We start from the raw sequence: 72,089 nt of genomic DNA, 5'->3' as shown, positions 1-72,089 counted from the left end.
TAATTACAAAATGATGATTCACTTTTTATATATCTCAGAGGAAATTAAGGCAATGCATATTGGGACCTGGAGTCTGTTAAGGCCTTGAAAAGGATAAATCCTAAAGAAGCTCACACAAATATGCCAAATTGATTTTGGGCAAATGTGCAAAATAAATCCAATGGAGGAAGGGCAGTCTTTTCAACAAATGGTATTGGAGCATTTGAATATCCATAAGCTAAAAATGAACATATACCAAAAGCTCACACCTTACATAAATATTAACTCAAAAAATTGCCGAAACCGGTTTGGCTCAATGGATGGAGTGTCAGCCTGCGGACTGAAGGGTCCCAGGTTTGATTCTGGGTAAGGACATGTGCCTTGGTTGTGGGCACATCCCCGGTGGGAGGTGTGCAGGAGACAGCTGATCGATATTTCTCTCTCATCGATGTTTCTGACTCTCTATTCCTCTCCCTTCCTCTCTGTAAAAAAAACAAACAAACAATAAAATATATTTTTTTTAAATTGAAACTTGAGCACCAACTTACACCATACACAAAAATAAACTCAAAATGAACTTACTTAAATGTAAGACAAGAAACCATAAAAACCTTAGAGCAAACCACAGGCAGCAAACTATCAAACATTTATCGTAGCAATATCTTTACCGATAGAGCTCCTAGGGCAAGGAAAATTAAGGAGAAACTAAACAAATGGGACAACATCAAAATAAAAAGCTTCTGCACAGCAAAAGAAGCCATCAACAAAACAACAAGAAAGAACATATTTGCCATTGTTATCTCTGATAAGGGTTTAATCTCCAAAATTTACAGGGAACTCATACAACTTAACAAAAGGAAGATAAACAATCAAATCAAAAAATGGGCAAAGGACCTAAATAGACACTTTTCAAAAGTGATGGTAAATTAGCATATTCCCTCTTTATTAGATAGGATTTTGCAAAGTATTACCATTGGAGAAACTATAAAGTTTCTGGACAAATGCCGAATACAAGATATCTGTATTATCTCCCCAAATTGCATGAGAATCTACAATGATCTCATTAAAAAAAAAAAAAAAGTTCAAGGAGGCATTAACATTAAAGAGCAAAATGTGAGAAACATCACATTAAAGCTTTTAGAAGAAAACAAAGGAGAACATTTCTCTGACCTCACAGTAAGGGAAATTTTTTTTTTCTTAAAGGAATACAAACCATAAAGTTAAAGAAAATATACATGTGACTACATTTAAATAAAAATCTTGTGTGGCAAATACCATTTTAAAAAGTATGAAGACAAGCTACAGAGTGCTAGAAGGTATGTGCAGCACAGGTATTGACAAAGGATTTATATATTAAATACAGAACATATATTAAATGCATCAATAAACATTTTAAAAGAATGTTTTTAAAGGGACAAAAGATAAAGAGGCAATTCCAAGAAGAAACCTGATCAATCCTATCTAATAAAGAGGGAATATGCTAATTTACCCTCACATCATCACAAAGATGGCAGTGTTCACAGCCAAAAAGGAGCAAATTTGCTCATTGACTGCCATGCCCTCAAAGATGGCAGCGCTCATAGCCACAAGATGGTTGCGCCCAGTCCCCCCCCCCCCCCCCCCGCCCCAGCTGCCCAGGGCTGCCCAAGGCTCAGGTAACCAGGGTTGGCCAAGGCTTGAGCTTGTGGCAGTGGAAGCAGCAGAGGTGTGATGGGGGCGTCGCCTTCCCCTGATTGCCAGATCACCTCCTACCCCAGAGGGCTCCCAGACTGTGAAAGGAGCAGGCCTGGCTGAGGGACCCCCAACTCCAGTGTATGGATTTTCATGCAGTGGGCCTCTAGTGTACATCTAAAAGGGTACTCAACCATTCTAATCATCTGAGAGATGCCTAAACATTACAAGAAACCATTTGACGTCTATCAAATTGGCAAAAATGTATAAGGTCTTATAATTTTAGGTGTTGGAGAGAAATTGGGCCACTTGTCTTATATATTGCTAGTAGTGTGCAATTTAGAGCAAACACCTTAGGAAGCAAATTGGCAACATCTAGTAAAGTTAAAGATGCATATATTTTTCAATCCAACAATTTCACTCCCAGATCTATAAACTAGATAGTGATTTGATATATTTTTTGGTCATGAGTCACACTATGAAATAATTTTAACACAACATATATTTATAATTGAAGCAAAAGTCTTCTGCAAGACTTTTTATCCTGCATGCAAAGCCCTGTGATAACTTCTATTCATTCAACTTCATTTTTAATGCTCAGCATGAAGAATTAAATTGATTTCACGATTCACTAATGCAGTTGTTTTCCATCTTGGCTGCATATTACAATCATCTGGGGAGCTTTTAAATCTCCGTTGCCAAGGCCACAACCCAAACAAATTAGACTATCTGGGGAGTGTGTTTTTAAAGTTCCCAGGTGACTCCAATGTGTAGCCAAAATTGAGAATCTCTACATTAATAGGTCACAACATGAAGTCTGAAAAACACTGCTGTAACTTAGTTAATACTATTTTGCCACTGTTAATGTCTTTTGGTTTTAATTATTGTACTATTGTTATATAATATTAATATTAGGGGAGGCTTGGTGAACGATATATGGGAACTCTGTACTACTTTTGTAACTTTCTTCTAAGTCCAAAATTATTTCAAAATAAAAATGTTTTTAAAAAGAAAAAAATATGTTCCTAGAGAAAATAATGCACCAGGAAACATACGAGAATGTTCAGAGCCACAATATTTGTAAAAGCAAAACCTGGAAACACCAAAATGTCCATCAGCAGGAGAATAAATAAATATACTGTGCTATTTTCCTACAATAGAATACTATACAGCAGTTAAGATTCATGAACCTAAAGTTCATATAACAACATGGATGGTTCTCAAGAACAGATAATAAACAAAGTAAGTTGCAGAAACATAATTTATACTATGAAACCATTTTGAGAGACTTAAAAACATGCCAAACAAGAATACATATTTTTATGAGTATATACATAATGAGTAAAAGAATAGTGAGGGGTACAGGAATAAAACTACTAAATTCAGAATAGCAATTACCAATGGAAAGAGGCAAGGGAATAAAATCAGGGTAGGGTGGAAAGGGGACTTCAATTGCATTTGCACTGCTTAATTATTTGAGCTGAGTGGTGGGTATATAAGCATTGGCTGTATAGTATTACTCTTTTTTGTTTATTTGTATGCCTGACATATATTATAATAAAAATTATTCTGAAGGACTAATAAATCTTATCAGGTAGGATAGGGGGGAAATGACTGTATAGAAGCAGAGTTTGGGAGCAAGTGAGTGGGAGTAGCACACCATTCTTACTCTCTACCCAACTGGGGCACCTGTCAATGTGCTTGACTGCCAATACTAAGCCATTGGTGACATGAACAACAGTCAGCTCAGTTGAGAGCCCAGATCCTCTGATCTCATTTTAGAGACAAATGCCTCCTTGTTGGTGTTCTCTTGGGGTAGAACACAAAGCCCTGGAAACAAAGCTAATCTATGTGACCACCATTATCATTGACCATAAACATTTCTCTAGTACAGTGTTTTTCAACCTTTTTTGGGCAAAGGCACACTTGTTTCATGAAAAAAATCACGAGGCACACCACCATTAGAAAATGTTAAAAAAATTAACTCTGTGCCTATAGTGACTATATATAAAGTAATTCTCTTGAATAGGAATCAAATAAACACAAAGAAAGTATTTTATAATTACTTTATTATGAAATATTAAGTAAACAAAATAGTGAAAAATTATAAAATTCTTGTCTTGTCTGCAGCTACGGCACACCAGGCAACATCTCGTGCCGCGGAACAGCGGTTGAAAAACGCTGCTCTAGTACAGCCCAAACTCTGGAGATTAAGGCTGAGAGAGTAGTAAGGGAAAGAAAGGTGACATTCCTTACCCTTTGATTAAGAGTCATCCCCTGCTAGCGCTGTGAGTAATCTGACTTTTTGCCATGACCATTCTTGGGTGAAATCACACTGCTGAAATGACTCACCATTCCAATGAGAAAACACATAATGGAGGCAGAAAAGGAGTTCATTTTGGATCCAGGGCTTCTTTGAAGATATGGCTCTGGTAGCAATAAATGGTTGTGGGTACTGAGTGCCTAGGGGACTTCAGAAGAAAATAAAAAAAGGAAGGTGGGAGGCACCAAGGATAAATTCCAGGCCTGGTTCCCCCAACTTTCTCCCAGACAGCAAATGGGAAATGCCTCCCAAGCAGGAAGGGCGTGTTTTGCTCCCTACTCCATCTCCCCCTGTCAGAACTTCAGGGTCTGGTTGTGGAGAGGCACAACACTATCCCTCCTGCTTGCATGCTTCATGGCACAGTTTCTCCCCTTTCTCTTGCCCCAGATACTCCCTTGAGAAAGGGAGGTCCATTCTTCATATCTGCCAGGGAAGGCTCCAGGGGATGCCTACCATCTGGAACTTGGAGAGACCCAGTCATGAATGGGGCCATAATGGGAATCCTATTCAGAAAATTGGAATCCCAGATAGGTATCTCTTTGTTTAAGAAAAACTAAATAACTAGAGAGATAGTAAGGATAGAGAGGGTAAGAGAGATTTAGAAGACTGAGTTCACACGTTTGGTTATTGATAGGAAGGAGGAGTTTTGGGGGTAGCAATTGAAGGAGTTGCAGAGTTTGGCAAACCAGTGGGTGCCATTTCCTGAGATGCTAAGTAGTGAAGATGAAGTATATTTGGGTGGGATAAGATGATCATTCTTTTCTTTCATTTTTTTTTACTTGCCTTTACAGGATGAGTTTGAAGAGTTTGGGGGACAGCTGAGTGAAGGTGTTCAAAAGGCAGGTGTCTGGACAGGTCAGGTTTTCAGATGAGAGGTGTGGGCTGGGCACTACCAGCACAAAGATGGTAACTGGGGTATGGACAAGATGGCCTAGGATAGAGATCAAAGAGAGAAGAGGACTGAGCTGTTCTGAGGACAGAACAACTTAGGAAACAGAGTTTACCTTGCTGCTTCTCTGTAACAGTTCTTTGAAAAAGAAAAGCAAAAACCTTTGTGAAAAAATGCCAAGATTTGCCAAAACCGGTTTGGCTCAGTGGATAGAGCCTCGGCCTGAGGACTGAAAGTTCTGGGTTCGATTCCAGTCAAGGGCATGTACCTTGGTTGCTGGCACATCCCCAGTGGGGGGGTGTACAGGAGGCAGCTGATTGATGATTCTCTCTCATCGATGTTTCTAATTCTCTATCCCTCTCTCTTCCTCTCTGTAAAAAATAAATAAAATATATATATTTTTTAAAAATGCCAAGATCTCAGTAGAAAAGCAACACGTTTGATTTAATGTTCAATATGACATCTTTGCTACCACAATGGCTATACATTTTATACAAATTTAAGCAGTGGAACTTATTAGAAAAATATTAAACCAAGAAGGATCTTTAAAGAAGAAGATGCTATACTTTGATGAAATGAAGTTTGTTCCCTAAACCACTTTGAACATCTCTTCATCTCATTTGTCAGAATCAAACATTTCAGACAAAAAAAAACAAAAAACTATTATTGGTGAAGTCTTTAGACACTGGATGGGAAATGGCTCCTTAACTGATGAGGCTGAAGAGAATAATCAGACAAGCAATTTCCTTGGTCCTAGTTGAAAAATCGTGATGAGCTGAGTAGAGGTGCTTTCACCAACTATATACCGAACATAATTTCATGTTTAAGCTGCTTATGACATTACATATTGCTCATAATAGGCACTCTAACTGCATGAAATAATGAACTGAAAGGAGGTGAGAGGCTAGTGATGTACTTACTAAAACCTTAGCAATAGCTAAGTGATACTGATTAAGGAGCATTGAGAATACATATGAATAAGTCTTTAGCATTTTAAGTTCTTAGAATAGCCTCTCCATGTCAGCACTGAATTTTACAACCCTTTGTAAGTGACAAGAATTCATTAAGAAGGGGATTGTGTAAATGGAACATTACCATCTCCCGGGTAGGCTCTGGTGATGAGTCACCTAGGTGAGGGCACTTGATGCAGTTCCTGTTCCAAGAAATGTGCTTAAAGCCCTTTGATAGAGAGACCCTTTATCAGCAGTCTTCTCACTCTTCTTCCACTTCTAGAACCAGCCCTTAGGAAGATACAGGAATGACCTTGGAGATGGAGGCCTCTTTTGTAGAATGACCTCCTCTCTGGAGCCTCTAATGCCTCTTCAGTGGGGGACTTAGAGATGAAGGTGAAAGGAATTCTGGGAAGGAGTTGAGCAGTAACTAGGAACAAGCATAGCCACACACACTGTCAGTTCCCAGTGAAGAAAATTTGGGGGAAACCTGCTTTACCTGTTGTATTAATTTTCTGGGCTGTTATAAATTTTTTAAAAGTACCATAAACCAGCCCTAGCTAGTTTTACTCAGTGGATAGGGCATTGACCCGCAGACTAAACGGTTCCAAGTTTGATTCAGGTCAAGGGCATGTACCTCTGTTTAGGCTTGAACCTGATCTGGGCATGTATAGGCGGCAACCAATTGATATGTCTCTCTCATATGGATGTTTCTCTCTTTGTCTCTCCCTCTCCCTTCTATTCTCTCTGAAAAAAATCAATGGAAAATATATCATCGGGTGAGGATTAAAAACAACATCAAAGTACTACAAATTAGATGATTTAAACAATAGAAATCTTTTGTCTTGGTTCTGGAGGTTAGAAATCTGAGATTAAGGTGTGGGCAGGGTTGCTTTCTTCTGAGAGCTGTGAGGGAAGGACCTGTTCCATGACTCTGTCCTTGGCTTGTAGATGGCCATCTTCTCTCTGTGTCTTCACATGGTGTTCTATTTGTGTCCAATTTCTCCCTTTATTGGATTAGCGCCCACGCTAACAAATTCATTTTAACTTGATTACCTCCATATAAACACTATCTCCAAATAAGATCACATTCTAAGGTACTGGGAGTTTGGATTTTAACATATATTTTTGGGGGGACACAGTTTAACCCATAATACCTGTCAAACATGTAATCTGGTCCTTTTTTGTTTTTAAGTACCATTTACACATTACAGGACCTCTTGCTGGTATGAGACTTTGAGACTTGGATCCAGGGACTGACAGGGCCACAGGAGCCCCCAGAAACCATACAGTCCCACAGGGGACTTAGCCCAATTCACAATTCAGTGCTTCAGTTGAAGCTACAACCTTGTTCTTAGGAGTGTCCGATGCCTCAGGCAGAGTCCCTGGGGAAAAGGGCAAAAGCAGTATTTTTTCCCAAAGACTAAGTCACAAAGCAGCAGCCTCCATCAGGTCTTGCTCTGAGGGCCAGTGAGTGGTATTCCTGGTCACATTTCTCAAAGGTTAACTCCCTCCCTCATATCTTCCTCCCTGCCCTCATCCATTCCTGAGGCCATGTCATGGACATCAGGAATGGATGAGGGCAGGGAAGAGGACATGAGTTCAACTGAAACAGGTTCTTTCACCTATCTAAGTGCACTTTAAATCCATTTCAAAACTAAAAGAGAGCCCTGGCTGGTGTGGCTCACTTGGTTGAACATCGTTCCATGCACTGAGAGGTTGCCAGTTCAATTCCCACTTAGGGCACATGTCCAGGTTGTGAGCTTGATCCCCAGTAGGGGATATGCAGGAGGCAGGTGTTCTGTGGATGTTTCTCTTTCTCTGTCTCTTTTCCTCTTTTTCTAAAATAAAATTTTTAAAACCACCATATATTAAAAAAAAAAAAAAGAAGAACTAAAAGAGAGGAGACAGAAGGAGGAAATAGAGAGAGGTGATAGCCATTACAAAATGTGATAAAAACTACAGTAACTTGGACATATACTGAATTTTCTCTTTTAATAATAAAATGAAAGATCAAATTTATTGCTTAATCTTCCTGCAGTTTTCTCTCTCTCTCTGAGGTCTGCAGAACAGGTTGTTACTCATTTTTCTTCTTTTTCTCTACCTGTGGTAAAATCCACATAACATGAAATTTACCATTTTAACTGGTTTGGTTGTTTTTTAAATATATTTTATTGATTTTTTACAGAGAGGAAGAGAGAGGGATAGAGAGTTAGAAACATCGATGAGAGAGAAACATCTATCAGCTGCCTCTTGCACACATCCTACTGGGGATGTGCCCACAACCAAAGTACATGTCCTTGACAGGAATCGAACCCGGGACCTTTCAGTCTGCAGGCTGACGCTCTATCCACTGAGCCAAACCGGTTTCAGCTTAACTGTTTTTAAGTGTGCAGTTCAGTGCTGCTACCACCCATGACTCTTTTGTACCCATGAGTGCTCCCAGAAGCACTATAACTGGAAAGTTGGGCAGGGACTTTTAGAATCAGGCATACCTTTGCCTAAACCTCCATTCTTCCACATCCTGACTGTGTGACCTTGGACAAGCTGTTTGACTTAATCTCTGACCCTTAATTTCCTCATTTTTAAAATGGGCTCTATCTCCCAGGATATTGGGAGAGTAACATGAATATCGATTCACAAATCAGTTGGCACAGAGTAAAAACTCAGTATCTAATATTAGCAACCTCCTTGCAAGAGATAATAAATTTTAATCTATTACCTGATAAATCTGCTGCGCTGCCTTTATATTAAAAAGCTCAGAAAGAAAGAAAAAAAAAACCTTCTTGAATTCTAAGTTACGTGAAACCTTCCACTTTCAATACTCAGCCCCTGCTGCTTCTCCCTTATCCTTTCCCTATCTCCACAATACAACTGCACGTGGTTCATGTTGGTCTCTCTCCCTGGAAGCCCTCTTTCCTCATAGTTTCTGAAGGTCAGGAATTTGGAGTGACTCACCTGGGTGGCTCTGGCTTAGAACAACTGTCTTCTGGGAATGCAGTTATCTTAAGGCTTAAATGAAACTAAAGGACCTGCTTCCAAGGTAATTCGCTCACATGAGCAGGCAAGTTGGTGCTGGCAGTTGGCAGGAGGCCCCAGTTTTATGGACCCACACAGTTTTGCTTGAGTGTCCCCATGACATGGTGTTGGCTTCCCTCAGAACAAGTAAGTCAAGAGAGAAAGGAAGAAGTGGCAATCTGTTTATGACCTAGTCTCAGAAACACTGAAGTACGTGTGATATATATATATATATATATATATATATATATATATATATATACACACACACACACACACACACACACACACACACACACACAAAGGAATATTATGCAGCCTTGAAAAAGGAGGAGATGCTGCCATTTGTGACAATATGAATGAACCTGGAGAACACTATACTAAGTTAAATAAGCCAGTCACAGAAGAACAAATGCTGCATGATCTCACATATATATAGAATCTAAAACTAACTTTTAGAAGCAGAAACTTTTTTTAAAAAATGTATTTTTTATTGATTTTTTACAGAGAGGAAGGGGGAGGGAGAGAGAGTTAGAAACATTGATGAGAGAGAGACATTGACCAGCTGCCTCCTGCACACCCCCTACAGGGAATGTGCCCGCAACCAAGGTACATGCTCTTGACTGGAATCGAACCTGTGACCTTTCAGTCTGCAGGCTGACTCTCTATCCACTGAGCCAAACCACTTTTGGCTAGAAGCAGAAACTTTTAATGACCGTTGCCTGAACTGAGAAGTAGGGGGGAAATGGAGAGATGTTGGGTCAAAGTGTAGTTTCAGTTATGCAAGATGAACAAGTTCTGGAGATCTAATGTACAGCAATGTGGTTATAGTTAACAATACTATTATGTATATTTGAAATTTGCTAAAAGGATAGATCTTAAGTGATTTCACTGCACACATACACAAAGGGTGATGTAGGTGTTAAATATCTTGCTTGTGGTGATATACACACAATATATACATAAATTAAAACATCAAATTATAGATCTTAATATATGTAATTTTTATTTGTTAATTTATACCTCAATACAGTTAGAAAAAATAAAAAATAACAAAAAGTTAATTTAATTTAATTTTTAAAAGAAGTAAATACCTGTCATTTTTGCAACATCCCATTGATCTTACAGGACAGTCTTATTTATTACTAGAGGCACAAATTTTGTGCACGGGGGTGGTGTCCCTCAGCCAAGCTTGCACCCTCTCTAATCTGGGACTCCTAGAGGGATGTCCAACTGCCCATTTAGGCCCAGGGGGGATCGGGCCTAAAAGTGCAATTGGACATCCCTCTCACAATCCAGGACTGCTGGCTCCCAACTGCTCGCCTGCCTGCCTTCCTGATTTCCCCTAACCACTCCCCTGCCAGCCTGATTTATGCCTAACTGCTCCCCTGCCAGCCTGTTTGCCCCTAACTGCCCTCCCCTTCATGCCTGGTCCCCTCCAACTGCTCTCTCCTGCAAGTCTGAGTCCCCCCAAAACTGATCTTCTCTGCATGCCTAGTCACCCCCAACTTCCCTCCCCTACCGACCTGGTCACCCCTAACTGCCCTCCTCTGTAGGACTGGTCCCCTCCAACTGCTCTCCTGGCAAGCCTGAGTCCCCCCAAAACTGACCTTCTCTGTAGGCCCAGTCACCCCCAACTTCCCTCCTCTGCTGGCCTAGTCTCCCCTAACTGCCTTTCCCTGCAGGCTTGATCACCCACAACTGCCCTCCTCTGCCAGTTTAATCACCCCTAACTGCCCTCCCCTGCCGGCCATCTTGTGGTGGCCATCTTGTGTCCACATGGGGGCAGGATCTTTGACCACATGGGGGCACCCCCATCTTGTGTGTTGGAGTGATGGTCAATTTTCTTATTACTCTTTTATTAGATAGGATAGAGGCCTGGTGCATGGGTGGGGGCTGGCTGGTTTGCCCTGAAGGGTGTCCCAGATCAGGGTGGGGGTTTCCTTGGGACGTGGGGTGGCCTGGGCGAGGGGCCTGTGGTGGTTTGCATCCTAGCCACGCCCCAGAGAGACCCAAATGGAGGCCCTGGCATCTGGGATTTATTTATCTTCTACAATTGAAACTTTTTAGCCTGGTGCAGAGACAAGCCTTCTGCTCGTTCCATGGTGGCAGCCATTTCTTTTGGGATTGATTTACCTTCTATAATTGAAATTTTGTAGCCTTAAGCAGAGACCTGGGCCACCCAGGGTCTGCAGAAAGCTTGGCTTTCTCCATCACCGGGGAAACCTAAGCCTCCCTCCTGCTCTTTCTGTGGCTGTAGCCATCTTGGGTTAATTTGCATACTCACTCCTGATTGGCTGGTGGGCGTGGTTTATGGGCATGGCTTGTTGTAGTGGAGTGATGGTTAATTTGCATATTACTCTTTTATTAGATAGGATGGGAGGGAACTACACAAAGTGTGACCATCAGGCAGTAAGGGTCATCAGGGCTATCTTGGAGGTTAACTACCAGAATACTTTTACATAGCCAATGCTTGGTAGTGGCAAGAGTAGAAGAAAATGAGAGTTCTTATGCACTACTGGTTTGCAATTTTCATTCTAGAAATCTATCCTAAGGAAATAATTATACATTCACCGAAAATGAAGTGTAAGGATGTTCATCATAATTAATAATCATGAAAATTTTACATCTTAAATTCCTGTAATAGAGAATCAGTTAAGTAAATTAGGGTATCCATATAATAGAATACTATGTAAAAAAATATTTAATGATATGAAAAATATCCATTGCATATGGCTAGATTTTTTTTTAAAGGAAGCAGCAAATCAGTCACTCACTTTTTGAGAGTATTTTTAAAGAATCCTATTTAATAAAAGGCTAATATACAAATAGAGTGAACAGCCAAGTGGGACAATGGAACAACCAGTCACTATGATGTGCACTGACCACCACGGGGTGCGCAGGGAATATGGTGGGCATTGGTCGCAGAGGGATGGTGGAGCAGGTGGGAGGGAGTGCCAGACCAAGGTAGGGCACCAGTTGCTATCATCAGGGCAAGCCTCTGATGGTTACTGAAAAGTGTTTCCACATGCCACATTCCACCCAGTGTTCACACCCACTGCCAGCACAGGCAGTTAGCACCAGAACCACTGTTTGCAGCTGCTGCTGGTGCCTAATGCAGGTCCCAATTGCTCGGCACCAACAGTGGTTGTGAGCGATGGCTGCTGGCCCCAATCACTCCTAGCCATCAGTGGGTGCCAGTGGGGCTGGCAACATCAGTATGTGGGAGCAGCAGTGGAGGGAATGGGGCTGCTGGCAGACAGGGACCAGTGTCATAGCAGGAGGGGGGAAGAGGGGGTGCAGAGGCTAGGCAGAGACCCACCCCTGTGCCCACCACAGCTTCATGGCCCACAGTTCCTTTCAAGGTGCATGAATTCGTGCACTGAGCCCCTAGTTTGTGTATATTAAGGTGACCAGATCGTCCCACTTTTGACGGGACAGTCCACCAAAAGCGGGATGATCTGGTCACCTTTGTGTATATATGTAGATGATAGGCAAGGGACATACTTCAAATGTAAGCATCAGTTATCTCTGGTGGTGGTTTTACAGTGATTTTGTTTTTTGCTCCTCAGAAGTAGTAGTCTTCCCATAATAAGAAAAAATTAGATATTTTAATTTTTACAAAAGAATCATCCCAGGCATCACTGCCTTCCAGAAGCTTTGCCTAACCTGGGATTTTGCTGCTCTCACACTCCAGCCTGAGTTAGCTTCTTTCTTCTAATGCACCCAAAACATCCTGTCCATACTTTTGTGGTGTACTTTCTATGTAGTATTGGACTGCTTGTCTATGCCTCTGTCCTTCTTCTGTCCCTAAACTCAGATGATGCCATGTTGTATCCGTCTGCATATCCCTATTGCCATGTACAGGGCTTGTTAAACCACAGGCACTCAGTGTGGTTTGTTGAACAGAAGCAAGTGGCACTGCTCTCCTTTAGCCAAGTCAGCTGGTGTGCATGGATTAAATTCCACAACAACTCTTAGAGGCTTCCTGGGGAGACCAAGAGCATTGCAGATGGTGTGGAGTGAGTAGGCTGTGCCTCTGGCCCAGACCCTGGCATGTTCCTTTGGAATGGCTCAAGAATTGAGATGAGGCTATTGCACAGTGCTTATTTAGTGGTTCTCTTGGCAAGGTAAATGAACTGATGGGATGTTATTAATACTGCTGTCTGGTTTCAAGACAGTAGACTAACCTGCAAATTTAACTCAACTTTACTTTGATAGCTTTTATTTTTTAAAAACATATTTTATTGATTTCAGAGAGGAAGGTAGAGGAAGAGAGAGATAGGCATATCAATGATGGGAGAGAATCATTGATTGGATGCCTCCTGCACACCCATACTGGGGATTGAGCCTGCAACCCAGGTGTGTGCCCTGACTGGGAATTAAATCGTGACTTCCTGGTTCATAGGTCAACGCTCAACCACTGAGCCACACCAACTTGGCTATTTTGATAGATTTTAGTTCTGTTCCAGGTTTCATCAATTAAATGATGGCAGACCAAGCGCTTGAGTAGAAGCAAAGCTCAATTCAATTCAATTAATAATGTCTCAGAAATGTATTAAAAATAGCACATGATCCAGCATTAAAGTTAGCTTTTTTACCACCACCCATACAAACAGATCAGATAATGCTGTATATACCCATTCTGATATATGACTGCCCAATTCTGCCAAAACTTCTACATTCCAAATAGTTACGAGCAATTTAATCGATATGACAACCATTTGGAACAAGAATATATGACAAATTTGAGTTATAAATGTTATTTCCTTACTGAAAAAATTTGGGAGATTTTAATCGGGGTTTGAATTGTGTTTGTAATATTAAAAGAAAAATGATTTATTAATGAGAAAGGATGTTTCAATCTTCTAAGTTTCCATTCTAGAATAAATGTCACAAAATTAATCAAGAATAAATGGGCCACCGCTTATTCATGCCTAAGACTTAATTCTGACTGGATCCATAATAACACCAGAGCAAGGAAGTTTCTTAACATCTGAAATGTGGGACTGGCTAATGATACCAATACCCTTGAGTGGCCAGGAAAATTTTCCTCAGGCAAAGGGGCAAAAAAAAAAAGGTGAGAGTGAGGAGATGTCCACTCAGGAGCCCTGTCTGGGGTGCATGGGCCTGGATTAGAGGTGTCAGCTCTGAGACTCTGAGCCCTCAATCACCAGAATAGTTTGGAATGGACCAGTCTCTTTTCCAAGCTCCTAAAGGCCATGAACTTCCTAGAAAGGTGCTCAAGGGCTGCACATGGGTATATTGTGTGTGAGAGAACATCCCTCATCCCCCATACATGTTGTACAAGTGCATGCATGTACACACACACACACACACACACACAAACACACGTGTGCGTGCACTTCAGCCAGGGTAGACAGCTAGTGCTCACAAAACTTTCTCATAGTAATCCTCCACAATACACTTTGGTAGGAAAAGATATTTATTTAAATTTTCAAAAAGCATTTAAAAGCTTCTGGACTCATTAAACGCTAGGATTCTATTATCTCTTCTGCAGCTTTGTTGGTTCTAAGGTAAAAAGGCAGTGAAAATATGGCCAGCTAATAAGAATTTGGGTGGCACCTGTTTTGTGTTTTATTTTTCTTTTGATTTTTTTTAATCTGGTTTGTTTACTTGTTTCTGTGCTTCTTTTTGCAATTGCCATTTGCCTCTAAGGCTCCCTTGTACAGAACCCAAACAAATTTCTCAGGTAAATTACAGCCTGACATTTTTGTATTTGTAATTCACTTGAAGTTAGTCACATTCTCCCTATTGGGAAAACCCATACTTTTGTGACAAGAACTTAATATCAATTTTTAAAATGGGTTCAGTGATGTCATAAATTTTCATTTTGTTCATTCCTGAAGCAAATAGCCCCTTCCCTATATAGAGAAGGGGGGTGCATTCTATCACATTATTATTGTTGTTTATTATGGAGACAGAAAGAGCAATAATACCTTCTTTTTTTTTTAGCATATTCCTCTAATTTATACTAAAGAGATTAATAAAATATTTTAAAAAATAATGAAGTTGTTATATTTTAAATCATTCTATTATTTACTGTTTAGAAGTATTGATACTTGCTAAAAAAGAATGTTAGATTTGGAAAGATGAGAAGATCTTTCTGGAACTTCTGTAACTCATCCTTAATATTTAGTAACAGTTATGCACCTTGACTTGGCCTGGGGTGGCAGTGAGGTTCACTTATCAAGTTCACTAGGTAAAGACCAATATCAGGCCCACTGAGACTCAGTAACTATGTAGAAGAAAATATGGGCAAAGACAAAAGAGGGGCTGCTGATAGCCAGAAGACACAGATTGGGAGGAAAGTTCATAAAACTCTTCTGAGAATAAATGTTTCCTGTGGAAGCAGAAACCTTGGGGTTTCTTTGAGCATTTGCTTGAGCAGTAACCAATGGAAATCATAAGAGTCACCATCTGAGTGTTTGGGTTGGATGTATCTGTCTGTTCCCAGTTCTGCAGTTAATAAATGTTAGCAAATGCCTAACTGGTTTGGCTCAGTGGATAGAGCGTCGGTCTGCAGACTGAGGGGTCCCAGGTTCGATTCCGGTCAAGCATGTACCCCGGCTGTGGGCACATCCCCAGTGAGGGGTGTGCAGGAGGCAGCTGATCAATGTTTCTCTCCCATCGATGTTTCTAACTCTCTATCCCTCTCCCTTCCTCTCTATAAAAAATCAATAAAATATATATATTTGAAAAAAATAATAAATAAATAAATGTTAGCAAACACCTCAGGCGGTAATTGTGACTGGAAGGGTTATGAAATGGGTGCCACTGGCTTCAGAGTGGCTCTCTTAGAGGCTCATATTTTTAAAATAGAGGCCTAGTGCATGAAATTAATGCACGGGGGTGGGGGGAGGATGTCCCTCAGCCCAGCCTGCATTCTCTCCAATCTGGGACCCTTCTAGGAATCAGGCCTAAATGAGCATTCAGACATCTCTCTCATAATCCAAGACTGCTGACTCCCAACCACTTGTCTGCCTGACTGCCCGATTGCACCTAACCACTTCTGTCTGCCAGCCTGATAAATCCCCTAACCACTCTCCTGCCAGCCTGATTGCTGCCTAACTGTTCCCCTGCTGGCCTGGTTGCCCCCAACTGCCATCCCCTGCAGGCTTGGTTACCCCCTACTGTTCTCTTCTGCCATCCCAGTCACCCCTAACTGCCCTCCACTACAGGCCTGGTCACTCCCAATTGCCCTCCCCTGCTGGTCATCTTGTGTCCATATGGGGGCAGCCATCTTTGACCACATGAGGGGTGGCAATCTTGTGTGTTGGAATGATGGTCAATTTGCATATTACCTCTTTATTATTATTGTAGTTATATTCTGTAACATTATGCCTTTGAGTTAAATCTGCAGTTTCACAAAGTGAACCATGCTAGTAACAAGGGTGGATTTTCATTTTGTTTAGGTTCATTTTTTTCAGAAACAATTTAAAATAAGCACCATTAATCAAGCAAATAAGAGTAAAAGTCTAAACAAGGGCACCTTGAATTCACATTTGCAGTGTGCAAAACAACTTACAAATGTCATCTGGCTGGCCTTTGTACAAATCTTCGTGCAACCAGTGGACATTATCTCTACTCACTTGTGGAGACATTAAGGCATAGAGTGATTATTGGAATTAGGCAAAAGTGTCTCTCAAAATTTGTGCTATACTTTTCCTAATGCTATTGTGTTTTTTTTTCATGAGACATTCTTCTTGAAAATGGAAAAAAATAAAAGTGTATCTAATTGTCTCCATCTACCTTCAGTTGCTGGTCATGATCTACCCTTGTATTTCTGACAAGCAAGAAAGATAAATACATCTCTAATTAGAAGTTTGTTGATTGTTTTTTAAACAAATTGAGCTATCTTTGCCCACCCCTATAAATAACCTATTCACCCCCTCTACAGGTCCTTCTTCCTTTTCTATTAGGGAAATTGCTACCAAAATCCCTGGAGCAAGGAGCAAAGTATTTCCCAACAAAAAAAAAAGCAAAAAATAAAAATGGATTGATTGTGTTTCAGCTATTAGCATTAAAACCCAAGGTATGTGTTGCAGGAGTAGTTGGGGATGGTGGGACAGAAGGGGAATGTCAATATATTTCATTAGACTTTTTTTTCTTTTTCTTTTTTTTTTTTTTTTGCTGGCTTTCTGGATAATACAAACCAAAAAACCAAAAGCCTGCTTGGACAGTCTCCTGACTCCCACTGCCACCAGAAGCAGCACCAGGTGAAATTTTTGTCCCATAACTCAAAGGCACAGGTTTGTAGCTAAGCCACAAGGTTCACATGGAATTAAGACTCCAAATTCACCTTAGTTCAAAGCCAGTCTTCAACAGTCCACATTAAGGCATCTTGAACCCCTCCCATTTCTCTCCCTTCCACCAGACACTGTCATGTATGAGCCCATTCATTCACTCATTCCTCCTCTTCCTATTCAGTAGGTGTGTATTCATTAAATGTTCATTATGTGTCTGATGAGTGCTAGGTGCTATGTTTCCAGCTGCTGGAAAGTTTCCCACTATAAAGTGGAAAGTGACTGCAAAACAAGCTCTTAATTACGGACATTGTTTCTACTCCAGAAGTTCCATTCTCCTGCCACACATTACTACCCGAATTTACCTTGCCCTGATCTACGGCTCAGATTGGCAGGGCTCCCTAGTATTTTTTCACTATGCCAGGAACATGCATTATGAAATAAAAAGTTATTTACCCCACCCCTCACCCCAACAAAAACCACCATGGAGCTTCTCTGTCAGATGACCACATCTATGCATCAAGTTCACTGACACCCAAGCCAAAGGTGCCAAAGCTGGGCATCTTGGTAGATCAGAAAATCTTTCCTTCTATTGGGCCAGAACCCACCTTCCCTGCACCATTTACACAACTTAGGAAGGTGCCAATTAATATTGCTGCAATCAATAAGAAGGTTTGGTACTAAGAGAAACATGGCTACTTGCTCCCATGTAATGCCATTTCCAGGAAAATTTGTCAAAGACGTAAGCAAGGGATAGTTTTCTAAGTTTGTGTGTTTGTTTTCATTGATCTCTCTTTTCCTTTCTCACATTTTAAATTACTTGCTGTGGGAGGAATAGAAATGAAACTGAGTCGGATCTCATGAGTCATTGTTTCAGTGGGAAATAAAGCAGTCTTGCTTCAAAGAGCAATTTAATAAATTGTGTTGTGTGCTGTGGAAAATAGCTTTTAGAGATGATTCAAAACACTTACATGCAATTGTCTAAAAATAAGCGAACAACACAAATTACTGCCTGGCTTTTTTAGAATGGAAATATTAAAGTAAGAGAAAGATGTTTCAAAATACAATATAAACTAATGTAAAGTTTGCTTGCAATATTAAAGAGATATAACACAAAGTGGAGTCTTAGCTGGATGTATACCAAAAGTAAACAAAAACAAACATGGAGCTCATGAAAGACGAGGCTTAGTTGTTGTTGTTTTAATATATTTTATTGATTTTTATACAGAGAGGAAGGGAGAGGGATAGAAAGTAAGAAACACCAATCAGCTGCCTCCTGCACACCCCCTACTGGAGACATGCCTGCAACCAAGGTACATGGCCTTGAGCAGAATCAAACCTGGGACCCTTCAGTCCGCAGGCCGATGCTCTATCTATCCACTGAGCCAAACTGGTTAGGGTGAGGCTTAGTTTTAATAGTCCCCTTTTGACCTAGGAGAGGACACACCTTCCATTCCAGCCTTTAGACTTCTCCTCTCTGCATCCAGTTTTCTCATCTGTAAAATGAGAATGAATCCTGTTATACCAATTTCCAAAGATGAAGGTCAAATGAAAAGGTGGATATGAAAGCACTTTGTAAACTGTAAATGCTGGACCCATGTATGACACTAGAGGCCCAGTGCATGACATTTGTGCACTGGGGTGGTGGGGTTTCTCAGCCCCACCTGCACCCTCTCACAGTCTGGGAGTCCTCAGGAAATGTCTGACTGATGGCTTAGGCCCACTTCCCGAAAAAGTGTCTGCCCCCTGGTGGTCAGTGTGCATCATAGAGACGGGTTGTTCAGCCGTTCAGTTGATTTGTGTATTACCCCTTTATTATATAGGATTATTACACTGTTTCATTAATGACTATTTCTTCAGAGTAGAAAAACAACATTGAGTTATAACTCTTTTTAGCAAAAACACTGCCTCTGCTCTATTTTTTCAACTCTCTATTACTTGGAAATATGGTGAAGCAGTGAGGACCTTGAGACCTGCTCCTCACCTCTACACAAAAACTGTGCCCATCTCCTCGGATGACAATCCAGTTGTCCAAGCCAGAAATCCTGGAGTCATGCTTAATACATCTCTTTCCTCCAACATCCAGTCCACTGGCTCATCCTTCAAAATATACCCAAAATCCAACCAGCTCTACTCCGTGAAATGCCCTTGGTCCAAGTCCCCATCATTTCATCTTGTCTTTCCTGGATGATGTCCCTGGCCACTGGGCTCCTAAGTGGTCTCCCACATCCACTCTTATCCCTTCCAATCCAATCTTTTCATTTTTAAGTTTACACTTGGGGCAGATACTATTGCCTATTCATATGTTGCTCTATCCCTTCTTCCCTCCTAATGAAAGCCTTCCTGTGGACTCAGGAAATCTGGATATTCCTCCCCTCAGCCCCAGAATGGCAGTGTGACCAATTTCTGACAAGTAAGATTTAAGGTGGAATCTGTTAAAAAGTGTCTAGGAAAGAAAATCCTCCTTGTTAAAAAGTGAAAGATATGGCCGAAACCGGTTTGGCTCAGTGGTAGAGCGTCAGTCTGCGGACTGAAAGGTCCCGGGTTCGATTCTGGTCAGGGGCATGTACATTGGTTGCGGGCACATCCCCGGTAGGGGGTGTGCAAGAGGCAGCTGGTCGATGTTTCTCTCTCATCGACGTTTCTAGCTCTCTATCTCTCTCCCTTCCTCTCTGTGGAAAATCAATAAAATATTTTTTTAAGTGAAAGATATGGAAGACAAGACCCCACCCACCCTATCACAACATTTAGACACTGCCATGTGCTTAGACCTATGGCAGTCATAGCTGTGGCAAAAAAATATGGCAACCTTGAATATAGTTGGAGAACCACCTGGAGCCCCAACATTATCACAATACTGAATTCACCAATCCTGGAACCACACTTAACTTTGGTCGCTTTTGTTAAAGGGCTGGAGACAGCAGACTCTTTCTTAAAGGGCCAAAAAGTAAATAGTTTAGGCTTTGCAGTCCATCTTTGTCTTAACTCAGCTCTGCCCTTGGACATGAGTAGCCATAGCCAATACTTAAGTGAATGGGCATGACTGTGTGCCAATAAAACTTTATTGATGGGCACTGAAATTGGAATTTTATATAATTTTCAAATCTCCAGAATATTTTTCTTTTGATTTTTCCAAACATTTAAAAACATGGAAAACATTCTCAGTTCACGGGCCATATAAATACAAGCCGCAAGCCAAATTTGGCACACAAAGGGTTAGTCAATGCTTGATGGAATTTAAAAAAAAAACAAAAAAACAAAAAAGAAAAAACAAAAAAAACAACTCTATTGTCTCACCTTTCATATTTTCTTGTTTTCAGCCAAGAATACACTAATTTATACAATGGCCCCTTTTGGTTCTTTTTTCTACTTTCGATTTTTAGTTTGAAATATTTAAAATATACTAAAAAGTGCAGAAAATAATATAACAGGCATCTCTGACTCCACAATGCAGATTTAACCAATGATAACATTTTACCACACTTGCTTCAGGTAAAATTTTAAATAAATTAAGCCTTACTAAATAGCTGAAGGCCAAATCCTGCTCCCTTCCCCTTCCCCTAAGAGGTACCAGATACCCTGGGGCAAGCATGTGTTCTTTTAGGCATCCTGGCACTTCAGTGCACTTGTGTATCCAAAACAATATACCCCATTGTTTTGTGTGTGTTTTTCTTAATATATTTTATTGTTTTTTTACAGAGAGGAAGAGAGAGGGATAGAGAGTTAGAAACATCAATGAGAGAGAAACATCAATCAGCTGCCTCTTGCACACCCCCTACTGGGGATGTGCCCGCAACCAAGGTACATGCCCTTGACCGAAATCAAACTCGGGACCCTTAAGTCCGCAAGCCGATGCTCCATCCACTGAGCCAACCAGCCTCGGCTGTTTTGTGTGTTTTAAAACTTTACATAAATGGTATTGCAGTGCATATAGCCTATTTCCAACTTCCTCCCCCCGTCACTATTATCCATGTTGAAACGTGTAGAGTTGTTTCATTTACTTTTGCCACTGCATGAATAAGTCACGAGTCATCCAGCTGTTCCCCAACTAGGGAGCAAGTTGTTTGCTTTTCTATGGTTTCTCTCATGCCCAAGGAAACTTGCATTCGGTTGTTCACTGCATCATAGTTTGTATTGGCAAAATTATGGGAACTACTGAAGTATCCCAATACTTCTCCCCACTGTTCATGAGGGAGCTTCCTAATACCCTGTTTCCCCGAAAATAAGACAGTGTCTTATATTAATTTTTTTCTCCCAAAGTTGCGCTAGGTCTTATTTTCAGGGCATGTCTTATCTTTCCATGCGCTAGGTCTTATTTTCGGAGGATGTCTTATTTTCGGGGAAACACGTAGTCCAGGTTTCAACATGTCCCTCTCTTGCCCCAAAACTCTCTGGCTCCCTGTTGCCAAATCTCCTGACCCTTAGTCCTGTGCATCTGCCCCTACTCTCTACCCTTGGAACTTTGCAGCTTTTTTTCTTCCAGCCAATTGAACTCACTCCCACCTCTGGGCCTTGGCACAGCTTGTTCTGTCACTCACAAAGCCCTCTGTGTCCTGAGCCTACCACCTCCCCAGCTCCAGGCCCTCTACTGGTTCCCACTCTGATATCTTAACCCCTGCTCTGTCCTGTGCCTGATGTGCCCTCCTCCAAGCTCCAGACCCACTTCCACTGGCTACTGCCAACCCCTCTGCTTCCTCCCTCCCCCTGCATGGCCAGGTATCACCTCACTTATGAAGCCTCGGGTGAACTTCCCCAACCCTAGGGGAACTACTCTTATGTGCCTCCAGCACTGGAGCACTTCTCAAAAGGGAGTGCTCCTAGTTACTTCCTTTTCTCCTGTCCAGTCTGGGAACTGCTTGCATTCAGGCACCATATCCTTCATGCCTCTCTGTCTCCCCCCCACTCCACCCCCACTCCAGATTTGGTAGGTGGAAGGTAGTCACTAAATATGTGATGAATTAATATATGGATGAATGAATAAAATATGATCTCTACAGAATTAGCTTAGAGAAAAAATGAACTCGAGAATTATGCAAACTAGGATGTGACTGACAGAATTGAATCTAACTGCCTCTTCCCTGTGGGTCACTGAAACCTGTAAACACTGCCATTTATAGCCTCAGAAGCCTCACTGGCGCTTGATGATTCAACCAGTTATTGAACTGCCCCGAGTTTTCTTAAAATTCATTAAATCTATTCTGAAACATGAACAATTTAGTCAATTATCTGCTTTTTTGTTCAGGCAGGCTTCCTGTGAAAGGCTGTAAATGTTTAGAGAGAAAAACATTTCTAACTACTAGGAAATAGAGTGATCAGACACTGACGTGTAACCTAACCCAGGGATAAAAGTTAATATTACCTCTAATGGGTGATAATTGCCCTCTTACTTACCACACATTAGTGATTTTATTTCCTTGACTTTTAACAAAACACAGTAATAAAGCTATTTCCTTTACTTTCTGAGTATTTTATCCCAAAGTGGAAGTCCAAACATGGTGCTTCATGGAGTTCTGACACCAACTTCCTCATGTCTCTCGTGGAAATCAATCTTCCTGCCTTACAAACACGATGTGAATCTAAAAGCACCATGTTTACTGGAGACCAAGAGGAGCCAGAAGAGAATTTTTTAAATATCTTAATTTTTACTCTGGAAATCCCAGAGCTTAAACACTGGTTCCAGTTGGGAAAGCAATGTTTTAAATATACTATATACTTCTTTTTTATTTTTCAATTACAATTTACATTTAATATTATTTTGTATTAATTTCAGGTGTATTGTGTAGTGGTTAGACAATCATATACTTTACAAATCCAATTATTTCCAGTAAACCACCCCCCCTCCCCTGGGGCAGCATACATAACTATTACAATATCAATGACTATTCCCTATGCTGTACTCTACATCCCTGGGATTATTTTGTAACTATTAATTTGTACCTCTTAATCCCTCCATCTTTTTTACCCAGACTCCCACCCTCTCCCCTTTGGCAACATCAATCTGTTCTCTGTATCTATGAATCTATTTCAAGTTTGTTTGTTCATTTTTATTTTATGTTTTTAAAAATATATTTTATTGATATATTTTTTTTTTTTTTTTTTTTTTTCAGAGAGGAAGGGAGAGGGATAGAGAGTTAGAAACATCGATGAGAGAGAAACATCAATCAGCTGCCTCTTGCACACCCCCTACTGGGGATGTGCCCAAAACCAAGGTACATGCCCTTGACCTGAATCGAACCTGGGACCTTTCAGTCCGCAGGCTGATGCTCTATCCACTGAGCCAACCAGTTTCGGCTACTATATACTTCTTAAGCAGATGGTGCAGAATATCATTAACACTCTTTGAACATTTAACATTATCCCCAGGGATGCTGTAATACCTGTGGATACCAAGGGGGCCAGCCTAGGAGGTGGAGATGGAAGTGACACTCGGCTTTTTCATGATTTGCTGCATGAGCTTCTGCATGCTACTTCTTCTTTCTGGGCCTCAAATGTGCAACGAAGATTGACCCTTGATGATTGTGAGATGTCTGCTGTATAGCAGTGTGAGGTATTTATCAAGTTTTCAAGTAGACCAAACTTTGTTAGTATTTTACAAAAGTAATATAAGTAGTTATACCCAGTGCCTTCTAGAATTTGGTAGGCTAGGGAAGTGTGGATTAAACACAAAAGACAATTATTCGTCTTATTAAATATTGCCATGACATATTATAATCGGACCAGGGTATGTTGGAATAGTAAGCAAACTGTATATACTTATTGGTTCTTATTTTTAATACCCAAACTCCTAGATTTTTATTCCCCCAGATTTCAACACTCCTGTCACTCTGAGTATCCACTTCTACAAGTGTACACACACATTTAATATCTATCCATGGAGGGATTTGTGTCCATAAGCTGTGTATGAAAGCTATTCCAGAGCACAAAGCAAGCCCCTTAAAAGCCCCTTGTAATTACAAAGCCAACGACTAATAGCAACTGATGCAGTGGAAAATTCCTTTGTGCATTCAAAGCCTGAAGTACTGCTGGAAGGCAAAATAATATGGTCGAGCTATATTGAATCCATAGAAGAGGCCCTTAACTAGCTGGGCAAAGGAAGGGCTTGCTCACCAGGTGAAGTTAATAATAGACCCTCTGAGCAAGATGTCCATGACAAAGCTCAGCCAATTTTCCCAGAGAGAATCTGCTCCAGCCGTGAGTCACTAACCTTTTGCTGGCATTATTTTAATGGTATGAGATAGAAGGAAAGGTCACAATTTAGATCAATGCTATCTCTGGATGACAGAGTGGGTGAGTCATCAAGTGAAATTAATGCTGCACCGTGGTTACCATTTTTGCTGTGTTTACTCTCCCCTGATACATTCTACATATATCACATTCAATGAGATATTTCAGGAGAGCTGGTTGCCTAGGCTTCAGCCTCACTCAAGGTTCTTTATTTCAAAACAGAATAAAAAATACGGAAAAATTTCAATATGACACTATTAAATCCACCACAGGCAATCAAACACCTCAGATTTCTGTATATTGAGAGGAGCTGCTCCAGTGCACAACATAAAATACAAAAATAAAAGAAAGTCATAGCTGCAAACACTTTAGACATTATTTTAGTTATTTCCCTTACTTTACAAAAGAGAGATGCAGAAAGGTAAATAACTTTTCTAGGCGGACACATTTGATGGCAAGAAGTGACCAGAATCCAGATGTTCTCTCTCCTTGATCAACGTCCTTTAGATTTTCTTAGTAATGGTAATGGTAAGCAGAGCCAAATTAATAAGATGACTCTCTAAAATATTTGAAAATTTCTCAGGTTTTTACATTTTATAAAATACTAGAGGCCCGATGCATAAAAATTCATGCACTGGAGGGGGGTCCTGCCCCCTCTCACAGTATGGGAGCCCTCCAAGGCAGGAGGTGACCCGGAGATCAGGGAAAGGCAACGCCCCCATCACACCTCTGCTAAGCCTTGTCCAGCCCTGGTTACCTGAGTCTCCGGCAGCTCTGGGCAGCTAGACAGCCGTCATCCAAGGCTTGCCTGTGCCTCGGGCTGGCCCTGGGCAGCTGGGGGGTGGGCTGAGGGCAGGTCTGGCTGCAGCATGCACCTGCCATTCCCCCAGCTGGGCTGAAAGGACTGGGGAACTCTGGCATGGCTAAGGGGACTGGGCACAGCCATCTTGTGGCTATAGGTGCCGCTATATTTGTGATGGTGTGATGGTCAATTTGCATATTCCCTCTTTATTAGATAGGATTTATTATAAAGATGTGCTGTAACACCTCACCAAAGAAGATATACAAATGGCAAGTAAACACACGAAAAGCCCAAATGCATATGCCATTAGGAAACTACAAAGGAAAACAATGAGATACCATTGCACAACTATTAGAGTGGCCAGAATCCGGGACACTTATAACACCAAATACTGGTGAGGGTATAGAGAAGCTGGAACTGACTTTTATTGCTGGTGGGAATGCAAAATGGTACAGCATATTTGGAAGACAGTTTGGTAGTTTCTTACAAAAATAAACATACTCTCACCATAAGATCCAGCAATCACACTCCTTCCTTGGTATTTACCCCAAAGAGTTGAAAACCTATGTCCACACAAGAACCTACACATAGATATTTATAGCAGATTTATTCATAATTTCCAAACCTGGAAGCAACCAAATTCTTTTCAGTAAGGGAATGGATTTACTGTGATTCATCTAGAGAATGAAATCTTATTGGGCACTAAAAAAGAAATGAGCTATGAAGCCATAAAAATATATGGAAGAACCCTAAATACATATTACTAAGTGAAAGAAATCAATTTGAAATCGCTACATACTGTATATTTTCAAAAATATGACATTCTGAGAAAAACAAAGCTATGAAACAATAAAAAGATCAGAAGTTATCAGGAGCTCAGAAGGAGCAGGGATGAATACATAGAGCACAGAGAAGTTTTAGGGCAGTGTAACTATTCTAGTACTGTAATGCCTGACACGTGTCCTTATAAATTTGTCCAAACCCATAGAATGTACACCACCAAGAATGAACCCTAATGTAAACTTTGGACTTTGGATGATCATAATGTGTCAATGTTGGTCCATTGATTATAACAAATGTACCGTTCTGGTGGGGGATGTTGAAGGTAAGGGTGACTGGAGGGAGGGTTAAGGGAGTATATAGGAATTCTCTATACTTTACACTCAATTTTGCTGTGAATTTAAAATTCCACTAAAAATAAAATCTATTTAAAAACTTCTAAATGTAATGTGGTTTTCATTTAGGACCTTATACAACTCACATGTTTTGGAATAGGAAGTTCAACATAGTCCAGTTTACAAGGAAAGGTCTGAGATATTCTCAGAAAATGTACTAAACATCTTTAGAACATGAAAGATAATCCTTTACCCCAAAGAGGCTGTTACTTAGTACAGAGAGATCTTGTTAAACACCAAATCCCGCATTATATATTCATCATGAAAATAAATAAATATTCAACATACCAGTGCGTATTTTGTTCAAATAATTACATGCATTTTAACATGTGATCAGGTTTCAGGAAGCTTGCTCCTTGAGTTCAAAGTGACAATTAAAATATCTGTTGTTTCTGGTTAGAGGGACCTTCCTGAAACAACCATGCGAATGGTCTATGCTAAATCGAATTAGAGGTAATTTATTAGAAGGAGGAGACTGATTATTATTAGTATAATCAACTAAATGTAACAGACAACAACATAAAAATTATCACTTGTTATGGAATTGCTACAAATTAAATTAAAACCCACAGCAAAAACAAAAACAAACAAACAAAAAAACACCAAAATCCACTGCACTAACAGAAACAACACACACCTTCTAGAATGAAAACTACATCTATTTCTGACATATAAAGAACCACATGTTTGAATGATATTGAGTACAAATAATGTGCATTATTCTGTAGAAAACATTATGTAGAGGACAGACACAGGCCTAATTCTGAAGGTCACTCTGCCACCAGTGTGGAGTGAGCCCTCAGCTGGACTGCACTTGCCCCTAGGACTCTCTGTCCACAGGAGGCCCAGCTGTCTCAAGGGTTCAAGAAAACAGAAGGCATATACTAATGTCAAACTCAATAGAGAGGGACATAATATAAAATGACATTTTATTCACTCAACACATGTACTGGACACCTATTTTGTGCCAGGCATATGGCAGGGTACTGAGCATACAAGTGTGAGCATAATTGGTTGAATGTTATGCCTGTGTGCATGGAAATGCATGGGCCACTAGAGCTTGTTCAGGCAGAAATTGGGGTGGGTCTCGGTTGATTGACAACCAAATTATGAAATTATAATATAATCCTAAAATTATGAGACCAGGCCAGTGGGGGGGCAGTTGGGGACTACCAGACCGACAGGGAGGGCAGTTAGTAGTGACCAGGCTGGCAGGGGGTGCAATGAGGGGCAACCAGGCCGGCAGGGCAGAGAAGTTAGGGGCAATTGAGCCAGCAGAGGGGGGCAGTGAGGGGCAACCAGGCTGATGGGAGGGCAGTTGTGGGTGACCAGGCCAGCGGGGGAGTGGGGCAACATTTGGGGGTGACTAGGCTGGCAGGGCAGAAAGTTGGGGGCAACCAGGCTGGCAGGCAGAGGCGGTTAGGGGTGATCAGGCTGGCAGGGGGGCAGTTAGGAGTCAGTGGTCCCAGATTGTGAGAGGGAGGTCCGACTGTCGGTTTCAGCCCAGTTCCAGGGGTGCCAGATTGGAGAAGGTCCAGACTGGGCTGAGAGGACCCCCCTTCCAATTAATGAATTTCATGCACTGGGCCTCTAGTATATACAGTATATAAAAGCCTAAGTGACCCATTGACTGGCCAACCGGCTGACTGGCCTGAAGCTATGACATGTAATGACCACCAGGGGACAGATGCTTTGACAGGTGGCAATGATGCACACTGACCATCAGGGGGCAGACACTCAGTGCAGGGGCAACTGAGCTGCATTGTCTTGGCAGTTGTGGTTCTTAGGTGACGCACCAGGAATCACAGAGGAGGGAGACCGATTCCAGGGTGGATATCCGAGAAACAACCTCTGGTAATCTGGGACCCATCAGGGGATGTTGGAAAACTGGTTTCAGCCCAATCCCCACAGACCAGGCTGAGGGACCCCACTGGTGCACAAATCCATACACCAGGCCTCTAGTATAGCAAAACTGTGATGAGCTGAATTGTGTCCCCACAAAATTCATGTTAAAGTCCTAACCCCCAGTACCTCAGAATGTGCTGTATTCTGGATAAAGGGTCTGTATAGAAATGATCAACTGAGATTATTAAGATGGGGTCTAATTCAATATGACTGGTGTGCTTATAAGAAGAGGAGGTTAAGACATACAGATACACACAGAGGGACATTCATGTGAGAACACAGTGAGAAAACAGCCATCTACAAGCCAAGGAGAGAAGCCTCAGAAGAAACCAACCCTGACAACACCTGGATCTTAGACTTCAGACTCTAGAAATGTGAAAAATACATTTCCTATTGTTTCAGGTACCTAGTCTTGTAATACGTTGTTATGGTAGCTCAAGCACACCAACGTAACAAAACCAAGGGAGTAACTCTCCCATCATATTCACAGGCTCCATCCATATTCAAGGGGAGGGGAATATAAAGGCTTGTATTGTATACCAGTCAGTGGGATTCTTGGAGGTGTCTGCAAAGTCTGCCTATCACAGCTGGAAATCCCCACCAGATCCTTTTTTAAAAAATATATATTTTATATTTTACAGAGAGGAAGGGAGAGGAATAGAGAGTTAGAAACATCGATGAGAGAGAAACATCAATCAGCTACCTCCCGCACACCTCCCACTGGGGATGTGCCCACAGCCAAGGTACATGCCCTTGACCGGAATCGAACCCGGGACCCCTTGGTCCGCAGGCCAACGCTCTATTCATTGAGCCAAACATATGTTAAGCCAGATCCTTTTTTTCAATCCAGTTGAAACAACTGATTTAATTTTTGCTTGTTTCATTTTACTGATTTTTCTATTCCTTTCCCACTCAACTTTTAATCTTACTTCTAGTTGTTTCAAGGTGTGTTGGGACGGAAGAGAGCCAAGAGCACAGGATGAGGACTGTGTCTCTAACTAGATGTAGAAGAAATACTAGGGGGGAAAAGGTGCAATGCAGTCAGTCTGTTCTATATCCAATTTTTAGGGAAGAAATCCTATATAATAAAAGGTTAATATGCAAATAGACCTAAGAGAGGAACAACTGAACAACCAAATAACAGTTGCTATGACGTGTGATGACCACCAGGGGGCGCTTGCAGAACATGGCAGGCGTCAGCCGCAGTGGGATGGTGGAGATGAGCATGAGCGGAGGCGAGGGTCACTGTCATCAGAGCTAGCCTCTGGTGGTTACTGAAAATCCTTTGCTCCCACGTGCTGTGTCGTGGTCCCTCCCAGTGCTAGCACCAGCTGCTGGCATGTGGGAGTGGCAACTGGAGCAGGGCTGCCAGCAGACAGGGGACTAAGGGCTGCAATGGGAGGGGCCAGGCAGGGGCTTAGAGGATGGGTGGAGATCCACCCCTGTTCCCATCACCGCCTCACAGCCCACAGTTCCTTTCAAGGTGCACAAATTCATGCCCTGGGCCCCTAGTGGAATATAAAAAATGTGAATAGACTTCATTTTTCAAAGCCCCCAAAAGATCTCATTTTCTGTGAATGTTTTTAAAGCAACAAAATCTGGCCATGCAACATTCCTTTTTGTTTAAATATAGTACATATTTCTGTAGTTTACACATAGCTGAGAAAAGCAGATTCTGTTTCTACTCTTAATTCTTTCTGCTTTTCTGCATAAAAACAGGCCAGACCTGATGGTGTTGCTGATAATTACAGTCACGCAGCAGAGCAAGGACAAGTATTCCTGGACCCAGCTGCAGGCTGCCTCTTGCCACTACATCATTGTCTTCAGAACATGTTTGAAGTGGAATCCTAGCTGAACAACTGCAGTTGCTACATTCTGTGAGACCTGAATAAACAGGAAGACACCCGGGGCAGCACACATCCACAAAGAGCACAAGCAGCTACCCTGCTACTTTGCTCTTTGCAGGCCTAGAGCACGCCTCCCACGCAAACCCAGTGTTTCCAAAGAATCCCAGATGCCTGGTAAGGGGTGGGGATAGGGAGTGTTTGAGAAAGAAGGTGTTTGGGGCTTCAGAAAAGAATGCAGTCCTGGGAACAGAGAACCACAGGAACAGATGGGAGAATGTGATGACGCTCCAACTGTTTTCAGTCTTTTTTCCTGACAAAAATGTGATACAGAGGGGCTGTGCTGGTATCTTGCCCGCTTACTAGGGGCCAAGCCCTCACACAGCTGTAAGGTCTGCTGGAGGATGGCCCTGTCCCTGGCTCTGTCTTATCCTGACACTGACGTTCGTTCCATGCCCCAACGTGCATGCCTCCCATGCCTCCATTCATATCTATGTCTATATATACCTACTTATCTGTATCCTTAGCATTATCCCTATCTCCATACACAGTAAATGCAGGTACTTCATATTGCCTTATTCATTTAACAAGTCTGTTGAGCCCTGCAAGAGAACATTACTGGGAGCCTCCCCAGTAACAAACCCTTTCAGGATGGGCACCCAGTGGCCTAATTTAACCAATATAATCCCAAAGTAATTAATTTGGGGCTGGGCACTTGTCCACATATAAACCCAACTGCTTTGGCATTGCCTGACCAAAGTGATTGTTTTATGGGTGGGCATGTAACCTGAATTGGGCATGCAACCTGAATTAATTAAAAATAAATTTCAGGGGGTTTACTCGGTGGTTGGTACTGTCTGTGGTATACTGATTGAAGCCCTGGAATGGCTGCAGCCATTTTGTCATCATGGAGGGCATCAATGTGAGGACTCTGTCAACACATTGAGGACATGCAGAGAGGATCATAGAGAAATGGAGTGGGAACCCGAATTAAACTGTGCCAGTGGACTAGCCCCATCTCTGGCCTTTTTCCTTGTATAAGCCAGTTTGAACTGCATTTTCCTGTTACTTGCAGCTGACTAAAACAAGTGCTAAGCACTGGGGATTCTGCGGGGAATAAGACAGTGCCTACCCTCCTGAACTGGGAGGGAGGTAAACAAATAAACACGGTAATTTCATCCAATGTTACATGTTGTGAGGGAAATTAGGGACTTGCAACTTTCGATTAGGTGGTCAGGGGTGCCCCCTCTGGGGAGGTAACGTAAGACTTGTGATCAAAAAGGTGAGAAAAAGACATCCCTGGAAAGATCGGGGGGGGGGGGGGGGGGGGGGGGGGGGGCACCAGGCAGTGGGGAACAGCCAATGCAAAGCTGTGAAGTAGGAGTGAAGATGGGAGATTTGAGAACAGAGGGATCCAGCAGGCTGGTGAATATTGATCAATGGGGAGTGAGTGAAGTTTAATTGGCCTCACTTGCAGGCTATGTGTGAAGTCTGGATCTTACTCTTAAGACTGGTAGCTATTTGGAGGATTTTGAGCAGAGGTATGGCATTTCTGATCTATTTTTTTAGAGAATTTATTGGAGTGACATTGGTTAATAAAATTTTCAGGTGCACAATTCTATAATGCATCATTTGTATATTTTGTGTTCACCACCCATCATCTCCATCACTATTTATCCCCTCTTTACCCTCTTCTACCTCGCCCAACCTGTTCCTCAGGTAATCATCATACCACTATGTTGGAGTTTTTTGTATTTTGCTTAATCCCTTCACCTTTTTCACCCAGCACTGCTGCTCTCTTCCCTCTGTCAGCTGTCAAACTGTTTTGTATGAGTGTTTTCTATTTTGTTAATTATGACCTACTATTTGTAAAGGCATCTTTGTGGTGAAGAGACTACAGGAGCAAGAACAGCAAGAGCAGTCAGAGGCACGAGGCGAGGAGTGAAGCTCATCTAGACCCAGATGGTAGCACTGAAGATGCCAAGTAGACAGATACAGGGAGTGTTAAGGTATTTGAAGCCTATTCATCCCTAAATTTTTCAAAAAGCCACAGAGCAGGAAGCTGCTTTCTTTTCTCCTTTGCTATACACATTCTGATGTGCCCATTGCAGATGGGGTCTATCAGCCCTTCCTAAATACCTCTCAGAGACCCCCACCAGTTTGAGCACTCTAGTCTATAATTACCACATAAAAGCATGCCCTTGACAGCTCTGTTCATATTCTATCCTATATAATAAAAGTGTAGTATGCAGCTGAAACCAGTTTGGCTCAGTGGTAGAGTGTCGGTCTGCAGACTGAAAGGTCCCGGGTTCAATTCCAATCAAGGGCATGTACGTTGGTTGAGGGCACATCCCCGGTGGGAAGTGTGCAGGAGGCGGCTGGACGATGTTTCTCTCTCATCGACTTTTCTGGCTCTCTATCTCTCTCCCTTCCTCTCTGTAAAAAAAAATCAATAAAATATATATATATATTTTTTAAAGTGTAGTATGAAAATTGTCCCTTGAACCGGGAGTTCGTCCAGGAATTCAAGGGGGCAGAGCCAGCTGGGGGAAGCGAGTACATAGCCAGCAGCCCCTAGGGACCCTACCAGTGCACGAATTTTGTGCACTGGGCCTCTAGTATGGTATAAACAGAGACAAACAAATGTTAAGAAAACAATGAGTTTTAATAAAATTACTGTTAATTGAATCAGCACACATCGAAGTGGCATTACAAACACCTTCTTAATGACAACAGATGGCAAATTTATACAAATTACAGGCTAGAACATAATGAATACAAAATCCATCCAGATACCATGTAAAAAAAGCATCACATAACAAAAGCAAATATAATTCAAGTGGCTAAAGAACTCAAGCCCCGCATTTTGATAATTGCACACAGTTTTCAACGTTAGCGCATCTAAAGCCTGCCCCTGGTCAGGGCACTATTCAAGACTACAGCATCTTCAATGATTCTAATGATTTTAAAATTCTAACACTTTTAAGCATTGATGTCAAGAGACATCGGATAAAAGGTTCACTATGCAAAACTCAAACAAGAATATGTGAACGTTCTTTGCAAACTGTAAGGTGCTGTGCAGATGTTGTTAGCTATTGCTATTATTGTTCAGTGAGATTTCACTGAACCTGAGAAAAAGGAAGACTAGTCTGTGTAACTGACAAATATGACTTGTAGAATATATTAAAAGGAACGTAGATATTACTTTTAAGTACACATAGCAATAAAACTGGCAAGAAAGGTGTGGCCAGGAATGATGGTAGCTTTAGGAATTCCAGGCTATTTTAATAAATATATAAGGGTTTAAGCTATTCATAGGTTACAAGTAATAATTATTAGGTTCCCCAAGTCCCTGAAAACAAGTTATTTCTCAGGTGACCCTTTCCCCTTGCAAAAAAAAAAACAACAACAAAAAACTACTATATATATATATATACATATATATATATATATATATATATGTATGTATATATATTTGTCAAGTTATTAATATACTTTTTTAGTCCAGCTCTTGCAAAATTTATCTTAAATATGAGTTGAGTCTGAATTTAAAAAGTTGTACTTCTAAGGTGGAGGATGCAGAGTGCTCAATGGCAGAGAAATCCACTGACCTAAGACAAGTGACAAAGTCGGCACCATAGCAGAATCATTTATAAAAGGAACCTAACAACACTCTACAACTTTACGGGAGCATGAAGCAATAATCATGAACTGGTCTGGAGATAATACACACCAGATATGGTTGAAACAAGATGTTTCATGTACCTCCAGCTTCCATTTTTCCTTGGGTACTCCTTATTTATTTAACTGTTTTTACTGGTCTCCTTGGGTACTCTAGATATATACATACATTTATGTAAAAATGGGAAATAAACACCAAACAAGTCAATCAGTTGTCTCTATTGGCAAAGATGATGAGATTTTTATGGTTAAAACGGTCCAATTATTACAATGCATTTCAGTTGGATTCCCAGGAAACACAGGTGTGTGTTTTGTTTTTTTAATGAAAGGCTTAAATTTCCTCAGTAACAACTCAAAACTGAACTTTGCTGCTACATGTAAAATGATATCCACTTGAAGAGCTAATGACATCAGATGCATTCTACAGCAGACTTTTCAGTTTTCAGCACAATGAGGAAACGAGATTATATTCTGGGGAGGGGGAGGCAAAAATGGAGGTGAAGTGAAAAAGGTAATGCTTTACAGTAAATGGGGGTAAATCAGTAGCTTGTACTGACATTCAAGTTACACTTCCTAATTGAGGTTATTCTTATAATTAGTTTTCAAACAATAGTGAACATATTCCTAACTTAAAACATTTATAAGGGCTCAATGGTAGCTTTTCTTTTTATACATCCTGAAGTATGTACACTGTGCAACAGAAAACCAGTGAAAAATAAACCTATATGTCAAATACCATGTTATTTCAACAGCAGCACACTAATGAGATAACAGTTGAAACCCCAGAGAAAAAAAATTAACTCGTTTGAAAACAAGTCTATACTGTAATAATCCTAAATATTAATACTAGCATCAAAGTCTACATTTCAAACACTTGGTACTTTTTCCAAGAGGAAATTACAACTGCTTGAATCCCTGGTTTAAATACTTGCAGAAAAATACCCATATAATTATCTACTCAGCAAATGTAGGAAACAAAATAATCAACATGGGACATTAGTATTTTACAAACAGCATAATATCCCAAAAGTACAAGAAAAAACATTGGCATTATAGAAAAAGAAATTAAGTAGACAACAATTCTAAGTGCAACATTCTAAAAGTGGGGACCATCTAGAAATCTACCACATAATACCCCAGACTCAAACAGGGGCATTCTATAATTCTATATTAAATTTGTACAATTTTATACTAAAACTGTAGTCTTTTTTTTTAAAGAGAAAGCACTTTACATTTAGAATAACTGCTAATAGAAGACATTAAACTATAGACAATATTTAACTCTAAGCAAGAATACAATTCTGCATTAAAAATAGGGGTGAACAAACAAATTGGTAATGACAAACACAGCAAGAGCCATTGTATTAGAAATTAACAATAACAGGACATTTGAACAATGATATACCTACTTGAGACACCTACCTGAAAGAAAAAAGGTACAATGTTGTTTTTCTGTTTTTTAGAAAATGGCCACTAATCACTCATGAAAAAATGCAAATAGCTGTCAGGAAAAGTTGGCGGAATCTGAACTTATTCTAAACTTTTAGTATCGAACTAGCATTAAGAAATGCATACAAGATGTAAACCAAAGTAGTGGTTATCTCCGGATGGCAAAATTACAGGGTACTTAAATTTTCTCCCTCTTTTTACATGCATTTTCTGGGTTTGTTTTCAGATTGCATACAAGTAGTACCAAGTTGCTAGAAAGAACCATACACTAAAGATACTAAAATAAAAGCACAGGTCTTTTTCTATCAGAAAGGGCCTTGAGAATTACCTAATTATATACATCTGGGATTTATTGACTCTGATTGAAAAGACTAGACTAGAAATCCCAAGAATACCTCCTGGGTGATAAAAACAATCTATTTTCAGAATTGTTCCCATTCCCTAAGTATGCAAAAATAAGCATTTAAATGTAAATTCCTATCATATAAAGTATAAAAAAAACAGTAGAAAAAAAACAAATTTAAAGGCAATTTACACAAACCTGGTAATTAAAGCATAACTTCATTGTTGAACAAGAGCAAAACAGCTTATTAAAGAGTTGATGTGAAAGCACAGGCTGGCCTGCAGGGATGCAGCTAGCTCTGCTTTGCTACAGAGATCCCTCGATAAATCAGTTCGTGTAAAATGGATGGAATTCAGCCTAGTTTTCCCATGAAATAATGTAAGGAAAGGTTCCTATTGACTAGGGATTATACTTTTTTTGAAAATTCTGTGACATTCAGAAAAATTCCAGCATTAACAATTTAAGCAATTTTCCATAGGAATTTACAGACCAAAATCCAATGACCTGGTACTTTCATGATAGTTAGGGAAAGTATTTCAACAAAAGATAAAGTTTAGATTTGCTTCAGTGTGTGCCTTATTAATATATCCAGAAAAGTAACATTCAAAGCCAACTACAAGAAAAAATGCTACAGAATATTGTTGTTGTAAAATATTCCCAGAATAATGCGTAATTAAACATAATTATTTGCCACCAATTTAATTTTTCCAAATTTTCATTTGAAAATGAGAGGCTTATAGTTAAAATAGATGATGCAAACCACTGTATCAGAAAGATCAAAATTTACACTAGTTAAATGTGACTCATTAAGGATGGATTTTAATATGTTCTTTCACCATTATTGAAACAATCAGTATCCTGGATGCATTTGCCATTTTTAAGACAATATAACACTATCAAAAGGTGTTGTTCACTTTAATCCTGTTTGCCTTCACGCCACTGTCGTGAACCTTCATTCCAGGCCACATAGACAAAGAGGGCCAGCACCACGTGGACAGCAACCACGGCAACAATAGCAGCATAAAAATAGCTATCCCTGTTGGACATCCCAAAGGCACCTATCAAGAGATAAAAGTTTTCATTTTATTCCAAAATTTATCACAGTACGAGAAAAACAAAGCATATTCATTTTTATTAGCTATATTTAATTAATCAGGGAATTAAAAAGGAACACTTTGGGTGGTGATAAAACAAGTATTCATTTAAAGATTTAAATACCTTCTTATGCACGAAAATTTATTTTGAACGAGAACTGTAATTATCACTACATCTAAGGACTCTGACACAAAAAAGGGGACTTTATTTCCTCTTCCTTCCAATGTCTGCCACCAAAGGTACATTCCCCCAAAATTCCTCCTCCCATGTCAGCCAACTTTTGCACTCAAAAGGATATTAAAAGAATCTGCAAGCTATTTCATAGAAAACCATAAATGATTATGATGTCAAGCTGAAATAACTGTGAGTGATGAAACTATTCATTTCATGAAGTAAGACTCATTCAGAGAAACATTATATTTGAAAAGCAAAACAGACCAAAGAAGCAAACTTAAGAATACCCAGTCATAAAGCACAGAACATTAATTATAGTAATATGTCTACAAAAATATAATTACCTTCAAAAACATAAGATTTAGTGGTGAAATACAACCCAATAGGTACAGTGATCATTAAAGCTGTGAAGAACAGCAGAGTCTTCAGGGTAGATGCCAATGAACCCTCATTTCTGGAATAAAGTAAACAAAGAGAAAATTAGAACCTGCACAGCCACTTCCAACCTTTCTTGTGTCTATAAACACTATGAATACTCACAGAGAAGACTCTGGAAACCCTGCTCCTGCCTTCAAAGCAGTGGCCAGAGGAAGAGGAGCAGTCAGGGACTCAAAACTGAAAGATCTTAGAGACCCAGCTGCAAGCCCATCTCCAAGAGACTGTCATTCACATCCAGTGTAAGAAGAAGTATCAAAGTGTGAAAGTAGTCTGTAATCTCCAAAGTGCTATGCAAATGTACACTGTAATTACAGAATTTTGGAGGTAGCAAGGGAGAACATACACAGAAAACAACTAATGGCTAGTACAAACAAGGTACGAGAATCTCCTAGGAAAAAGCAGTTTAGAACAATCTGGATGCAACTGAGGAAATTCACTTAAAATTTCTTTGTAATTAAATAGCTATAGTACAGTTAGGATGGTCTTCACATAACATGGATGCATGAAGTTTGAATGTCAAAACAGTTTCTCATCACTGAATTCTATTTGTCCACAGACTATTTTAAAACCAATATTCTAATGGAAAAAGTTTTGTTCCAGAAAACAATAAAACTACTCTGAAGAATGTAACCAAGTTTTAAAACTATATATGTAAAGAAAAATAAGTCCAATAAACAGCTACTTCAAACATTAGCAATATAAAGATTAAAAGAGCATAAACAAAACTACATAACATAAAAATGTCCAATAATAGGAAAATGATTTCACAAATGATGTGCATCAATATATGGAGACCTTAAAAAGAATTTTGACTATTATTCACAAAATATTCATGTGACAAATGAACAAGGCAAATTACAGTGTATTATGTATGTCAGGGGTCTGCAAAATAAGGCCTGAGGGGCCACCACTCATTTCTGTAAATAAAGCTTAACTGGGACAAGGCTACACCCATTTGTTTATGTATCATCTAAGACTGCTTTGGAGCTGCAAAGGCAGAACTGAGTGGTAGACCATAAGGCCCTTAAAACCCTAAAATATTTTACTATCTGGCCCTTTACAGAAAGTTTTCCAAGCCCTGATGCTGTTTTACTGACTTTTTAATGTCGGAATTTGTCCTATGCATTCCAAATGAGCAACATTATTGAAACTGAGTTTCAGCCGAAACCGGTTTGGCTCTGTCGTAGAGCGTCGGTCTGCGGACTGGAAGGTCCCAGGTTCGATTCCGGTCAAGGGCATGTACATTGGTTGTGGGCACATCCCCGGTAGGGGGTGTGCAAGAGGCAGCTGGTCGATGTTTCTCTCTCGCTGACGTTTCTAGCTCTCTATCTCTCTCCCTTCCTCTCTGTAAGAAATCAATAAAATATATTAAAGAAAAAAAGAAACTGAGCTTCAATAAGCTTCCAGTAACCCTAACACATACACAACACCTGATTAATTACCAACTTCAACCCTATAGTTTTAATCATTCATTTAATTAAGGTCCTTTTTTCTCCTTAAATCTAATCATCCTGACTACTTAGCACACTTCTAACTTTATGCTCATAGTCAGCACCTACATTTAATTCTCTTTCTGGTAATCCTCAGCTACAGGCTCATTTTTATGTGTTACCTTTAGGAAAGAGAGCTCTCCTCCAGGCACCTTTCCTCATTACACCCTGAAGAGTCATTGCTCTCTGGGATCCAATCACACTTTGTTCACACCTCATATGACAGTTTGCTTCCTATGTAGTCCTGCACAGCTTTCTGTATCTCTAGAAAACCCAGGCAAAGGAGTTCTTATAACTGCATATAGAATTAGCAGGAAGGTTTCTGACAGCCCCCAAAGGAAGGGAACATCGTAAGTTTATTACAAACTTTTTGACTGTGCAATCCATCATCAAATAAAAGTTACCAGCGCATACCCCATAGAGGCATTTTGATGTTTTAAATAAATTTATAGACATATTGTTAATAGCCTTTAAAATATAAAACATATGCAAAATGGGTACTAAACAGGTATTCAGATTTATGTAGAAGTTCTAATATTTTCTTTCTGTACTTCAATAGATCATCTTTAAACATTTAATTTAGCATTTAACACTTTGGTGATCATTATACAATTTTCATCTAAAATGCATGAGCTTCCTTAAACTACTTCCTAGCATTACATTTTTAGAGGAATTTATTTGTGTAATCTTCTTGACAAACATGAGTGTCTGCAGTAGTCCTATAAAAACACAGTCAGCATTTGACCTCTTTTTTGTGGAGCCTCCAAAGAACAAAAAAACAAAACAAAAAAACTTGACTTTCAGGGAGTATCTATGGAGCGTTAAAGTATGGGTTTTAGGGACATAAAGTTCAGATTATTTAACCTGATAAAGAAACAAAGCTTAAGAATCTAGAGAAAGGGCTGATTAACTGGTTTTCTTGTTCTTTAGGTTACTTCCCTCGAATATTTATTATCTGGCCTGGTTTTGAGAAAAGATTATTGAAGATATAAAACATATGATTGTGCTGCACATGGGCCGAATTTTTTAAAATTTCTTTAGACTTGAAGCAGAACCTTGTAATTTGTGTAAATGACACGTGTAAAATCTTACCTTAAAATGCTAAAAAAAAAAAATGCATTGTTTCAAATAAAATCAAGAAATGCAGCATTAAAAAAAATGTTTTAAAGCTAACAAAATCCCTTCTAATTCTACCACCCAACATATTTTATTTTCTGCATGTTAATTTCTAGCCCCACACACTCCACATATAACATATCTTAAAAATTTGTAGTTTATCTTCAACTCTTTTTTCTTTACCTTAAACTCTTATTATGGGCTATGACCTCATATATATGACTCTTATTATGGGCTATGACCTCATATATATGACTCTTATTATGGGCTATGACCTCATATATATGACTCTTATTATGGGCTATGACCTCATATATATGGGACTTAGTATAAAGTTAGGCATACAAAAGTTTGAAAACTAGCAAACTTCCTCTAGTGCTTAGAGGACATTTTCTCCTTGGCTGCTAGACACAGCCCACTGCAGCTGGCAGTTCTGCTAGCTCGCACAAGGCAGCTTGGGTACAACCAGTGATTTATTCTAAAACAAAGTACATTCAACTGGTTTTTCCTATGTGTCTTTGACTTGTTAGAAAGGAACAGTGTGGAAGTCCAGAATTAAAGTTGGTTTCACGCAAAAGAAATAATGCAGGTGAACCTTATTGTGCCCCTTTTAAAACCACTTAAGAGTTTATCCGCTTCATAAAAACTTCTGCAGCAAACACTAAGCAGGTAACAGAGCTAACAACGTCCCCTTTTGTGGCAAGACTTCTACTCCTAGTAGATTTCACTGCAATGCCCATTAGGAAACACGAAAAACAGCCTAGAAGGGCTAGAGTGTATTAAGTGTACTTAATGAAAATACCTGTTGGTATCCTTATAATAAACTGTGATAAAATAAAAATAAAAACACACATCTACACAACACTATATTGACATTGTGAGATGGGGGGGAAAAAGAGCACAGGCTCCAAAAATAACGAAATTTAATGTCACAGTGAACTAGGTCGAATGCCAACTTCAACACTTAACTTGTGTGGCCTGTGATATTGGGCAAGTCACTTACCCTGAGTCAATTTCAGCTTCCTTAAAACCAGGGAAACTAAGCACTTCCTTCATTCTGATAATGTTGTAATAAAGCACCTATGCTGAGTTTGGCACACTGTAGGTCCGCACTGAATAATAATAGCTAAATCCCTTAATCCCTTCCCAACCTCTAATCTACCGAGATACAGAGGTACTGCTGTCTGAACTAGTTGGCCAGAACCACCTGCTCCCTTAAACTCCTTCTGCTCAGCCACCATCCCCCATCCTATGGACTCCCCACCAGAAGCAGCCTCACACCAGGGACAGCCCCTTACTCCCTTTCATTCATTTATGCAGCACTTATTAAGCCCCGATGGTGCAGGCCCTGTAGGGGACACGGAGATGAAGAAGGCCGGGCTCCTGTCCTCAGGGGGCACCCTGTAGTGGGGAAAGAGATTGCAGACAGCAAGAACGCAACATAGACGACAGTGAGAGAAACTGCTAAGACAGAAGTTAAGAGCTGTACGCCAGCCGGCCTATATGGTCCCATAGCCCCGGATCCCTTGCTCCCGAGCCAAGGGCCCGGGCCAGGCGTGCACACGCTGCTTGCCCCCACCTCCTTCCCCTCTCCCCGACCCTGCAGCCGGGCCCCGGGGGTCCAGACCTCACACCCACCACAGGCCGGCCTGTTCGGCTCGGCCCGGCTCGAGGTCGGGGTCCCCCCGCTCAGCCCGAGCCCCGCTCTCGACTGCCCGGCTCGCGTCGGGGTCCTCCACCCCCCCACTACCCCCCGCCCGGCCGGAGCCCCGCTGTCGACTGCCCGGCTCCGGGCCCCGCCGGCCCGGCTCGCGGTCGGGGTCCTCCCCCCCCTCGCCCGGCCGGAGCCCCGCTGTCGACTGCCCGACTCCGGGCCCCGCCGGCCCGGCTCGCGGTCGGGGTCCTCCTCCCCCCTCGCCCGGCCGGAGCCCCGCTGTCGACTGCCCGGCTCCGGGCCCCGCCGGCCCGGCTCGCGGTCGGGGTCCCCCCGCCCGGCCCGAGCCCCGCTCTCGACTACCTGACGTCGGGCAGCTGCAGCGCGTTCAGCGCCGCTTTATCGATGCGCTCCATGGCGTCGCCACCCGCAGCAGGTCCCCGCAAACGGCCCGGGCTCAGCGGCCACTCTCAATTGGTTTAAACCGCGAGCGGTAGAGGATGGCGGCGACGGAAGTGCCGGCGAGCGCGGGACGGCGGGACGCTGTGCGCATGCGCGGCGCGCCGTAGTGACGCGAGTTTCGGCGGGCGCCGGCGTTCACGTGACTTACCGAATGGGGTTCCGAGGCGTGCGCCCCGGTGGGGGTGGCCCATCGTCGAGGAGTAGCCCGGGCGAGTAGCCTAGCCACTCCACGTTGAGCCTGGACTTGCCTCGCAGCATGGTTCTGCCGGGCTCGCGGCGCTTTTGCCGCTGCCCCCTGAGCGCCGGCGAATACCTCCGTCCGGTCCGAGCCCCTGTCGCAAAAGCTGCGGTTGCGAGGCGACGGGAGCAGCTGAGCCGAGAGGAGGGACGTCCAGGCAGATCAGTGTGGTGCTAGGCAACCAAGCAGATTCCGACGACAACAGGAAAGAAAGGAAAAAAAAAAAAAAAAGCAGTGCACATTATTCCCCAGCCCTTGAGCAAATGCCTCATTAATTATTACCCGCAGTGAAGTCCAGCCTTGGGAAGCTGGGAGGAGTTAGTTAACACTTACCTATAGAATTTCAGAGCTGAAAGAGCCCTTGCTGAGAGTAACGGTTCCAGGCTCCACGCCGATGACCACAAAGTCCACTGAAAGTTTAAAACATTTTGCAGCTGCTTCGAAAGCCGCCAATGAGACAGCAGGGACTCAAATAGGAAGGGACAGATGGGCCTCCCGGGAGGGCGGGCCTCGCAACCTGAGAATGCATAAACGAAAAGGGTGAGTAAGCCTAGGGTCAGGCTTGAGAAACTTAGGTCGTCACTGGCTGCTAATATGAGGACAGCCCTTACATGGTCAACTCCTGGAAAGGGCCACTGACCACATATCTATTTTCTGCATCACATGGACACAAACACCACATTTGAAATAATGACTAAACCAGCAGCTTAAAGCTTTGTTAAAGGACTGTGGACTGTGCGGCAGGAAGCCAGTCTTTGAGTTCAAATTTAATAAGCCCTCTCTGGGCCTCATGCAGACCCTAAGGGGGGTAAGAATCAGCTAATAACCAGATCTAGGGCAGAATTAGAGAGACTCTAGCTCTGGGGTTTGCAAATCTCTGGCCAAATATGTACAGCCAGCCTGCCTACCACCTGTTTTTCTAACAGCCCATGAATTAAGAAAGCTTATTCCATTTTAAATTATTTTTTAACGAAAAGAAAAATAATATATTGCCGCATGTCAAAATTAGATGAAATTCAAATTTCACTGTCCATAAATAAAATTGTATTGACACTTAGCATGCTCATTCATTTGTATTGTCTATGACTGCTTTCATGCCACAACAGCGGCAGGGTTGAGTAGTTATAACAGAGATTCTTACTGTCCACAAAGCCTAAAATGTTCACTTTCTGGCTCTTGACAGGAAAAGTTTGCTGGCCCCTGGTCTAGCTAATCACCCAGTAATGAGTTCCTTGAACCCCTAGGGATCCATAGATGTAGTAATGGGAGTTCTGAGAATAATTTTCAATATTAAAAAAAAAAAATCCACCAATGAATGTATTTATTGTATGTATTTATTTGCTATAAAAAATCAACAGCTACTTAAAACATCACCTTTCTTTGATGTCTGGCACTAATTACATCACATTGATAAGGCAATACTGGTTACTGCATGAGAAAATACACATATTTTTACTAAACCAAAATAAACTATTATATACTTGGCTGATTAAATATTTTAAAACAGAATGAACACAAGAGGAGGGGTCTTTGCTTTGTGACTTTGTGTATCTCCAATGCTTAGAATGAGGGCCTGATACATATTTGTTAAATTAATGAATTGGGTCCACAAGGGGGCAAAGAACAAAAGGGTCGTTTGTAGAGAAAAGATTGAAACCACTGATGTAGTTGTATTAGCTTGCTAGGTCTGCCTTAGCAAACTACCGTAAAATGAGTGGCTTAAACCACAGAAATGTATTGCCACATAATTCTGGGGGCTAAAAGTCTGAAATCAAGGGGTTGGCAGAGTTCGTCCCTTCTGAGGATAGTGAGGGAGAATCTATTCAAGTGCCTTTCACCTAATTTCTAGTGGTTTGTTGGCATTGTTTGGTGAACCTTGATTTGTATTATAGAAGCATCCTCCTGATCTCTGCATTTATCATCCCAGGGCATTCTCCCTGTGTCTGTATCTGTGTCCAGATTTCTTCATTTTATATTTTCTATTGGATTGGGAGCCTATCTTACTCCATCATGCCCTCATTTTAAGTTACAACAAAAACGACCTTAAATCTAAATAAGATCACATTCTGAAGTACTGGGGGTTAGGAGTCCAACATAGGAATTGGTGGTTGGGACACAATTTAGGAAACTGTGTCCTGGAAAGAGAAGGGATTTGTCAGAAGTCATATATTTACATAGTGGGGCCCAGCTCCTCTTCTGCCTCCCCAGTCAGCATTTTTACCCTTTCACATTAACAACCCGTGTGACAAGTGGCGTGATAACTTAGACAAGAACCAGTCATAAATGAGATTTGATGTGGGACAAAATGCCTGGCTGATCTCATTTATATATTCATTGTTTTATTTATTTAAACTAAAACTCTCATACCTTTTATTTTTTCCGGACTTCTACGCTCTACCCACACTTACTATGCGCTCACTGAGGCAGAGATTAAACTTTTAAGATAAACTAAGAAGCTGTAAGAGAAAGAAAGAAATTAGCCAGCACTTTGGCCCCTCACCAAAGTCCTGAAACCTCCTACCTGCAGCAGCTGCTAAATAACTGAAAGCCAGTGAAGCCCAAACAGAGCCGTTGCCATGGGAATGAAATGGCATGTCAGGCAACTGGAAGTAGTGCCTCCCTTGTTCCTTTGAGAATCAGAAAGTGATTCTCAGATGCAAAGAGCCTCAGTCTGGCCATTTCATTCATTTATTTACTTACGTATTTATTTATTTTGGCCTTTTCATTTTAGTTGAGAAAACGAAAATCAAAGGATGGAAAGTGACTTTCCCAAATTCACTGGATCAGCAAATGGATTAGAAAATTTAGAGTTCCTAACTCTCAGTCTAGTGTTTTCTTCACCATAATGTGTTAAACCTTAGTTCCATAACCCAATGATATGGAAAGTATACACCCAAAGTCAGTTTGGCAACACCCCCAATTTTCTTTATGGACTACCAAAACCATGACACCCCTCTCCCCCACTCAAGCAGTCTCCTATTGGGTGGCTGGCAGAGGGATAGAATGAAAACAGCCATGCTTAAAACACCAACTCATACTTTCTGAAACTGATGCATGCACAACCTTGCATCTTATAATAAAAGCTAAGCCATGAGGAAAATAAAAATAAGCTTCACTGTACAATCAACAAAACTCAGACTTAAAAAAATGAGAAAGACAGAAACTCTGGCTTCTTTATAAAGAGGCGTGATGTTTTGTTTTGTTTTGTTTTTCGTTTTTTTAAATTTTTATTTCTTTATTTTTAATTTCTTTATTGATTAAGGTATCACATATTTGTCCTCAACCCCCCATTCCAGTCTCCCACCCCCCCACTCATGCCCCCACCCTCCTATTGTCCTCGACCACTGGTTAGGCTCATATGTATGCACATAAGTCCTTTGGTTGATCTCTCCCTTTTGTCCCCACCCTCCCTTAGAGGTCCAACAGTCTGACCTATGGCTCCTTATCTGTGGATCAGTTCTTGTTCATCAGTCTATGTTGTACACCATTTCCCCTAGATGAGTGAGATCATGTCCTACTGGAAATATAAGAATCAAAAATGAGACAAGCAATAATCATTATGCAGAAAGGCATATGAATCAGTCTGTAGAGAGTTTCTTTCTGGGCCACCAGTTCTTTTAAGACCCAATTTCAATGTCAATATGGATAAAATATGCCCTTGGCGAAAAAACAAAAACAAAACAAAACAAAAAAAAACCAGTTCCACTTCTAGAAAAAAAGAATGACCAAGGAGTTTTGGCTGGGGGTTATTTTATTTATTTTTATTTAAAAATTTTTATATATATAATTGATTTTTTTTTACAGAGAGGAAGAGAGAGGGATAGAGAGCTAGAAGCATCAATGAGAGAAACACCAACCAACCACCCCCCCACACACACACTCCCCACCCCGCAACCAAGGCACACCCCCCCAACCAGAATTGAACCTGGGACCCCTGAGTCCGCAGGCTGACACTCTATCCACTGAGTCAAACCGACCAGGGCTGGCTGGGGGTTATTTTAGTAAAATCCTCTTTTGTTAGGATTCCCTGGGTAACAAAATGCAAGTTTTACTGAAGGAGAGAATTTTTCCTTGAATCCATTATCTCATCTTCTTTGCCTCAGGCCACCACCATTACCACCAAAACCTGTGTCAGGTTCTTCATTTTACAGAGACTATCCACAATGCCTATATTTTATTTACCACCACCATTTCACAGACAGAAAGACTGAGGCTAAGGAAAGTTTGGAAGTCGGGTGAAGACCTCAAAGGGCCCCTTATCTCCTGACCCTCAACCATTTCCCTAAAATTGACATTAGACCACTTTTCCCATCTCCATCTGCAGGAGAGCTAAGTTAACCTCTTAGAGCTAGTGATGAGACTTGCTAATGGAGTCAGGGAATGCTTGGAGTCCATGACTGAGGACTAGGCTCACCCACCTGGTTTAGGAGTTAAGACTTGTAATGCACTAAGTAGAGCCCATGGACCTTCTTGCAAAGCAAAAATAGGCGCTGGGGAGCAGTGAACCAGGCCCCACCCCTGCCCAGCGTGATACAGGGTCAGCCTAGGATCTCAAATCCCCTGGCACATCACGGGGTTTGTTAATGTCAGAAGAACCATGGCAGCAGGGTCCCACGGTGAACCTGGCTCCAGTGCTTTCCAGATGGGTTTGACACCTCAGGCTGTGCTATGGGAAGGGGTACTTGGCAAGAAAACCCCAAGGACTGATGTGATTAGGATCATACCCCAAGATATACATATGCTGTGCTCAATAAGGGCTAGGGGCAGAGGTGTCTTGAGACCAGCTGGTTGAGTGAAGAAGAGAGTGCCAGCACCCAGAAAGTAAAACCAGGGCTCCACCAAACTCTATTGTTCAGAAACACTGCCCATCCCTGAGCTTATAGCTAGGCGCTGAGGTCTCTGGGTCAGGTTTCCAGGTAGTCTTTCTGTGAGCCAAGCAAGTGGAGTGGGGCAGGAGCCAAGCTTGGGTGGGCTAAGACCCCTGAGGTCTGAGTTCAGGGTGAAATCCGAGTCTCCAAGTGTTCTCAACCTACAGAAGCTGTCACACCCAGCCTGAGCTGCACTACCAATATTCTTCAAATAAAATTAGTTGGTTGGGCTTCTAGTGTCTCCCACTAGACTGTACACCAGTACGGGGGAGGTGGACATGTCTGGGGGCTTTTTCATCTCTGTACTACCACAGCACAGGGCCTAAATGTATGCCCTCAGTCAGAGTTGCGCTGAGAATCCTGCTAGGGCCACTTCTTTGGCTCCCCTCACCCCACTCTCTTCTGTTTCTCTGCTTCCTAAACTGTGCTGAGATGATTAAAGCCAGAAGAAAAGGATTTAGAAGATGTTTCCAAAGTGATTTCCCTAAGAATCTGGCAGTATAGAGCTGACCTAGTGCTCTTAAAATGCTTAAAGGCATTCATTCCCCCTCATCTTGCCTTCCACCCTCCCGGCTCTCAGTACCCCATTATGTAAAACCTGAGGGAATCTAGATCTTCTTTCAAAGGATTATGTCCAGCACCCCCTTGTGGTGGGCAAGCTGGTACTCCAGGTCTGAGGAAGGCAAGAAGGCCATGAGAAAGGAGCAGGCTTCCTGGAACTGTCCGGGCCTTTCTCAAACAAGAAGGCCAAAATTTGTGCCAAGAAATAGGTGTTCTTTGGAAAATCGTGATTTGACAAAGCTATGTGCTCAGTCCTCTGATTCCAGGTCAGGCTGAGACATGACTGTATGAGAATAGTAGTTAAAAGTTCAGTACGGGAAAGTCCTATGCCAAGAAGGTACCCTGGCAGCCTCCTGCCATTCAGTTTACCATGGGAACATCACATGTCACTGGCATCTGGCTTTCCACATATCTGAGGGGCTGGTCAAGGTGGCCATCATTTCATATCTCTCCTGTCAAAAAAGCCATGAACCCCATCAGACAAGTTAGAGCAAATATTGCCCTGGAAATGAGTGGAGCAGTGGAGACTCACATCATCGCAGAACTGCCAAGTGGTCATTTAGTGTCTATTCTTCCTCCAGAAACAAAAAAACTCAGTGTCTCTAAGACTTCTAACTTGTCTTTCTAGCCTCTATAAGTAGACTGTCAGTGGCAGAGATTAGTGTAACTATCCCCTCTTCTGTTCCAAATACTTGACAACACTTGTTGGTGACCACAGGTCAGTGTCCCTTTGTGGGCATTTGTTTAACTCATCTAGAAATGGTTTGTGATGAGGATCTGATGACCATGTGGGTGTAGTACTCACTTGGTAAACTGTGAAGTCATGATGCAACAGGGGGGCAAGAAAACTGAGCTGGGGATAAAAAGATCTGGGGACCAGGTATGACTGTCCAAGACTCAAGTGTGCTCTTGTGCAAGTCTCTTCATTTCCCCATCTGTCAATGATGTGGGTGGGACTAGAGGAATTTCTAATGGCCTTTCTGGGATAAGTTTTTTTCAAAAAGATGGTAGTTGGAGAACTGTCTCTTTTTGAGATCATAAATTCTTTTCTAAGAGCCAAGACATCTCTTTCCTCTTTACAATCCCAATGCAACCCATGTGGTGGTCTTTGTTCCACTGGCATCTTTCTGATCTGCTGCAAGAGGAAGATTTCCAGGATGAAACACAGAAAGCTGCTTCAAAGAAATGGGAACAGAGAGAGTATGGTTGACAGCAAGCCCTACACTCAGATGTCACCTGAGGAATGGCTGCAGGAACAGGCTATGTAGTCTGAGAAAGAGAAGAATGAGCTATGTCTTCAGATGTTTGGAAGGGAGATTTCATTAGTTGTGTGTACAAAGCAAAGGGAGCTGAAGAACTAGCATCCAAGTGCAGAAACTATGGGAGTTTGCTTTTTCCTATTCTAAGGAGTGGCTGTTAGACTACCAGCGCTATTGGAGCTTGGTGGGCTCACCCCCTGGATTGAAGATTAATGTGGAGAGTGGGTTGCGCTCCGATGACTAGTCTCTTCCTTCCCAAATCAGATGATTTGTGTTCTCTGAGCTGTGGTGAGAGCAAGCATATTTTTTTATAGTACCTAGTACAGATTTGTGTACACAGTTGGGCTTAACTGAATGAGTGAATGAATCTTTCTTCATATAACAGGATTGTTATCTCTGTCCCTCAACACTAGGGAAATGATGGCGTCCTCTAGTAAAATATTTTTGCATGAAAATAACACTTAAGTCTACACAACAGTTGTCAAACAGGGAGTCCCTGACAGAAGCCAGTGACCATCCTGGAAACATTTTTCTGGTAATAGTTTTCCTACAGAACTCAGAGGTTCAAAAGGAAGGCATTCAAATGGTCTCCTAGACTGTTGCAGCTGGAAGGAACTTTTAAAATCACAAAATTTAACCCTCTCATTTCCCAGATGGTGAAGCTGAGGTAACAGCAGAGAGGGTGAAGAGGGGAGTGCCTTCCCTGGCCCAAGGCCTGGTATATACCCTGTTTCCTTGAAAATAAGACAGTGTTTTTGTGTGTGTGTGTGTGTGTGTGTGTGTGTGTGTGTGTGTGTGTGTGTTTTAAATATATTTTATTGATTTTTTACAGAGAGGAAGGGAGAGGGATAGAGAGCTAGAAACGTCGATGAGAGAGAAACATCGACCAGCTGCCTCTTGCACACCCCCTACCAGGGATGTGCCCACAACCAACATACATGCCCTTGACGGGAATTGAACCCGGGACCTTTCAGTCCGCAGACCGACGCTCTAGCGTTGAGCCAAACCTGTTTCGGCAAGACAGTGTCTTATATTAATTTTTTCTCCCAAAGTTGTGCTAGGTCTTATTTTCAGGGGATGTCTTATCTTTCCATGGGCTAGGTCTTATTTTCAGAGGATGTCTTATTTTCGGGGAAACAAGGTAGTAGGAACGAACCAGAGCTTTGCTACCTTCCTGATTGACAGTGAGCAAAGCAATGACGGAGTAGGGGGGAGAAATCAGCCTTTGCTACCACCTAGGCAAGACAGTAGAACCCCAATTAGATGCAAGAGTGGCCGGAGGTAAGAAAGCTATGTAGTCAGGAGCTGGAAATAAGACTGTGTTGCAGAAAGGGAGAAGGCAGGAAAGAGGAGACATGGGTATTCACTATCTTTCTTTCAACACAACCAAAGCACCCAAAGGTCATCCTTCAAGAACAGGAGGAGATCCTTCAAGAGAAAACTCTTACAGATCAGGTGTGGCCTTGAGGGTGAGATGCTGTTTGCTGTTGAGTTAGAGAAAGTGCCAAAGCCGGCAGGGACCCAGGGCCTGGGCCAGCACAGCAGACTTAACACTTTTGGCCAAGTCTGGCAGCTGCTGGGCCTCTGTGGAGCAAATGTGACCCTTGCAGCTGACACAGAGGCAGTTGGGGAAGCCAGTTCTTCAGAGGTCCTGGAGACAAACGATTGGCTCAGTCTTGGCAACCCAAAGATCTGCATCATTTTTTTCTTAAGTTGGGTTTCCCTTTACCTGAGAAGCCTGATGGAACAGACTGGCAATGCCCTGAATTTGTAATGATGTATCAAGTACAGAAGGTATTTTTGTGGGACATTCAGAGAGAGTCTTTTCTGGATTTCCTAGGGGAATGATTCCAGAAAGAGCTCTACCATTATGGTGTAGTCTGAGGGCAAGGTTTCTTTTGAGAGTCCTTCTGCACCCCTGAAATCCCTAGTCCCTTCGCTTCGTAACTCAACACTGACCCTTCATTCTGTTCCAATGCTGCCTGTGGTGACTCAGGTAGAAGCTGCTTCACTTTTGGATTCTGTCTCTATAATTGAATTGTAAATTCCTCAAAATCATGCACATTTTGAGGGGGTGACAAATTCTAGAGGAATCACACTGAAACATATATTCAACCATTTATTCAAGAAATATTTATTGAGCACCTACTAGGTATCATACATTGTTCTTGGTCCCTGGGAAACAGCAATGAACAAAACATACTGAAGTTCTTTTTTCATAGAGCTCATGCTCCAGTGGAACAAATAGACAATAAATAAAATACTGGTTTTGTATCCTGTTCTAGTAGCTTTTCTGCAAATTCCTTGGAATTTTCTACAAAGATATTCATATTGCCTGTGAATATGGACAGTTTCCCCCCCCCCCCCCATTCCATTCTATTTACTCTCCATTCTGAAGGCTTCCATTAGTGCATTGACTAAGACCTTGGGTATGCTGTCTAATAGGAGTGATGACAGTAAACATCCTTGTTATGATACCAATCTTAGAGGGAAACATTCATTATCTCACTGTAAATTATGTTACAAATGTTTTATTATTGTAATTGTAAATATCCATTTTCAAGAAGAGAAAGCTTCCTTTTATTCCTAATTTGCTCAGAGCTTTATTATAAATGGATGTGTTATCATATGGTGTTGCTTCTTTAGGCTGTTCATGGGATGGGTTACATCGATTTATTTTTGAACGTTGAACCAACTTTGCACTGCCAGAATAAACATCACTGAGGGTTTTTTTTTAATATATTACATGATCAATTTGTTAATATTTTGTTAAAGATTTTCACACTATATTCATGAAGGATCTTGGGTTTTGGTTTAGTTTAGGGTTTTTCTCATGCCATTTTGTCTGAACTTGGTGTCAGGGTAATGCTGGTTTCATACAATAATATGAAAAATATCTCTCATCTTATATTTTCTGGAAGAGTTTTTATGTCATTGGTATTGCATATGCCTTAAAAGTTTGATAGAAATAAAAAGGAATTAATGCGGCTTTAATTTGTGGGACAAATTTTAATTCAGAATTCTATCCAATTCATTTAATAGATATAGGACTTCCAGTTTTCTATTTATTTTTAAGAAATGTTTGGGTTAATGTGTATCTTTCAAGTACTATGACTATGTCATGTAAATTGTGAAATTTACGGGCATAGTGTGTAGTTGATAGTTTCTTATTATCCTGTTAATGTCTGTGGTATATTGTCATTTTAAATAGTTGCCTGATATTACATTAAAGCATCATAATTTATTTAACCATTCTTTTACTATTGAAATTTTTAGGTTACTTTAGTTTTATCACTATTATAAATATAATCAATATATCTGAATTTACATCTTCATAGAGACATATGTGTTCTTTAAATAAATCCTAGAGTCAGACTTTGTATTTGTGTCTATTGGTGCATAAAAATTACTCCCAAACTCAGTGGTTTAAAACAGTAAATGTTTATTATCTCAGCTTGTGTAGGTCTGGAATGTAAGCTGGCTTGTTTGGGTCCTTTGGCTCAGAATCTCTCAGGAGCCTGCAGTCAAGTGTTGGCTAGTGCTACAGTAATCTCAAGCTTGTCTGGGAGAGGTTCCATTCCCCCAGATCACTTAATGATTGTAGGCAGTCATTCATTCTTTCAAGGCCATTGGACTGAGAGCCTCAGCTCTTCACTAGCTGGCCGCTGACCAGATGCCACTGATGATGCCCTCAGTTCTTTGCCACATGAGCCTCCCTATAGTGTAGCTCAAAACATGGCAGCTAACTTCCATCTGAAAAGCAAGAGAGTGAGAGATCAGGAGAAGGCTAGCAAGACAGAAGCCATGGGCTTTCTGTTCCTAATCTTGGAAGTGGCATCCTATCACTTTTGTCATATTCTAACTATTGGAAATGAATCACCAGGTTTGGCCCAATCTCAAGGACCCAGAATTACACAAGGACAAAAATACTATGAGGTGAGGGTGTTTGGGGGAGGGAGGGCATTTTAGAGACTGCCTAGCAAGGGATGTTGCTTGAGAAGGTATGTAGAATCCTTTCACTGTTAGTCTGTAAAGAAATGTGATTATGGATTCAATTCCAGCTCTTTGTTCCTGTTCTTCAAATGCTCAGTTTTAAAAGATTTTTAAAAATAAAAATGTGTAAATAGAAAATACTCATAAAGCATGTGTAGATAAAAATAATAGCAATTCAATGAACACCCATGTAATTACCACTCTTTATTTCCAAAACAAGTATCCCTTTCCTTTGCCCCTCAGGACTAACCACTATTATATTTTTTGCTTATTGTTTATTATTCTCTTGAGTTTTAAAAAATAATTAACTCCTGTATTTATGTTTAAACAACACATTATTTAGTTTTGTTTGCTTTTGAAGATTTTACTGGGAGAGGTTCTGCATTTATTATTGTGACTTTTTTTTTGCCAAAGTCATACTCTTGCCCTGGGCAGTTTGGCTCACTGGTTGGAGCACCGGCCCATAGACAGAAGAGTCACCAGTTCAATTCCGGTCAAGAACACATACGAACACGTACCTTCGTTGCAGGTTTGATCCCAGACCCGGTCAGGGCATATGTGGGAGGCAGCCAATCCATGTGTCTAATCTCTCTCTTTCTCTCTCTTTCTTCTCCCTCCATTCCATTCTCTCTAAAAATCAATGGAAAAAATATCCTCTGGTGAGGATTTTTTTTTTTTTAAAAGGTGATACTCCCAAGATTCATCTATCAGTGATTTTCAACTACTGTTCCACAGGAAGCACACTGGTTTGCCACAAGAATTTTTTAAATTAATTTCTTTATTGATTAAGGTATTACATATTTATCCTCAACCCCCCATTCCAATCCCCCACCCTCCCACCCATGTCCTCACCCCCCTATTGTCCTTGACCACTGGTTAGGCTCATATGTGAGCACATAAGTCCTTTGGTTGATCTCTCCCTTTTATCCCCACCCTCCCTTTGAGGTCCAACAGTCTGACCCATGGCTCTTTATCTCTGGGTCAGTTCTTGTTCATCAGTATATGTTGTTCACCATTTCCCCTAGATGAGTGAGATCATGTCCTACTGGAAATATACTTATAAAAATAAAAAATGAGACAAGCAATAATTGTTATGGAGTTTGAGCATCTTTTTATATGTGTATGGACTATTTGGCTTCTTCCCCCATAAAATGCCTAGTAATGTCATTTACCCGCTTGCTGTTGGGTTGTCTTTTCCTTTTTAGTTTGTTGAACACTTTTCCTTATCTATTCCAGACTTTAATTATTTGGCTATGTATGTATTGTAACCTATATCTTCCACAGTGTCGCATCTCTTTTCACTTTCTTAATTTTTTTACCATCCTCACTGGTCTATGTTAGAATACCTTGAATTCTTTTCTAGATTTTAATCATGAATACTTGTGAACCTGCTGCTAATTAAAAAAAACTACATCATTCTTGATAATTTAAATTCCCCTATGGCTTTATCACCTATTCCATCCTCTGCCATTCATTTGCTCAAAACAATAATAGTAGCTAACACTTGTATAACTCTCACTACATGCCAGGTATTGTTTTACACACTACATCTGTATTCACTTATTTAAACCTTATCATAACCCTGTGAGTGAGTTATGCTTTATACACAAGGCCACTGAAGCACAAAGAGGTTAAGTTATTTGCCAAGGTCGTGCCAGCGTTTGGCGACAAAGTCAGAATTTGAACCCAGGCACTCTGCTTCTTAATAGTTCTGCCAGATTGCTCATTGCTAATCAGTATTCAAAACTTAGTTTCTTATTTAATTGCCTGTTAAATTTTTTGTTACATATTTATGAATGCCTAAATATTTAGTTTTCCTTGTTTTATTACTTTTATTATAAAGGCGCCATACCATATGCTGTCTCAGTAAATAACATCTGGCATTATTTTGATGAACAGAAGTTCTTTATTGTAGCATATTTATTTTTTTCCTGTCTTTTCCCTTATGGTTTGTACTTACTTGTATCTTGTTTAGATATTTTTCCTTAGAAAGTTTTAGTCATTGCTTCAGTACTGCTGAATTAGGTCATTGCAATAATTTACTTGTTAATAGTGTATAGAATAAAATTTTAACTGAGAGAGTTGAATAAAGTGATCCTGAGAATTTTCAAGGTAAAATACTAAGAAATATTTTATTACTCTTTTCTGTTACTTTAAAAAGAACACCTGTCCTTAATTGTGTTTTAGTTAATATATTTTTTGTAGTCTTGACTAGAATCTGAGGCAAAACTTCAAAGCATGGTAATTTGAAGCAAGATGGGATTAATTTGGGGATATTGGAAAGACTTTATAGTCCATTATGAAAATTAGTAAGCATAGAGTCTAAGACAAGTAATTCATATTTATATAAAGATTAATACTTTATTTGTCATCATTGAGCATTTTAAATTTGTGTACACAACAGTGAATTGGGAGATAATATTAAGAGAAAGAAAAAAAGAAGAAAGGAAGGAAGGAAGGAAAAAATAACCATTGAGGATAGTTTAAATATCTGGACAGTGGTCCTAACTGATTTATGTCATTCCAAAAGAATACTGTATTAGAAATCTGTCTGTTCTAACTCTAGAAATATGATTTTCTTAATCTGGGTTATTTGCATATAGACCAAACAATTCTTCTGGGGGTAGCTTAAAGGGATTTGTAGGTATATATTTGCAATCTTAGTACTGATGAACATTTATTGAAAATATATTTTTAATTTAATTTTGTTGCCCTGCTTTGCTACACAAGTATTCTATTTGACTCTTCAGCATCTACCACTTCAATTAAGCAAGTTGAATTTTTACTGCTCATGTCAGGAGAATCACAGGATCAGATATATAATTATAATGGTGGTTAAACAAATATATATATATATATATATATATATATATATATATATATATATATAATCAAATTTTAAATAACTGTATACCAAAATAAAAAAAGCCTGCATGCAAAAAGTGTTGAAATCTGAATAATATCTATAGTTTAGTTAATAGTATCATACCCATGTCAATCTCCCAATTTTGATCATTGTACTATGGTTAGGTAACTATTAACTTTCCGGAAGCTGAGTGAAGAGTACAAGAGCTCTCTTTACCCTCCCCCCAATTTTTATGAGCCTAAAATTACTTTGAAATAAAAGCAAACAAACAAAACAAAACCCTCACTAAAGTGAAAGGCAAAGTTATAAATATCTAAAATGTAGTACAAGACCAGAACTTTATAACCTTGGAGTAAGAAATTTTTCCTTTTTTTTCCTAAGAAAATGATTTTATTTTTTACAATCAATATACTTCCTTCTCTATAGTTTTGTGTGTTTTTTTAAATATATTTTATTGATTTTTTACAGAGAGGAAAGGAGAGAGATAGAGAGCCAGAAACGTCGATGAGAGAGAAACATCGACCAGCCGCCTCCTGCACACCTCCTACCGGGGATGGGTCCGCAACCAATGTACATGCCCTTGCCCGGAATCGAACCTGGGACCTTTCAGTCTGCAGACCGACGCTCTATCTCTGAGCCAAACTGGTTTCGGCCATCTCTATAGTTTTGTCAGTTCGAGAATGTTATGTATACATGGAATCACAGTATGCCACCTTTAAAGACTGGCTTTTTCACTCTGTAATTGTTGCAGAAGACCAAAGCAATACCAAGCACGCTTCCTAGATAAAGGGAGGGATCCCGTTTATTAACACTAGTGGGCCCTGGGAATAATTTCCAAATCAGAGTGAAGAAACACGCAGAGGGCTTCACTTTTTGTAAATATGTCTTGCAGCTATGGTTCTGCCCCCTTTCGTGGGCTTACAGGAAGGCCCCCAGGTGTTGGGGGTTCCCAGGCCATATCCGATGATCTGTCCTGGGGCCAGCGATAATGACCCTCCCCCGCCCAGGGCAGTGCATACTCACAGTTTTTATGGCCTGACACGCCTTGCAAAACCAGTTTCCTCCTCACTTTGGCAGAAACAGCTACAATCTGCTCATCTCCCAAATGAGGATAATCACCTCTGCCTTTCATCCCCTCATGGACTGCTGTGATGATTGAATGAGATAATGGAAGGGACATAATTTCGCAAAGGAGAGGCATTTAGTCTCTGAAAGGCTCAGTGAATATTTTTGCATAAAAACTGCCTCAATTTTGTACTCAAAGGGTGTTATTTTCTGTATAATCTCTCCCAGGATATGGAACTGGTTCTGAAGCACTGTAATAGCCAATCACATGGATGCAATGATCTAAAATTGATTTTCTCTTTTACCTCCTTATTTTTATTGTCAACACTGTGGACAAAAAGGGGCCATATGCTAACCTAACTCAGAGAAGGCCTGCAAACTCATAGACCTAAAATAACCACAAAGGATGGTCTGAAATTAAACTTTTTAAATAAAAAAGCAGGTTATAGTGGCTAGTCATGTCCTAAGCCAGTATCTTCCCTGACAAAGATCAACTTTGATCATTACTGAGCATATTGTCTTTTTGTAATTTTTTTTTTCTGGACCCCTCGGGGCACAACAAATAGCACTAGGCCGCAGACCAGAAATTTCCTCATTGTTATTGTCATCGTGTTAATTTTACTGTTAACTGTTCTATGTCCACCTTTATAAAAGAAGCATGTGTCCATCATTTTACTTTTTTTTTAATCCAATCTCAGAGGTTTCCCTGCTTTCCTTTCTCCCACCTCCCTAATCTATCAATGGATTTCACCTAATCCACTTATATCTCTTCCTTTGATGGTAATTTATAAAAATAGATGGGGGGGGGAGAAACAACACTATTCTCTGGAGCACTATCTCAATACATTGAGATTCTGCTTCCTGGCAATTGTTGACAGTTTGGCTCAAATAAACTCACAAAAATTCATTTACAGGTTTGAATGTGTGTTGGTTTTCCTTTTATGTTATTATGCAAGAATGTGCCTCACACAATAGGACTGTATTATGATAATTCATATAAAGAGATTAGTTCAGTGCCTGGCACATAGTAAGTGCTCAGTAAATGTTCATTGCTGTGAATGAATGATGAATTCAACTGCATAAAGGTTTAAGAGAAATCTGGCTCTGCACAAAGACAACAAGCTTGTGTGTGTGTGGGGGGTGGGGGGGACGTTGGTGGCAGCTCTGTAGGTAGTGGATTTCACCATACTCACTTTGGGGTAGGGTCTTGGTGGGAGTAGAGGGAGGGGTGGAGTATGTGCCTTTGAAATGATATAATGGGGACCAGGAAATTTACAAAATCAATCCATCTGGACTTGGCTTGGTAACTCAGTGGGCTGGAGAGTCATTTAGTTACAAGGAGGTTGTGGTCCAGTTCCCAGTCAGGGCACATCCATGAATGCCTAAAGTGGAACCAGGTTCTAAAAATGTCAAACGGCATGGTAAAGGATCGGATAGCTTCCACGGCACCAACCCTCAATATCTGTTGGAGAAGATCCTTTGGACTCGAATCTATGAGTCCAATTACTGGAAAGAGGAGTGCTTTGGACTGATGGCTGAACTGGTAGTCGATAAAACAATGGAGTTAAGGTTTGTGAGTGGAATCTATGGTGGCAACCTAAGGCCAACTCCCTTTCTGTTTTTGACCTTGAACTGGAGGATAGCGTTGCTGAGTTTATAAAAAGTAAAGACTTTCATTTTCAAAATGTATTTTAAAATAAATATGTATCTTTATATGATTTATAAGTGTACATGCAGGTATAAATACATGTGTTCCTAAAACCATTTTGTATATTTTCATTTCTAGATTACACTGTAGCTAAATATTGTTATCAAATCTCAAGATAATTTAAATATATAAAATAAGTATCTCAATTATGTTATCAATAAAAAAGATTGCTGGTATTTTTTCAATAAAAAAATGAAGACTTCAAATATCTTTGCATATTGGGAGTACTTTTACATGAGGCTGACAGGCACTGCAATTGATTATTACAAATTCTTGGAGCCTCTGAACAATGACTATAGAAAAATTAAGAGCCAGGACTGAAATGAGGAGTTTGAATTGATGCAGGTAGACTAATTCATTGATGAATTACTGCACAATGAGAAATTCTGCGATATCATTCTGCCCCAACTACAGAAATAATATGTGCTAGAGAAAACTGACCAATTGGCACCTTGGATTAGTGCTCTAGATCAGGAGGTGGATGAGACATGAGTAAAGAGGATGAGAAATTGCAGAGGTGTGAGGGGCAGAAATAGAATATTGAGGACAAGCTACAATTATAAGAAATGTTAATCTGCTCTGTTAACCATGATGGTGCTGTTCTGATTAGAGAAAGCACATTCTAACCTGGCTGAGTTGTACTTGCTGGACATAGGAGCTAACATTGGAATGCAGTCTATCCTCCTTTCCTGAGAACTGCCTATCACTATGGAAAGATTTACAACCTCATAGCGGAAACAGTCTAGTCCTGGAGGCATCAGCTCTTTATTTACCACCCTCCGCCCCTATTGCCTATTATCTGGTCCTGGAGCGCAAGGAGGCAACCAGAGGCACCCACCCTCTGTGACACCTACCCCAGCCCACATGACTTGTAATCTGTAATGATTACATTGTGCCTTCTTTCCCATGTCTGTAATTCCTACTTTCCCAGGTAACATTTGCCCTTCTACCCAGTATAAGCAGCTAGCTTATGGGAAGATGTGGAGCAAACTTTTGTGGATGACCTACTATTCTCCCATACTGCCAGCATTATTGGAATGAACACTCATGTATGATTCAACCCTATCTCTGCTTCATTGGATGAATTGGTGATAAGCAGCCCAGACCCCCTGGTTGTAGGTTATAGAGGGTACCATCACCTGATCACCACTGGAAAAGCTACTGAGATTTGGACAAGTTCCCACACTGTACTACAGGAGAAGTAAGAGCTGGTCTTCTGGAAGGCTGAGTAGGTTTCCCAAGAGGAGGAGTCCCTGCCCTCACTGCCTAGAGAGGCATGAGAGCAAGAGTCCAAGACCTCACAGATCCCTTTAGTCACAGACACAGGGGCCAGTCAAAATCTCCAGAAAATCTACGAAAAGCCACAAGAAGAACTGGAGAGGAAAGAAGTAATGGAATCCGATTGGCGTTAGTCAAATGGCCTGCAGATATGAAGTCATTTCTCTACGTGGAAGGATTAAGATCTACTCCTGAGGCAGCTATGAGAATACTTTAGGGTGTTTTTTTCCCCTGAAAGAATCCACATTTTTTCTTATTAAATGAAACAGGCACTGAAAAAAAAAAATATTCCATTGCTGTTTCTCTTTACTTTCTTCTACTTCCTTGATTTTCTCTTTCTTAATTGAAAAAGGGTGTTTTCTGGTTCTCAAAACTGGTGCTGGCACAAGAACAGACATATAGACCAGTGGAACAGAACAGAGAACTCAGAAATGGACCAAAGACATTATGCTCAATTAATATTTGATAAAGGAGGCAATAGCATACGATGGAGTCAGGGCAGTCTCTTCAATAAATTGTGTTGGGAAAATTAGACAGATCCATGCAAAAAAATGAAACTAGACCACCAACTTACACCATACACAAAAATAAACTCAAAATGAATAAAAGACTTCAATGTAAAATAGAAAACCATAAAGATCTTAGAAGAATCCATAGGCAGCAAAATATCAGACATATGTTGTAGCAATATCTTTACTGATACAGCTCCCAAGGCAATGGAAACTAAGGAGAAAATAAACAAATGGGACTACATCAAAATAAAAACCTTCTGCACAGCAAAAGAAACCATCAAGAAAACAACAAGAAAGCCCACCTCATGGGAAAACATATTTGCCAATGTTATATCCAATAAGGGCCTAATCTCTAAAATTTATAGGGAAGCTATACATCTTAACAAAAGAAAGATAAATGGCCCAATCAAAAAATGGGCAAAGGACCAAAGTAAATAATCATGTGAGAGATGCAAATCAAAATGACAATGAGATACCATCTCACACCTGTCAGAATGGCTATCATCAATAAATCGACAAATGATTAGTATTGGCAAGGATGTGGAGAAAAAGGAACCCTCATGTGCTTCTGGTGGGAATGCAGACTGGTGCAGCAACTGTGGAGAACAGTATAGTGTCTCCTCAAAAAGTTAAAAATGGAACTCCCATTTGACCTTCTAGGATTATATCCCCAGAAATCAGAAACACCAATCAGAAAGGACCTACACGCCTATGTTCATAGCAGCACAATTTACAATAGCTAAGATTTGGAAATTAAGTGCCCATCAGCAGATGAGTGGATTAAAAAACGATGGTACATCTACACAATGGAATACTACGCTACAGTGAAAAAGAAAGAATTCTTACCCTTTGAAACAGCATGGAGAGACCTAGATAGCGTTATGCTAAGTGAAATAAGCCAGTCAGAGAAAGATAAATATCACATGATCTCATAATGGTAGCAACTGTACTTGGGTACAAAGTACATTTAAAGTATGATAGCAACTGTACTTGGGTACAAATTGCTGTTTAATATTTTAACCTTGCTGTTTTAGGTTCTGTACTTATTTAAAAATTATTTTGATTTTCTAAACTTATATATGCTATCCCAATACTCCATTGATGATGGTTTGAATGTCCCATTGATTGTGATCTCACTGGTCATCAAAGCACATTCTTCTGGGATCCAGAACAGATCAATTATCCTAAATTGTCTCAGTAGCTACAGATAACTGAGTTTCGATTAACTCAGTGGTCCTGGAATCAGAAGAGGACAAATTATCCTAAAATACCTCAGTAGCTACAGATAGTGCCTTCCTTTTGACTCAGTGATCCCAGATTCTGGACAGCACAATTATTCTAAACCAGAGGCCCGGTACATGAAATTTGTTCACGGTGTGTGTGTATGTGTGTGTGTGTGTGTGTGTCCTTCAGCCCAGCCTGCACCCTCTCACTATCCAGAACTGCTGGCTCCCAACTACTTGCCTGCTTGCCTTCCTAATTGCACCTAACCGTTCCTGCTTGCCACTAACCACTCCCCTGCCAACCTGTTTGCTCCTAACTGCTCTCCCCTGCAGGCCTGGGTCCCTCCCAACTGCCCTTCCTTGCAGGTCTGGTTGCTCCCAACTTCCCTCCTCTGCCAACTTGATCACCCCTAACTGCCCTCCCCTGCAGGCTTGATCACCCCAAATTGCCCTCCCTTGCAGGCCTGGTCCCTCCCAACTGCCCTCTCCTGCTGGCCATCTTATGGTGGCCATCATGTGTCCACATGGGGGCAGGATCTTTGATCACATGGGGGCAGCCATCTTACATCTTGGAGTGATGGTCAATTTGCATATTGATTTTTTATTAGATAGTATAGAGGCCTGGTGCACGGATAGGGGCCAGCTGGTTTGCCCTAAAGGGTGTCCTGAATCAGAGTGGGGGTTCTCTTGGGGTGTGGGGTGGCCTGGATGAGGGACCTGTGGTGGTTTGCTGGCTGGCCATTCCCCCTGGCGACCCAAGTGGAGGCCCTGCTATCTGGAGTTTATTTATCTTCTGCAATTGAAACTTTGTAGCCTGGAGCAGAGCCAAGCCTTCTGCTTGCTCCATGGCAGCAGCCATTTCTGTTGGGATTTATGCACCTTCTATAATTGAAATTTTGTAGCCTTGAGTGGAGGCCTAGGCCTGCAAGGGCAGATGGAAAGTTTGGCTTCCTCTGTTTCCAGAGAAACCCAAGCCTCCCTCCTGCTCTCTATGGTGGTAGCCATCTTGATTGGGTTTATTTGCATATTTTCTCCTGATTGGCTGGTGGGTGTAGTTTGTAGGTGTAGCAGAATGATGATTAATTTGCATATTACTCTTTTATTAGATAGGATTGCCCCAGATAATGTATTTCTGTTGATTCAGTGATTCTTAGTTAATTAATTTCCTCAATTTCGCTTCTGTAAAAGCTTTGCAAGGAACAGGTTCCTCATTCTAGACCCAAAGATGTAATTGATACCTTTGTGATATTCTGCCAATATAAACCAGATGTGGCAAGCTGTTTGGGGCTGTGAGATTTGAAGCTTTAGGCCCTTGTATGCCACCGGTCTTTAATAAGTGACTCCATAATTCAACTTTTTGAGGCTTCCTTTGTAAGATGGGGGTTACACTACAACAATATGTGGAATATAATGAACAACATAAATTGGTGAACAAAAATAGAGCCAGAGACAGAGGAGCATCGAACAGCCTGTCAAACATCAGAGGGAAAGAAGGGGAGGGGGCGGTTAAGAGATCAACCAAAGGACTTGCATGCATGCATATAAGCATAACTAATGGACACAGATACCAGGGGGTTGAGGGCATGTGCTGGGGAGTGGGGGTGGCCAGGGAGAGGTCAATGGGGGGGGGGGGGAAGGAGCCATATGTCAATAAAGAATTTTTTTTTAAAAGAAAAGGAAAAGGGGGTTTTCTTTTTCAGAACTAAAAGTTTGTTGCATTCAGCCTTTATTTGTACCATAAATATCTCTGTCTACAAAAATATCTGGGCAAAAGGCATTCCTTTCTTGCCCTACCTTCTGTTCCACCAGAAACCCATATAGTCAAACAGATGGAAAGTCTAATCCACATCTGCAATGGGGGTACTAATCCCTCCCCAGAGGCCCCACAGGACTGCACTGCCCTCTCCCTAGGCTGCCAGAAGGATAAACTAAGAGATGGTAGGTAGTGTGGGGCACTGAGTGCAAAGTCAGTAAGGACAAAATGTGACAGAAGTAGGCAATGCAGTTATTCAACCAGAGTGTGGCGTTCTGTTCTCTTCCTCTCATTTAATCAAAATTGTTTTTGGACCAGTATTTCTGTTTTGCTCTTTATGTTCTATTGATACAATGTCATTGACATCTTCTAAAATAATTACTATGGATGCCGAAACCGGTTTGGCTCAATGGATAGAGTGTCAGCTTGGGGACTGAAAGGTCCTGGGTTTGATTCCGCTCAAGGGCATGTACCTTGGTTGTGGGCATATCCCCAGTAGGGGGTGTGAAAGAGGCAGCTGATCGATGACTCTCTCTCATAGATGTTTCTAACTCTCTTATCTCTCTCCCTTTCTCTCTGTACAAAATCAATAAAATATATTTTAAAAAATAAAAATAATTATTATGGACAGCTTCCTTTAAAGATACTTTTCTTCAGTGAAATCCTGGGGCTAACAGTGTAAGCTTTCTTTCTGGGCCTCCTTTTCACAGTGGCTCTTTAACTGTGGTTTATGTGTGGTGTCTTTCCCATGTAAGTAAAGGGCCTTTGCTATTATAAATCAGGAAGGCATCTTACTCCAGGGACCACCTGAGTGACGTATAACATGGTACAGATTTGTTGGGTGGTACTTTTCCAACAATTTGTCTTTCCAGAGACAGATAAATTCTGACCCCAGGGGCTGCAGTGGATAGAACATAAAGCAAACACTGATTTAAAGATGGTGAAGTGCATGTTGGTGGGAATTCAGATTGGTGCAGCCACTATGGAAAACATTATGGAAGTTCCTAAAAAAAAAAAAAAAATGGAACTGCCTTATGACCCAACAATTCCACTTCTGGAACTAGCTAGAGCTCTGAAGAAACCCAAAACATTAATTCAAAAAAATATATGTACCCTTATGTTCATTGCAGTGTTATTCACAATAGCCAAAGTATGGAAGCAACCCAAGTGCCCATCAATAGACAAGTGGATAAAAAAGCTTGTGGTACATATATACAATGGAATATTTACTTGGCCATAAAAAGGAATAACATCTTATCATTTGTGACAGCATGGATGAATCCAGAGGTTATTACATTAAGTGAAATAAGTCAATCAGAGAAAGACAAATACTGTGTGATTTCACTTTTATGTGAAATCTAAAGAACAAAATAAATGAAAAAACAAAACAGAAATTGACTCATAGATACAGAGAACAGACTGATGGTTGCCAAAGGAAAGGGTGGTTGGTGTTAGGGTGAAAAGGTGAAGGGATTGAGAAATACAGGTTGGTAGTTACAAAATAGTCATGGGGAGGTAAAATACAGCATAAAAATATAGTCATTAATATTGTAAAAACTATGCAGTGCCTAGGGAAAACTTTGTAAAGTATATGATTGATTGTTTAAACACTATGCTATACACCTGAAATTAATACAAAATAATATTGAAAGTAAACTGTAATAGAAAAATGAAATTTAAAAAGAGTAAAAAAAAAAAAAGAACATTTGAAAAAAGAAATTTAAGATGGTGAGCCCAGCTGGCATGGCTCAGTGATTGAGTGTTGATCTATGAACCAGAAGGTCATGGTTCAATTCCTGATCAGGGCACATGCCCGGGGTTGCGGGCTCCATCCCCAGTGTGGGGCATGCAGGAAGCAGACGATCAATGATTCTCTCTTATCATTAATGTTTCTTCCTCTCTCCCTTCCTCTTTGAAATCAATAAAAAGTTTAAAAAGATGGTAAAGTACACAAATTATAGTGTGTTCTTGTCTGTACGGAATCCACATATGTGAAAGAACAGAGAGAAAAATACATTTACCCATACATAGGCTTGTTTGGAAATAAAAAGTGCACCCAAAACTGAAAAATTACCAGAATATATAGATAACAGGCAGGAGCTACAGAGAGACTATGGAACATTCTACCACAGAAAGGTGGTGGAATTATATCTTTTTCTTACTTATGTTTTTATATTTATTGTCCACATTTACATAATTAGCATGTATACATTTATGATGGAAAAGTAAGTTTTGTCCTTAAAATAGTCTTTGGAAATAGTAAAAGAAAGAAAAAAAGGAAGAAAAGGAAAGTGAATCGTCATCATATTTACTGGGTCATAAACTTATCTCTGTTACCATTCCCTACTGGCCTTGGCATTAACCCTTCTTTTCTCTGGGTTTCCTTTTCTTCCTTTATAGAAGGCAAGAATACCGGGCCATCTTACAGCAAGCTTCTGGTGGTCATATCCTGAGGACAGGTTGTTTGGGTGTGGGTGAGGGAGAGTTTTATTGTGTGTTTTTTTAAATATATTTTTATTGATTTTTTACATCAATCAGCTGCCTCTTGCACAACCCCCACTGGAGTCGTGCCCGCAACTAAGGTACATGCCCTTAACCGGAATCGAACCCAGGACCTTTCAATCCGCAGGCCAAAGCTCTATCCACTGAGCCAAACCGGTTCCGGCAGGGAGAGTTTTAAAGGGGGTTTGTCCTGCCTCTAGGCGAGAGATTCAAATGTGATTTGTTTTGTTGCAATAATTGTTGTTATGATTGATTTTGTTTCTGGTTTTATTGTTGTTTTCCTCAATGTCACTGGAGGTTCAGCTAGAACTTCTGCTCTAACACTGACCTTCTCTCCAAGCCTGGAGCCTTGGACTGTATAAGCCACCAGAAATCCCAAAGCACCTAGAACTCTTTTATTTAATCATGGAGTAAGTCTGTCTTTTTTGTGGACCTCATCAACCCCAACAACTCTCTAGAATCAAAGATATTTCCCAAGTAGAAGAAACCTCAAATCCATATGAAAGTTACAGTTAACAAAATTGCCTTTCACCTTTCGTTCCTTTCTTCTTTTCCTTTTTTCCCTTATTTTTTTCAAGAAACATTTTCTTTCATTTCCATTACACAAGCAATACATTATCATTGTAGAGCAATCAGAAAAAAAAGATCTGAGTTTATCTGTATGGGGTAATAATATGCAGCTATTGAAGGGCATGTATACTTTTTAAGCTTAGGTAAATCTATATGTATTGACATAGAACTATGCCCACGACATATTGTTTAGTGAAAAAAAGCAAGTTACAGCACAGTATATATAGTGTGATCCCATTTGTATTAAAATATATATACATATCTTTATATGTATGTACAAAAGCCTGGAAAACTATATACCAACCTGTCCACAACAGTCTTTTCTTGAGAATGGAGTGGTGATATGGAAAGTGTCTATATACTTCTGTCTGGTTTGAATTTTTACAGTTACTAATTATGTAAAATGTGGACAGTAAACATAAAAACATTTTTTAAAATCTAAGAAAGTAAAAAAATAAGTGCCACAAAAGAACTAGTATGAATATTTTACGTTGAAATGAAAAGAAATATCAATTAAGCAAAAGAAAAAAACTCATGTATAATCCTTACTTCCCATTCCTTGACTTGAGGCAATCACTGTGAATATTTTGTTGCATAGCCCAATCTATTTTTTAAACATGTAGTGCATATATTACTTTTACTTACATAAAGAGATTAACTTATGCATGCTATTTTCATTTAACCTGCTTTTCTCACCTAATAATATAGCATGGACATCTTTCCAAATCAATGAAAATACATTTTTTAAAAATCATTTTAAATGATTTTCTATTTAGTTGTTCCCTTTCTATGTCTCTTTAAAAAACAACAACAGCCGAAACCGGTTTGGCTCAAGGGCATGTACCTTGGTTGCAGGCATATCCCTGGTAGGGGGTGTGCAAGAGGCAGCTGGTGGATGACTCTCTCTCATCGATGTTTCTAACTCTCTATCTCTCTCCCTTCCTCTCTGTACAAAATCAATAAAATATATTAAAAACAACAACAACAACAACAAAGCAGCTACTGTCAACATCCGTGGGCAGTTAAGTCTTTGCACACTTATAGTATTATATCCTTAGGATAAATTACTAAAAATGAAACTTCTGTATACCAGGATGTGCAATGTTTGCTAAGGATTTTAATCTATGACATCAAAATGCCTTTTGGAAAGGCTTGTCAATGCTCCCTCCCGCAGCAGTGTGTGGGCCAATCTGGTCTTCACATCATCTATCCCCTCCATGAGCTATTTCCACTCTGAAATTTTTGTTCCTTTGGTAGTTGAAAAAAAAAAAGTAATCTCTATGTCGTTTTAATGATTACTATTAGGGTTGGGCATTTCTTACTGTTTCTCTGTCACCTGTTTGTGTTTTGATGAGTTGCTTGTTGGTGTATTTTTCCAATATTCCCACTGAGATGTTTGTTTTCTATTGATTTGTAAAAGCTCCTAATATGTTAAGGATATTAATCACTTTCTTTCATATATGTCATTTTGCTAAGTATGTTATTTAGTTTTTTACTTTATCTATGACTTTTTTAATCTTCATCTGAAGATATGTTTTTATTGATTTGAGAGAGGGGGGAGGGAGAGAGAAAGAGGGAGAGACAGAGAGAGAGAGAGAGAGAGAGAGAGAGAGAGAGAGAGAGAGAGAGAGAAACATTGATCAGTTGTCTTCCATACATATCCCAACCAGGACTGAACCTGAAACCTAGTATGTACCCTGATCAGAAATCAAACCTGCCACCTTTTGGTGTATGGGTCTACACTCCATCCAACTGAGCCACCCAACCAGGGTTATGAATTTTTAATGCACAAAAGTTTTTAAACTTTGAAATAAATGTATCAATCTTTTCCTTTATAGTGTCTGTGTTTGGTGTTATAATTAGAATAGCTGCCAACTCCAAGACTATATAAATATTTACCAATACTTTCATCTAGTGTGACATTAAACTCTTTAGTCCATCTGAATGTTACTTGAATGTATGATGTGAGATGGAGGTTTAAATGTCCTTTTTTTGAAATGGCTAGCTAATTGTCCCACCACCCATCCTGGCAGTTTCTCCACCTGTTTATTGGGAATGCTATCTTTATCACATCTACTGAACATCTCTTGCACGTGGGTATGTGGCAGGAATTGCTCTCCTTTGTTATTGGTTCAAGACTAGAAGTTCAGAGTCGGCTTTTGGGTTTCTCCAGAGCTTTTTGTATCACATTGGCCATAAGTACAAAGGAGGTGAGGAGGTAGATATAGGAGATAGGCTTCGAGGGGAGTGGATGTGCAGCAATACATCCAGAAATGACCTTTTCTAGACATAACTCAGCCCGGATCACTTCCAGACCTCCAAAGTTCCAACCACTGTCCTGTAAACCCCAAAAGCCCACCTTCAGAATCAAAACCCTTTCCCTCCCTTCAGAGTCAAAACTCTCTGCTGGCTGGCGCTGATGGCCTCTGGGTGGCACTGTGGAGCCATTCTGTGCTGTATGGAGATTGCATGCTCTAAGATGCCACTCCAGGGTTCTCTGGGAACCCTGGGGCTCTACTAGCCTGGGCAAAGGGATGCAGGAAGAGGCCTCCAGCTTGGCTTCCTCACTGTCCTTGGTACAGAATCACATACTGTTTCTTAAAAAGTGTAGGCATGGCCGCGTCTTCAGGGGCAAGGCCATTATGAAGGCACAACAGCCAAGGCTCTATAAATCACCCCAGCAGTACCAACAGTTCTCTGGCCAGTTTGCCTGTGTGCTGGCCTTGAGGACCAGGCAAGATAGGGGAAGGACAGGGGCTGGAACGATGTGGGATTAGTAGGGACACCAGCAGATGCTCATTGAGATGCTCCTGGAAATACCTAGATCTTCCCAATTTTGAGTTACTTTACAAGGCCTTTTACACTCAGGGACTCCTTTAGGGAAGGAAGCTCCAGGCAAAGTCATCTCCACCTTTTAAAAGCCCAAGAACAGAGCTAGGTATGCAGCTCAAGAAATATTTGTTAAACAAACAAGTGGTAAACCCCTCTGTGGGAACTTGAGCAGATGTCTATCCCTCTCTGGTGAACAACTATCAAGTAGTGCCAAATGTGAAGATTTTAAAACATTGTGCTACAAGTTCATCAAGCTGAGATGTGGAGAAGAGCTTTCTAGATGGAAAGATAGGTCACGTTCTCAGGAGTATTAAGAGAGCATGTGTATCCAGGTGTAGGTTACACAGTGTGCCTGGCAATCTGGGGAGGAGAAGGCTGGAACCTGACAGGGTCGGTGCCAAAGGATTCGCAGCAGGCAAGAGAGCAGATTTGTGCTCACTTTGAACGTGCTTTGAAAAGTTTCATTGGCTGCAACAGAGCTTGTGCTGGGAGGTAAAGGAATGAATGAGTTGAGAGATGCTAGAAGGCTGTTGCAGTCATCCAGGAAGGGGATGAAGCAGCTCCTCTGGGATTTGAGAAATAACTTTGAAGGTAGCCCCAGTACTTGTTGATGGGTGGCATTTATAGAGGGAGGAAAAGAGAAGAATCAAGGATAGTATCTAGGTTTTGGCTTGAATTTGGCCAAGGAATGCCTGAGGATAAATGTATCTAAGGGTGGTATTAGAAAAATTATAGAACTTCCTCTGTGTCAGGCCTTGTGTAAGAGCTTTATGTACAGTAACAGATATAATCCTCCTAACAACCCTATGAGGTAGGAGCCATTGTTATCATGCCCATTTTATAGAGGTGGGAAATTAAGACACAGATAATGATTTGCTGAGGTCATACAGTAAATTAGTAGAGATGGGACACAAACCCAAGCAATTTACTCTAGGGTCAGTGTTCTTTTTGTTGTTGTTGTTATTAATCCTCACCTGAGGATATTTTTCCCATTGATATATATATATTTTAGAGAGAGAGAGTGAAAGGGAGGGAGAGATACAGAGAGAATCATCAATGTGAGAAAGACACATCCACATCAATTGGTTGAGGGGATCAAGCCTGCAACCAAGGTACATGCCCTTAACTGGAATCAAACCCACAACCCTTCAGAGTCCATGGACCAACGCTCTATCCACTGAGCCAAACTGGCTAGGGCTTCGGTCAATATTCTTAACTACCCTACCATACTACCTCTCCATACTCACATTCTTAGGAATGAGGACTTGGGTTTTGGCCATGTTAAATTTGAAATATCTGTTAGACATCCAAGTGGAGAGGTCCAGAACACAGATAGATAACAAGATTACCTGAGATGGTGGCTGTAATAGGTATGTATGGCTCTTGTTGTTGTTGTTGTTGTTGTTATGTGTGAAGGGCACTGAACATACATAATAAGCCTAAAGATAATATCTGTCATCATTACCAAGAAGTCCTATAGGCACTTCAAATCCAATTTGCTCAAATGAAACATCTTTCTCCTTAGAAATGAACTTTTCCGCTTTTTCTTTTAGTTAATCACAATGGAAATGTGGTGTCAGCCTCTATTTCTTCATCTTGATCATCTGCCATATCCAATAACCACCAAGTCCTATCCACCTGGATTCTAAATTGAACCTGGAATTATTTTTCTCTTCTCTACCCCCTCTACTATTTCCCCCAACAAACCTTCTTCTCTTCTTTTTTTTTACTTTTAAGTTGTTCATTTAATTAAGTTTAATTAATGAACTAAGCAATGTGTATTGTTCTTGGATTTTTACTTTTTCCAAAGACAACTAAGTCTTGGTCAGTTACATGAGCTGGTCTGTGGGCCCACCCTGGGGACACAGGGCATGCAGGAGCTGGTGGGTCAGTAACCACTATAGAAATATCTACAAAGGATATATAACTAAGAAAAGAAAACAAGGTACAGAATAATGCATACAGTATGAAATCTTTTGAGTAAAGAAAATAGAGATTTGGATATATATATATATATATATATATATATATATATCTGTCATATTATACATATATATGTGTGTGTGTGTGTGTGTGTGTGTGTGTGTGTGTGTGTATGAAAAAGAAAAAGTAAAAGCCACTGCCTATAGATGAACAGAAAGAATGGGGAGAGAATACAGTGATAGAAGTTAAATCTCTCTAAATCTAACTTGTTTCATAGCTTCAGATTTAGAACTGTTTAATACACCATATAATTTTAAAGCAAAATTAAATCAAAGAGGGGGGAAAATCAACCCCTTAAAATTAAAAAAAAATCAAAGAAATAAACCTGTCTATCAAGTTGATGGCATAATCATACAAACAGAATAATTTGAAGATTTTGATACACAATATTTTGACTACATATCCCTGGTGGAATATATACTGAAGACAAGCAGAAAGAAAAATTAAATTGTATTGTCTTTTGTTAGTATTTATGATGGTATTGTCATTTTAACACACACATATTAGAATAAACCAAGTCATATATATATATATATATATATATATATATATATATATACATAGACACAAAGAAAATAAGTAATGTTAATGTTATTCCAGTCAAGGGCATGTACTTAGGTTGTAGGTTGAATCCCCAGCCCTCATTGGGGTGCGTGTGGGAGGCAACCAATCAATGTGTCTCACTGACACTGATCTTTTTCTTTTTCTCCCTCCCTTCTACTTTCTCTAAAAGAAAATCAATGAAAGAAACATCTATTGATAGTGAACTAAAGCCTTAAAAATCAAGATATGAAAGACTGGCTAAAAGTCCTGTTCATTATAATGTGCTTGTAGTAAGCAGCCTCCATAACTACTCATTAATCACTGACTATAGGCCACATTAACATTTTAAGTATCTTGTAATTACAATAGTAAAACCTTTATATAAA

The 72,089-nt window shown here is 40.6% G+C and overlaps 1 protein-coding gene and 1 pseudogene across 2 annotated transcripts; one reads left to right on the top strand and one right to left on the bottom strand.

Moving 5' to 3' along the window:
• Positions 1–35,175: 35,175 nt before the first annotated feature.
• Positions 35,176–42,655, bottom strand: VMA21 (vacuolar ATPase assembly factor VMA21). Of its 2 annotated transcripts, XM_036413095.2 has the most exons (4): positions 42,521–42,655; positions 42,098–42,360; positions 37,134–37,243; positions 35,176–36,578 (listed from the first exon to the last, which is right to left on the bottom strand). In XM_036413095.2, the coding sequence occupies exons 2-4, from the start codon at positions 42,205–42,207 to the stop codon at positions 36,436–36,438; spliced, it is 363 nt and encodes a 120-aa protein (XP_036268988.1). In that variant the 5' UTR covers positions 42,208–42,360; positions 42,521–42,655; the 3' UTR covers positions 35,176–36,435. The 2 variants fall into 2 exon arrangements, with proteins under 2 accessions (XP_036268988.1, XP_036268989.1); XM_036413096.2 differs by lacking the exons at positions 42,098–42,360; positions 42,521–42,655 and adding an exon at positions 41,851–42,031.
• A 15,522-nt stretch (positions 42,656–58,177) lies between these two features.
• On the top strand, positions 58,178–60,007 carry LOC118704967 (annotated as a pseudogene).
• Positions 60,008–72,089: the final 12,082 nt, after the last annotated feature.

Source organism: Pipistrellus kuhlii, unplaced genomic scaffold, assembly GCF_014108245.1.
Source record: "Pipistrellus kuhlii isolate mPipKuh1 unplaced genomic scaffold, mPipKuh1.p scaffold_m20_p_49, whole genome shotgun sequence".
NCBI classification, from domain to species: domain Eukaryota; kingdom Metazoa; phylum Chordata; class Mammalia; order Chiroptera; family Vespertilionidae; genus Pipistrellus; species Pipistrellus kuhlii.
Note: the sequence above shows the minus strand (reverse complement) of the source record. Positions and strands in the feature narration are given on the sequence as shown.

Bases quoted from the DNA above. Each gene is read 5' to 3' on its own strand.
- VMA21 (XM_036413095.2), bottom strand. From the start codon at position 42,207: ATGCTGCGAGGCAAGTCCAGGCTCAACGTGGAGTGGCTAGGCTACTCG. The intron at 37,244-42,097 runs GTAAGTCACGTG...ACTTTATTCCAG, and splicing joins ACGCCTCGGAACCCCATTCG to AAATGAGGGTTCATTGGCAT. The intron at 36,579-37,133 runs GTAATTATATTT...ATCTCTTGATAG, and splicing joins TAAATCTTATGTTTTTGAAG to GTGCCTTTGGGATGTCCAAC.